This window comes from Acomys russatus, chromosome 26 (genome assembly GCF_903995435.1).
Source record: "Acomys russatus chromosome 26, mAcoRus1.1, whole genome shotgun sequence".
In the NCBI taxonomy this organism is placed as follows: domain Eukaryota; kingdom Metazoa; phylum Chordata; class Mammalia; order Rodentia; family Muridae; genus Acomys; species Acomys russatus.
In genome coordinates, this window is record NC_067162.1 from 12776260 (window position 1) to 12847717 (window position 71458).

Genomic DNA, 71458 nt, shown 5'->3' on the forward strand with positions numbered 1-71458 from the left:
GACCTCATGACACATCACAAGAATCTGTCGTCCTCACCAGAAATATAAAGAGGGCCTTCAATCCCAATGGATGGCAAATGCCGCTCTGAGTTAGCAGTACTTCACACTGGGGCTGCCAGGTAGGCCCTTCCTATGAACCTGCTAGAAAACCTTGGGGCTGGTGAATAACTGTGTAGATTCATTACTGAGCCAAAGGAGACGGCAGTGGGAGTCCGTGAGAAGGAATAGTTCAAAGACAGACATCGTCAGGAAAATAATTGCAAGGCAGCATTTCAGAGTCATTTAGTTTCTTATTGCGTTTTAATGACCAATAAAGAAGATACAAAAATGTCATTTATTCAGAAACCCCAGTGTTTTGCTTTCTGGGTCTTTTAACAGATCAACTGCAACATACAATATGATTTCTTCGGAAAAAAAAAAAATCTCATGCCAAACACTATCGTCAGCCTTGCATGCTGTAGATCTGTGCGGTTATCGCTTGTCACATCGTCAGCTAAAAGCAAGATGAAATTAAACAGAAAGAAAACCCTTCTCTCTCCTTGTCTGGTAACAGGAGCGAGGAGTCCGGCTGCCTACAGCTTTGGGCATTTTCCCATCTTGTTTGCTTTAACTGGTTTTTGACAGAAAGTTAGAATGTTCCGATTCTCAGGCGTTATGTAGTGTAGTGGGGACCCACGAGGGACCCTTGGGGTTTTCAGAGGTGAGAGGCAGCTCGCAAACCTTCAGCTTTGTCTGCACTTTTTCACCATCCTGAACCAGCCCTGAGTCAGCCAAGGGAGGTGACCAGAAGAGCAAGGGACAGGTCTCAGCCCCAGCTCAGCCCGCCCTCCATGGGTGGGAGGGACTGTGGCCCGGGAGGCATGGCTCCGCCTTCAGACTTCTGCTCTCCCATGTCCGTTGCCGCCTCTCCAATCAACTAAGGAAATTTTACAGCCCAACTTCGGCAGCTAGCAACATCGCAAACGCAGAGTCGGGCTTCTCGGCAAGGACTTCAGGCTTGTCAAACTCAATCACCTGAAAATCAGAGAAGAACGGACATTTTCAGGAAAAAAAGAAAAATAAGAAATGTACACTCCAAGCAGCCCTAACCCGGGAAGCCTTTGAGGAGGTGACGCCAAGCAGAACTTCCTGCACCTTCCCATTTTCCATGACCAGGACAAGGTCACAGTTGAGGACTGTGTTAAGGCGATGGGCGATGGTCAACACTGTACAGCTTCTGAAGGCTTCTTTTATGGTGCTCTGAACAAGGCTGTCCGTCTTGGAGTCCATGGAGGCAGTGGCCTCATCAAGGAGAATGATCTGTCAAGGGAGAAGCTCTGTGAAATCCAAAGCTGTGCAAAGAGGGAAGTGTATAGCCTTGGATCTTACCTCAAAGACAAGGAGACCGTAAATATAACAAAATAAGCACTCATCTTGAAAAACTTATGTTTGCTCCTCTCTTAAGGCAGTTTATTCAAACATTGTCTAGGGCAGGAGAAATGACTCCGGGGCTTCTGTGGTACAGTGGGAGCCAGTGTGGGCATGGTAACAGCACTTGGTTTTCTTAGCTACAGCTCATGGAAAAATTATCATGACCTTAGAGAAGCAGAGCCTCACAAATTTACATCTTTCATTTCCAGAACCTGGGAATCCTGCAACTTAGGCTGAGGGCTGCCTTCCTTCCGCCTTTTTTTAGCATCTGCAGGCTGCCTGAATTCCTTTTCTCAAGCTCTTTCACACACAGTGGATTCACTGTGGTAAACACTTGGCTAATAGTTCTGTGGACACCTCTTAAAAACACACAGGGGACTTGCTGTGAAGAACACTCGGCTAATAGGATTTTTCTTTTTCTTAATTGTTATGTGTACATGTATGTGTCTGTGTGTGGTTACGTACACACGTATGTACATACAAGTGCAGGCAGAGTCCAGAAGAGGGTATCAGATGCCCTGGAGCTGGAGTTACAGGTTATCATTAACCATATAATGTGAGTACTGGGAATCAAACCCAGGTCCTCTGCAAAAACAGCAAAAAAAAAAAACTGAGGCCTCTTTCCAGCCTCCAAAAAATAGGATTTGTTTTGGAGGGGAAAAAAAAGGAAGGAAGGAAGGGAGGGAGGAAGAAAGTAAGGAAAGTAGAAAAAAGTGGGTATTTTCTTTCTCAGAATCAGTAAGGCTTGTTAAGTCACTTGGGAAAGTATATATAAATGTTCCAGATCTTATATACTAGCATTCTGGCGGCGTTCTTGGGTGTCCTAGGTACTGTGCCTGAGGACTCAAAATTATTCAGGGACAAAGGTAAAAAGTAGAGAACATATTTTTCAAACTCAAGCCTCCTTCCTAGAAGTGGGAAGAATACGTAAGCAAGGCCTCCCAAGGAGAAGCCCCGAGAAGGAAGGCAAGGCACCTGAAAAATGGCTGTTATTTTTCAATTTTTACCCCTCACAACTTCGTCTTAAGAGAAAGCGATCGGTTTTTAAATTACTGTGCTGCTCTGTCTTTGCTGAAAGACTAACTTGTGTCTCTGCCTCCCGGATTGAGTGGCGCCGCAGGGAATATCCAAAATTTGACCGATCCATTTTCCATGCTGTTTCCTTACTTTTGAATTACGGAGAAGTGCTCGGGCCATACAAAGCAGCTGGCGTTCCCCTACTGAGAAGTTTTCCCCATTTTCTGTGACTTCTGCCTGTAATTTCTCTGGGAGTTTCATTATCTATAAAACACAGAAAACGACACATTTATGCTGATGATCTATAAAATCGTCCTGTATCGTTTTATTGATTGCCCCCTCCTCTTGCATTCATCAGCATGCTTTATTTTGCAATGGGAAAGAAAGTTTAAAAAAAAAAAAAAAAAAAAAAAAAAAAAAAAAGCAATCATTTCAATACTGCAAACAGGCATCGGGAGGGCCGGGGCCAGGGAGACGCTAATAATGTACAGCCAGTGTGACTCACCATAAGGGACAAATCGTGCAAAGACTTCTAGAGAATATTTAAGCAAATGGAAATGGCCTTCGGGGTTGCTATTTTCATGGGTAAAGCAAAGATGGCCTGGGAGAGATTTCCAGAAGGCTGGGACTATAACGACAAACCAAAGTGGCTCTGGAAGATGTTTGCTTTGGCGCCCTGGGGCTACTGACTTCAACGGGGAGGGGGGGGGGGTGCTGCAGTGCTTAACAGAACAAGGCCTTCTGTCCCAGACATCTCTAACCAGCCACACTTGCAATGCCAAAACAAACTACATCCATTCATCATTCTGAGGCTCATCCGCTCTGATAAAGCCAGTGAGGCTGAGGACCAAGTGACTGGGCCCTCCCTCACTCTGGACTCAAATGGACACAGGTTCAAGTCTCCATCCTGCTACTCGCTGGCATGGGCATGCTACTTCTTTGAGCTTTAACTTTGTCATCTTGAAAATGAAGGGTAAGAGCGCCAGCCTCAGGGGGCTGTGCAGAGGACCAAGACTGATGACGCACGTAGGGCTGTTGACTGCATCAGCCAGAGACCTAACAAATAGCACCGTGGCTGGTTTTGATAACCAGGAGCAAGGAAGGATTGAACTTCGCCGAGGTTACGTCACTCCCACAAGTGAGCCTGGCCGCATGCTGGCCCCGGGGACACGTGTCTGGGAGAGTGGTGTGGGGAGTAGACTCACGCTGGGCAGCCCCGGGGACCTACTGTGTCTCTCATGAATGTTCTCTCCAGAACATGCCAGAGCATCTCGTCTGTGTGAGTCCCCAAGGGATCCAAGTTGTACCTGCAATGAGTCAAGGGAAAGCAAGCTGGAGTTTCAAGGACCGACACAGTAGAGGACATGGAGAACAGGAGAAGAGGGAGGGAGGAGATGTGATGCCCGCGGGGTAAGGACACATTCTCTTCCCCATCGCATGTTGGGGGAGGGGAACAAGAAGAGGTGGGAAGGGAGGAGCCTGCTCAGGCCAGGCCCTAAGACCAAGGACCTACAACTCTGTGGTGGAGCAGAGACCTTGGAGACAGACAGGAGGGAGGAGCCCCACCGGGAGGCAGAGCAAACACAAGCATACCAGGGTCCATGGCGTCAATGTACAGCAAGGCACTGGGACCTTATCCAAGTTCTTGGCAAAAGAAAAGACAAAAAGAAAGGCCCAGCACCCCCTTTCTGCCTCAGCGTCAAGAAGCACAGCCGCAGATACCAGGCCCCAAAGAAGGATGTGAGTCGAGTGTTTTGGAGTGCATGTGGCATCACTGATATGACCAGCTTTAAGTAGACAGTCTCCCTGCTTCATCCAGTGCCCAATAGGAGGACGTTACCCTCTCCCTGGACCGGCTGAGATGGCCGCATCCCTCCTGTGCTTAGACATCAGATCTTGAGCCTGTGTAAGTTGCAACCTTGATCCCCCTATACTTAATCAGCCTCTCTTCTGTAGTGGGAACGAATTGATGCAATTGCCAAAAGCCTGCTGCCCGCGTGGGCCAGGGAACCACTTAGTCCACTGCACGCTCTGGGGCACTTTTGAAGAGTGGCCATTGCTAAGCTCAATCTACTGCTGGCACACAACCATAAAACAGGGTTGTTTGGGACTACTGTGGCATCTGCTCACTCTGTGTATAATAAAACCACTAACAATAGTATTGCTAACATTATTAAAACTATTAATATCACTACTAATTATGTGTTGTTGTTACTAATGCAATATTAGTGATGATATATTTAATAGTGATATAATATTTTAATAATATAGTTTCTGAAATATCAGCAAGACTCAGGACATCGTTCCCCAGCTCCTTCCAAAGATTTTACTTAAAAAAACAAACAAACAAACAAACAAACAAACAAAAACAGAAAAAAACAGACACCAGCAAGGCTTCTGAGCGCCTATGCAGGCCAGTTCCCTGAGCTAAGACTGCCAAGAGCAGCCGCAGCCCAGCAATTTCTCAGCTACTACTTGGCCCGCTTTCACTGTCTCCAAACAGGAATGCAGGATGATTGAAAACAGCTACCTTACTGTACCTACAAACAGGACAGGGTCCTGGGGGATCATGGTCAGCTTGGTTCGGAGGTCTTCCAGACCCACGGTGCAGACATCCACCTCATCAATGAAGATGGTGCCAGAGGCTGGCTCCACCAGACGAAACAGGGCCACGCCCAGTGATGATTTTCCTGGGGACAATAAGAGCAGGAACAATGAATCCGACACCAGTTTTTGCTTCCATCGTGTCCAAACATTTAATTAAGGGAATTTTGATTGCAATGAAACTGGCTCCGTGCGGATGACTTTGCAAGGCAGACATCCCTTACTCTGGGGGACCAGGCTGCCCTGACACCATTAACCTGACAGCCCCTGCAGAGGTGTTCAGCTCATAACTCATCTTCTGGGCCTCGTTTCCCCAGAATTATTTTCATTTAATTAATTCAAAAACTATGGTGTATTTGCTTCCAACTCTCCACAGCCATTCAACCTGAAACACTAATTTACAGTAAAGAGATTTGAGGGGAAATAAGAATCCAGCACTGGTTCACATCTCTCTGAGGTGGCTTCGCCAGCACATACGGTGCAAATTCAAACCAACAACCCCAAAGAAACAAACGGCGCTTTGTCCTCACCAGAACCCGTTCTTCCCACAATCCCAACTGTCTGCCCGCTTTGGATGTTCAAGTTCAGCCCATCAAGAACGAGAGGGGTATTGTCTCTGTATCTCATCCGGTAGTCCTTGAAAGTTATCTCCCCACGGCTCGGCCAGTCTTTGGGACAGGTCCCCACTTTGAAGCGGTGAGTGTGTTCAGGAACACAGGTCTGAAAAGCAGAATAGCCATTGGCCATCTTGATAGCCACTGGTTTCCACTGACTTAAGCTCACTCATTTCACAGCTGTCAATGCCGGCGCCTGCGGCAGGGAAGAGAACCATAACCTTGTACTCACCTTCTTCTGCCCAGTCTGGTGCTATGAGCCTGTAATTATAATATTCAGGAAGCTGATGCAGGAGGAATGGGCGTTCCAGGACTTCATGAGATATTCCTCGCAAAATAAAAACAGGTCGCCTTTCAATGGGGGTACTTTAGGTAATAAAAAAAGGGTATTGTGGACTGAGAGCCGTGTCACACGCCTTTAATCCCAGCACTCGGAAAGCATGGGCAGGCAGATCTGAGTTTGAGACCCACCTGGTCTACAGAGTGAAGTCCTGGACAGCTAGAAATACACAGAGATATCCTGTCTCAAAAAACCAAAAAAAAAAAAAAAAAATTATAATGAAACACTAAAGGTGGCTTATATGACTGGTAGCTGCACACAGAATAAAATTATCATAGAGTTGAAGAAGGCATCTCTAAGACACTAGACCTGGAACACCAAAAGGGTGACAGCTACAAGGATTTCTTTCCAGAACCTTCCAGACAGAGGAGACAGATATTGCAAAGGCCTGGCAGCCAGAACAACCTTGAGTAAGTCCAGAAATAAAAAGAGAAGTCGCTTAGGCCTGGAGCTTAATGAAGAAAGGACGGATGTCTTAGGGAAATAAGCAAATGGCAGCTCACCCTGGGCCACGTGGGCCTAGGCTCGGATGGACACAATGACCTTGAAGCTGTGGGGCGAACCCAGTGTAAACCTTGAGATGAGCAGAAGTCAATCTAATTTCAGTGTCTGAAAAAGTCATCTTGTTGCTAGGAACAGGAAGGTGACAAAAGAATAGAAATGCCACAAAGGTCATTAGACATCAGCAGAAAAAAAGGAAGAAAAAAAATGTTTGGACTTTTCCTCATAGGCATTCCTAAAATCTCACAATCTAATGAATACGAAATGGGCTTCATTAGGAGACCAGGCCTTCTTCTCACAGGCTCGCTTAGCAATGCGGAGCCCTAGTGCTCCCCCAGGGTGACTGGCCAGCCCAAGCCTCGAGTCAATAAGTGACTCTCAATTAGCTGAGAAAACATTTGCTTTCTTAGAGGGTACTTTTGAGCCCTTAGGAGAATTGGAATTTAAAATAAAGATATTTTAAAAGAACCAGTATTGCACTAGCAACGTTTTTAGGTTAAAGGATCTGCTTATTTTGTGCTTGAAGTAGTTTTAGTATTTATGAAGTCAGGCTTGAGATTCTAACTTAAAATGTATAGTCAAATATTTAGTTTAAATGTGATTTTTAAGTGAAAAGCTTTATACGCGCGCGCGCGCGCACACACACACACACACACACACACACACACACATGCCTGTTGTGGGGATTTCAAGCCTCCTACATTCACGGGCTCAGTTGGACTTATACATACTGGGAAGTCCCTGTGTCAAAGCAGATCATGGGGGCATGTTAAGAGGTATACAATGTGCTAGATTCTAAAGTGTTTTGGTGTGCTGACTTAAGCTTGCTAGTGGGACCAAACACTGTCCACAGCCCACAAAAGAGATTGCTGGGTTTAGGTAGACTTCCGTTCTCAAAACAGTTGCATTTCTACCTTGCCCCAAAAAGCTTTCAAAGAAGAGGTGAACAGATCTTCTTTTCTGTAACTATAATCAAATACTAATTTCCAGAAACCAAAGCAAGCCACTGAATTTTGGATTGGATTGTGAATACAGGTTTTTTTTAACAGGATGGATGACAGATAAGATTCCAGTTATTAAGAAGATCCCATTCACGTAGCGAACAAAGAGGAAAAGAGCAAAATGGGGGCTGGAGAGATGATTGCCCAGTGGTTAGTGCTCTTCCAGAGGACCAGAGATTGGCTCACTCCAGCTCCCAACACATCTGGCCTCCATGGGAGTGCACACAATCGCACGCACACACACACACACACACACACACACACACACACACACACACACAGTAGATGAATCCTTAAAGAAAAAAATCAAAACATTCCAGTCTCCCGCTGTTTACTCAGTCCTTACCGAAATGTACTCCCTCAGCAGCTCTGCAGAGGTGAACTTGGCTTGGGTCTCAGTCCCTGTTCTCACACACACTTGAAGCAGTCCACTGAGCTGTTGGGAGAAAAGGGTAGCGGCTTAGGGTCTCCTTTCCTCTCTTGGCCCCTGCTGTTTCACCCTTCTGGCATCTGCCACTTCAAATTACTACTGGGCTCAGGCATCATGCAGAAGAGGCTCGCAGTCCCAGCCAGGCACACAGAAGGCCACATTTCCTGTTGGGATGGTTTGCGTTTAAACATTTCCTTTGTATTTAGAAACAAATGGTATTTACGTTTTCCCTCTCACTCCAGATGGTGAGCATCAACCCACCACCTTGATCACTCCTGTGAGCTGGTCCCATCCTGAGAAACGAATTGCTAGCGGGGTTGGCTCCTTGCTGCCACCTGGTGGGGCCTTGCATCCCACTCCCACTTCCTAAATCCACCGCATCTGGGAAAGAGAGGCAACTGACAAACCTCCGGCAGAAGCCAAGGACCCGCTACACACACACACACACACACACATACACACACACACACACACACACACACACACGCGCGCGCGCGCTCCAAACGTAAGACAGGGATCCAGATCAGCAGAGATGGTTTGCCAAGGGAACCTGCTTTAGGCCAGGATCCCTCCCCCAAGAATCTAACTCCAAAAGCTGAGTGCAGGTGACAACCAACTGCAAACGACATGTCTGTATCCAGAACATCTTGAAACCAAGAACGTGAGCCCGGTTGGGAAAGGGCCTTTGCAGCTGTGATTAAACCACCCTGTGTACCTGGGTGGGTCCTAAGGCCAGTAACAAGTATGAGATGCCACACAACAGATAAGATATGAGACAGACAGACAGACAGAGACAGAGAGATACACAGAGAAAGAGAGACAGAGACAGAGAGTGACAGAGACAGAGACGAAAGGGGGTGACCCCTTACGGAGACAGACAGAGAGGGGGATGCCAAGGAAGTGAGAGCACAAAAGAGAGACAAAGTGGGAGGTTGGCCCTTTTATATCTGCTTTGCAACTGAAGGGCATCTGGCACACACCTTGTGGAGGGCAGGCGATGATGTCATAAGTTGCTAAGCAACCTAGAGGCAGGCTAGTGGAGCTGTTTGTATGTTAACAGCCCTGATAAAAGACGAGGGAAAGATCCAAAGGAGAAGGGGGAGGGAAGACAGAAACAGGAGTTAGAGGAAAGTGGTTCTAGGCCAGGAAACGCCACCAGCCTCTTGGTCTCTGAGCAAAATAAAATCATTCCCTGGAAGCTACAGACAATAAGCCCTGTGTGGACTCTGGGTCTCCAACACTGTGAGAGGATAACTTCCTCTTGTTTTAAGACACCAAGCTCATAGGGATTGTTGCAGGAGCTGAGCAAATGACTGCAGCCTGCTAGCCCATGAAGTGAGGGAGCAGGTAGGAGGAGAAATGAGGAAAGAGAAGGCTGCTGAGGTGTGCTCATGAGATTTTAGCACCGGAAGCCACTGAGACCAGTCTAGACAGGGACTTCTGAGAGACGATACAGGCGTGCCATGCCAGGGCAAGGAGACTGGGATTTTCATGGTCATCCCTTGGTATCTTAGGGAGTGGGACCCATGATACTTGGTGCCACCACTGCAAAGGACCAACTCTACAGATGCTCCACATGAACATGAAATGACATCGTGCTTGCACAGAACCTAAGAAAATTCTGGTAAGCAACTAAGCTTTCATAGGACGGGAAGGCAGTGCAGTCAGAACGGCAGGGGTTGGGGGCGGAGTAAAATGGGCAAGGAGGCCCCGCCAGGAACTCAGAGAGCTCCTCTCAGCGTGCCCTTGACACCTTCCCTACTTAACACAGGCCAGGGCTCCACATTTCTTTTGGAGCAACGGGCCTCAACCTGAGTGATTTTGGGCCCTGTCCCCTGCCTTGGGGAAAATAGTTTGAGTTGTGTGCTAGAACCCAAGGCCCAGTGGCTAGAACCCAAAGCACCCGGATGGTTGACTACAAAACTACAGCAGCCAGCACAGACCCTGCCTGGTGCCAGATGCTCAGGACGAGAACATGTGCTCGCTGGGAAGGGCACATGTACCCTCTGCGAAGTAGAAAGAGTAGCAGCTCCTAACTGCCTGGCAGGCGCACCCAGGTCTAGAATTCATTCCTAAGTGGGCACAGTGCAGACCCAAGAAAACATGAGTTGTCCATTGCACTGTGTGATGAGAGAGATCACAGCTCATGAAAGTCACACATTTCTATGAGAGGGCATCGGATGAGAACCTCTGTTGGAATGGAAACCAAAGGCTCACAGAGTGAGAAAGGGGCCTCAGAGAGGCAGCCTGGTTGGTGGCCTGTCTAGAAACAACTGCTCTTAGTGGATCCATCTATGCCTTCCCTCACCTTCCTCGCAACCCGAAGTATGTACACATCTCCCCTAAGTGCATGCACATGAGCATGTGTGTATGTGCCCACGCCTCCTTCTGTAAATGAGATGACCCAAGCAATATACGGGACTCTAAGAACATTACTCAGAGAAAAACAAGGCCAAGCACTTTGGTTCTAGTGTTCAGCGCCTACTCTCTGCCCACTTTGGGAGAGGGAAGCAAGGGTACTTAAAATAATAACAATAAATAATAATAATAATAATTCCACCCCAGCACCTGCAGAGACTATGCCAGGGTGGGGGTGGGAAAAGAAACCACACCCTGAAAAGCCAAACCATCCTCCCGTCCTTATATACAAATAAGTTGAAAGATAGCTAAATCAATGGCAGGAAAGAGCGAACACTGGATAAACAAGAAGAAAACCTGACCCCTGGAGAAAATAGATACAAAACAAAGAAGAGAAAAAAATGAGGGGGGGGGCGGGTAATTAGTGTTAATATCCTTAGGAAAAACACAAGAATGTATCTTAGCCATTTAAAAATGAATCTTTTAAAGAATGAAGGAATGAGAGCATGTGAAAACTTGATAGATGGTTGCCACACTGAAAATTCCAAAGAATGTTTGGATCGCAAAGCTGAGGGAAGTTCCTGGAAAACAAAGCAGAAGGAAGCTATCCAAAGGAGGAAACAAAAGAACAACACTGGAGCCAAAGAGATGGCCCAGCAACTAAGAGCACTGGCTGCTCGTCTTGAGGACCTCGGTTCGATTCCCAGCACCTACATGTTGCCTCACCACCACCTGTTTTCTGGAGATCCAATGCCCTCTTCTGGCCCTTGCAGGTACTCAACTGCATGAGGCTCACAAACATACATGCAGGCAAAACAGCCATACATGTGACATAAAAAATAAATACATATTAAATGAAGGAAGGGGAATCTTTTCTGAGCTGAGAAGAGATTTGACTTTCATCTGAAAGGATCCGGAGTCTGTCATTGTGGGGCATGGAGCACGCCTGTGATTTCAGCATTGGGAGTCTGAGGCGAGAAGCTCTCAAGCTTTGGCCACATAGCGAGGGCCTTGCCTCAAAAGTAAATAAATACAAACCTACCTTATTGAACAGAGTATGTTTTAAAACAATCTGCCCTGAAATTCCAGAGCACAGAGAGAGAGCAGGGGCTCAATGGAGGAAGGTTCTAGACAGGACACTGGGAAGCACACTCAGGGGCCAACTTTAGCTTAAACCATGGCCCCACTCAGGGCAGATGTGAATCTTTCTGGATCTCTTTTTTTTTTTTTTTTTTCCTCTCATCTGCAAAGTGAGACTTACAGAAACATTGCAGTGTTGTTGACAGCAGTGGAAGGAGTTGTTTATAGTGCCTGAAGGGCGGGAAATGCCGTGTGCTCACTTCTTGCATTAGTATTAAAAGAGGAAAAGCTCCCAGGCAGCCAAGACTGGCTTCCTACTCATTTGCCAGAAGCTGTGCTGGCCTCTCCCAGTCCCACTGGGAAGCGGCTTTGTGGTTTTGGGGGTGAGATGGGATGTGTCGCCACACCTTCACTCAAACCAATCGTCCCACTCCCACTAAACCACTACCTAGTTCTTGGGTGCCTACATCGACCCAGTAAGAGCAAAGCTTGGGTTTTTGTCGGGTAGTAAAGGGAAGAAGTGCTCCCCATGCTTTGTTTTCTCTTTCTATAGATCTCAGAGACCATTTGTCACTCACTGCACAACTTTGAGGGAAGCATCACAGAAGGGGACACAAGCAGGAGCCAAGACCCAGCTCTGCCCAAGCCCCATGCAACTGCCCTAGACGTCAGTGACATTGTATGGTTAAGCTCTATTTAAAAAACAAACAAACAAACAAAGAAACAAAAAACTCTTTTGAGTTTCCTGTTGCATCCCTTCCGATACACTGTGGGCCAAGCTCGGCCATGCACCAGAGCTTACCTGGATGATGTAAGACAGCGACAAGCCTTTGGATGAAGCACTGATTGAAGAAAAACTCAGGGTCACCAATAAAGCCACCACAAAGGTGACGATGTTCATGAGGACGTCCATCCTCAGAGCAAACCACCTGAGAGCGCAGTTGAAGTACAGGAGATGGCTCGAGTTCTCGTCGTTCAGTATCTTAAACCTGAAGTTGAAAAATGGAAGGAAAGAAGAGCTCAGGGTTAGCTTCTGTTGATGGGAGATTTGGGGGCGGGGCTCTCCTAACAGAACCAAGACAAGGCGTTTTGTATGCCTTCTTACAAGGTGACTGTTACCAAAAAAAAAAAAAAAAAGAGCCTATGTAGCCATCATGCTTTCACTGTAGAGCTGTTTTCTAGTTGTTTGGATTATTTGTTATATTCTCTCTGCTCTACTAATATTGGGATTTGTTCATATATGCTCTCAAAGTTTTTCTAGTGTGTATGAGGGGAGAAGGAGACAGGATTTCTCTGTGTAGCCCTGGCTGTCTTGGAACCTGCTCTGTAGACAAAACTCAGAGATCTGACAGCCTCTGCCTCTTGAGTGCTGGGATTAAAGGTCTTAGCCACCAATGCCCAACTGATTATTTTTCCCTTGGGTTTTTAATGGCTAAGACTGGCTTTCTTCTTCCTTTGCATACCGTACTCTTTTAAGCAGATGTCTGTTTCCTTCTAGATCTAGGGGTGAGAGGACTTTTCTACCAAGATGTCACTGAATGGATTGATTCCCTAGTTTTACATCAGTGACTTCCTCTACGTTTGGATTTTTGAAGCATCCGGGAGCTCTTGCCTCTGTGGTCATGCACGATCACTATTTCTTTTCTTATTGATCTTGAGTATAGGATTTCCCCACCTTTGCCCTCCATCTCTCAAGCCCTTTTCCTGCCTCGTTGCGTCTGTTGGCAATCCTTTCCACGGTGTTTTTATTTGGTTCACTGATTGCCTGGCTTCTAATTTTGTTTCTTGATGAATTTCTCTTCCATATTAGTAACCTTTTCACCCACATTGCTGATTTTTCTCAGGCAATTTCTCTCTCTCTTTTCTTCCCCCCCCCCCCCCCATCCTCTCCAAGTCCCAGAGTATCTCCATCTGTTTGTTTGCATCTCCTTCAGGTAGTGCATTATTTTTACTGGGAAACTTTTCAAAGGTTCGTCCTGGCCTTTTACCTATTTTTCTATCTTCAGAGTCACCAGCAGAAGAATTCCGACCTGTGACGTCACAGTGCCCAGTTACAACTTCTTACTTCTTCTGTTTCTGCGGTGGTATTTGCATACCTATTAGTTTGGATAGCTCTTCTGGTTTCATTTGTGGCTCTTCATATGGAAGAACTGATATTATTTATTATTATTATTTATTATTATTATTATTATTATTATTATTATTATTATTATTATTATGGTTGGCAAACAAACAGTACAGTGTCATTATAGTTTATTTTCCTCCTTCACTGGCCTCCCCTGTGTCCATCTCCCAAATTCAGCAGCCAACTTTTGAGGGCTGGGACCCCAGTGACAATCTCAGGGAAGTCTCTTCCCCTCCCCCCACCCCCACCCCCCACCTCTGGCCACCACTAGCAAGCCCTGGAGAGCTGTGCAGTCGTTGGTTTGTATTTGAGTCGCCCATCCTTTTCTTTCTACTTTCCAGGCAACCTGTCACTACCATCATGGATTTCTGCAGCTCCTCTCTCTCTCCCTCCCTTCCTCTCTCCCCCCTCCCTCCCTCTTCCCCAACCCCCCTCTCCTGTTGTCACAGAGAGCCCCAGCCCCTGTGCTCATTCCAACCCTCCTGTCTCACAGGGTCACACAGCAGTAGCAGCTCCTGGTCCACTGTCTCAATGGGGAGTTGCGACTTATACATTTTTTATGGTCTGTTGGAAGTCTGAAGGTACATGACTCCACTAATCTAGGCTTCCAGTTTTGAGAAGTAGGAAACCGGCCTATCCACATAAAAATCAATCAATAAATTTAAGCTTTAAAAATTCATTTTATTTTCATTTTATGAGCTTGGAGAGGTGGATGTGGGGCTGCAAATTACAGTCTGGCCTAGGCTGCATAGCAAGACTCTATCTCAATTAGTCAGATGCATATTTAGGGGTAATTTGCTGTGCCCATAGACCTGTGTATCTCTCACTTCTCATTAGGGAAGCTTCTCACTGCAGTAGACAGCAATCATCACAGACAGACACCCTCAATGGGCCAACGGTCAGAAAATAAGGGACTGTGGGGCGCTCAGCCCTAGATGGGGTGTACTTTTGTCATGCCCTTCCATACAAGGGATCTTCATGGAAGAGAGTGTAGAAAGATTTTAAGAGCCAGAGGTGTTGGAGATCATCAAAGAAGGTGTTGTCCGGACACAGCAGGCCAGGTGCACATATGAACTCACAGCAATTGTGGCATCGTGCGCAAGACCTGCATATGCTCGAGCCAGGCAAAAGTCCCAGCGTGGAGAGGAGGGGAGCAAGGTGGGCAGGAAATGCCACCACCAACTGAAAGGCTATTGGCATTTGATAGGTGCTGAGAGAGAACGAGTCAGTTTTTATAAAGGAGGTGACCTGTGGCAGGGCCACTACACTCAGAGACAGGCCCCATGCCTCAGACTAGGTGTACACCATAAGCTGAACTTCATGGCCTTTTTTTTTTTTTTTTTTTTTAAGGCGGGGGAAAGAACCTCAAAGCTGGGTTGGTAGGAAGGGGAGGCTGGAGATGGGAGGAATTGGAGATTGAATATGATAAAAATACATTGTATAAAAGTCTCAAAGAATTAATAAATTCTTATTCTTAAAATGTGTTTATTGTGAAAGAACATTCAATTCTATGAAAGTAGTATTCACCATAACCTTCAAAAAGAAAACATTCTGGGTTGAAAAATAAAAGAATAGGAAGAAATATGTGTCCTATCTGAAAAGCTTAGGAGCAGAACTGTTTCTAGCTCGGAATTTTTAAAAATCTAACTAATTAATTAATTAACCTAGTTATTTTATATGTATGGACGCTTTGCTTGATTTTATGTCTGGCACCACGTGCATGCCACAGGATCTGTGGAGACCAGAGGAGGGAATCGGGTCCTCTGGACCTGAAGTTGTAGATGCTTGTGGGCTACCTTGTGCTGAAAACCAGAATCAAAGATGGGTCCTCTGGAAGAGCAGCTGATGCCCTAGAGCCATCTCTCCAGCTCCAGTAGGAATTCTTATTTGTTTGTTTGTTTGTTTGTTTGTTTATTCTGGAATGTTTGTATATGCGTAATGAGACAGCTTGGAAGTGAGGAACAGGACTCTAGCCACAGAACTGGCTTGTGCTTCTTCTGCCCCTCACACACCGTCGGCTGCAGGTTACTCGTTTGTTTGCTTGCTTTTATCTCGCAGCACTGGAGCTTCGAAGCAGGGCCTTGCACAGCCTAGGCAATGCTGAGGTGCCCTGCGGCTTTGAATCTGGGCCTTGCACAGCCTGGGCAACGCTGAGCTGCACCGGGGCTTCGGATCCAGGCCTTGCACAGCCTAGGCAACACTGAGGTGCCCTGCGGCTTTGAATCCGGTCCTTGCACAGCCTAGGCAATGCTGAGCTGCACCCCTAGGTCTTTGCCTTAACTCCAGAAGGCACTAAGTCTCACCAAGGTCTCACCAAGATGGACAGGCTGGATTTGAACTCACTCGGTAGCCAAGGCTGGATCCTCCTGCCTCAGCCTCCTTAGTAGCTGGGACCACAGACCTGTGCCACCAGGATTGGCGGCTGCTGATAATCTTCACACATCTTTCCATTATGCTTGTGTCTTGGCTACAGTCTGTCACAGGAGGTCAAGTGTTGAGATGTTCCCCATTCACCGTACAGCAACAGTATTCAAAAGATTTGGGATTTCGGAGTTTTGCAGCTTTTGGGTTTTCAGTTTATGATTATGCATGTCATGTGTACATAAAAATATGAGCAAGACTACGATTTGAGGCCTAGGAGTGATTTTTGTATACTTTGTGTTTTTCACTGTTTTCCAGATATGTTGAACATATCTGGGCAAGGAATAAAACATATCAAGTCATACAGAGCTGGAGGTATAGCTCAAAATAAAGTGCTCACCCAGTATGGCACAGGGCACACGGCACAGGGCACACAGCACAGGGCACACCACACACGGCACAGGGCACATGGCACAGGGCACACACATGGTACAAGGCACACGGCACAGGGCACATGGCACACACACAGTACAGGGCACAGGGCACACGGTGTGTGTGTTTCTTCTCTCCTCTTCCATCTCCTCCCCTTTCTCTGTATCTATATCTGTCTCTGTCTCCCTTCCTCCATCCTTCCCTCCCTCCCTCCTTCCCTCTGTGCCTCTGTCTCTCTCTGTGTCTCTGTCTCTGTCTCTGTCTCTGTCTGTCTCTGTCTGTCTGTCTGTCTGTCTGTCTGTCTCTCTCTCTCTCTCTCTCTCTCTCTCTCTCTCTCTCTCTGTGTCTGTCTGTCTGTCTCTCTCTCTCTTTCCCTCCCTCGCTCCCTCCCTCCCTCCTTCCTTCCCTCCCTCCCTCTGTCTCTCTCTCTCTCTCTCACAGTAATGTATCTTTTGGAGCCCCAAATACTTAAAATAGAGCTCCTGATTCTGCCTGCCCTTTACCTGTTTCCAGCATTTCCCCCTCTCAGTGCCAGAGAAACCCGGGACCTCCCGTTCAGGCCGGGGCATGAGGTGGGGAGACCCTGGAGCAGGTGCCGCCCATCAACTCACTTGCTGAGGCAATCGTCCTTTTTGTTGTAGGCGTGGATGACACCCAGACCCTGCATGGACGAGGTGATGTGAGAGAACCAAGGGGACCGGCTGATGCTCTCCACCTGTTTGAGTTCCTGGACTCCTCGGTGGAAAATGCTGCAGGAAGAACGAGAGGGTCCAAGAGGGTCGGCCCCTAAGCCTTGTCTCAGAGGACGCTCCCTCAGCACGGGCAATCCAACCACACGTGCCATGTGGCAATGAAGTCAAAGTTAGCATGATAACTGGAAGAGAGGAGCCTGCCTTTTCCCTCTGGGACACCCTGTCTGGCTGTGTGAGGCATGGGCGACTGGGAAGTTTGAGCACACCATTGCTTCATTTGCCTTCAGACCCGAGTGCTTCCTGCAGCAAAAATGACATGAGGCACAGGACGCAGTTCTAGTCCTTGAAGACCCGATGATTTCACAGGGTGCCGCCCCTGAACACAAGTCAACCGGTTTTTGATGACCCATCAGACAAAGAGGGATCTGATCTGGTTGCCAGTGTGCGGGTAATTTCGTGCAAACATCCTGCTAGCCTCGTGAACAGAGTTCAAAACTGACCTCTCATAGTGCTGTCTTGCATCTTACATGGAAGCTCCGAGAACCCTGATGATGGGAGCCCTACGGCCTTGAGCATACATGTTTGCTGGCTATTGTCAGGGAATTCAGCCTCCACACTCTCAACTAAAATTAACACGCTGAATGAGGAATGCTCAGTAGCTCGGAGCTCAGTGAGTTCATTGTAAACATACAGATAATCAGGTCAGGGTCGCTCTTTGGTCTCTCCTGTCTTTATAGCAAAGGATTGGGTGTGCCAGGCAGATTGCTTTTAAGCTTTTACTATGTCAATCAATAGCAGTAGAGTAGACAGCAACAAATGGCCAAACAAAGGAGTAACAGAAGCAAACAGAAGTGCCAGGGATGCAGTATAAGTTCTGACATCCATGATGTGCTTTATCTTTGTGATGGACTTTCAGAAAACGTTATGACTCGTTATCACAATACACCCGCAAATGTGGAAATGTGTGCTTGTCTCAGTGGTTCCAGGAGCTGTGAGAGCCTGGCTCTGCTGAATCCTGGGGCACCAGGCTTAATTCCTACTCTCTTTGGGTGTCCGTGCCAGTCTCCAGCCACAGTTCACCCCTCACACATCTGTCATTATCTCAGCCTCAGGCTTTGTGCATGAGTCTGAACCCAAACCAAATTGCAGCTATGATTGCTCAACCGCCTGTTCTCTCAGAGCACCTTCCTTGACACATCGGCTCCTCAGTTCCTAACCCCCCTTAGCTTGTCCTTGTTTGTACCAATCTCCCTGACACCCAAAAGTCTCCCCCTTGTAAAACCCTGATGACACTGCCTTGTAGATGCTCCTCAAATCCACCCCCTTCCTTGTCCTCACTGTGGCCACTCACGTCTGTCCCTCATCAGCCCTTACCCAAACTCTAAATCTCTCAAGTTTGTCTACCAACCATTTCATTCTGCCATTAATTGGTGAGGACTTAATCACCTTAATCATCTCCCTGCTCCTCTGACGCAGACAAGGCATACATTTCAATGGCTAAGAACTTTTGGGGAGAAGGAACAGATTTGCAGCATTTCAAGGTCCTCCAACTAGCTTCCCGGCAAAGCTGGAATTCTGGCACAACCCTTTCTGACTCGCAGCTCTTTGTCCCCTCTCAGTACTCCCCACAGTGCCTGATGAGAAATCTGCTGCCCCACAGCCCCCCACCCCGCCACAAAGCAGGGTGACCCAGTCCCCTGGAAGATGGGAGGCTTGCAGCTCCCAGGGTCCCTCACAAGGGGTGTGTACAAATGCAGGAGCTGTCCCTGTCCCCTCCTCTACACATCAGTAAGCTGCTTCCTCAAAATTCAAAGTGACTGAAGATGGGTGTCCTCGGGGCCCAGTGGTTAGGAGTGCAGCAACAAACAGATGGCAACCCGGCTTACGAGTTTCCAGAACATCCTAATAACTTACCCACCTCCCAGCGTTGTTCTGGGGCCAAAAAGCCAGACGTACACAAGCACCTGGTGTGTAACAAGTGCCAACAATCTAGGCTTCTCCCAGCAGAGAAGAAAGCAAGCACTCAACATCACCTGCCTCCCAGCTGGTCCACACATTCATTCCTATTCTCTTCCCACCCAACTCTGTGTGTGTGTGTGTGTGTGTGTGTGTACGTGTGTGTGTATGTGTGTGTCTCTATGTGCATGTGTGCATGTGTGTGTGTGTCTCAGTGTGTGTGTATGTGTGTGTGTGTCTCAGTGTGTGTGTATGTGTGTGTGTCTCAGTGTGTGTGTGTGTGTGTGTGTCTGTCTGTCTGTCTGTCTGGGGTGTGTCTGGGGGTGTGAGGGTTGGGAATTCCCCTCCTTTTTAAGTTGTGTGTAGTCCTACCGTAAAAGAATGAGGAAGATTACAGCCAGGCCAGCCAGAACCAGAAGGACAACAGGAAACACGGCAGCCATAATCACCAGAATAAACACCACCATAAAAAACTGCTGCAGAAAGTTCTCGGCGTGGAACGGCAGCCGCACGTCCAGCTCATCCATATCTTTCGAAAAACGGTTCATTAGCCGGCCTGTGGGGGTTGTGTCAAAGAAGCTCATTGGGCCCCTGACGATCTGAGGATAGAGACATAATAAGCCTGAGTCAGTGGGTTTTCCGCTGCACTTCCTGCAGGGCAGGAAGGTGAGAGCTGGGGACCAGAGCAATTTGTCCAAAGCTTAGGCCAGGGGATCAGGGGATCTTTGGAAAATGAGCATGGGTCACCCCATTCTTAGACCACCACCCCGAGTGAATGCGGGACAGGTCCTACCTATATGTATGGGGGGCCTCCTCTCCAAATCTCAGGTGCCTTCTGGAACAGGGGAGCCTGGTATTCTCGGAGGGAGGGAGTGAGGGATTTTGAGCCACAGGGCAGTAAAATGTCAAGTCTACTTGTCTGTCTACTCCACGAAGTGTGGAGCATACCTGTGTGTTCTGGTAAGGTCCCTCACAGCCAATCGCTGCTGCCTGCCTCGGCAACAGAAAGCAACAGCCCCTCTCCAGGCTGCCGCTAGCTGGGGCTCTTAGACCCCAGATACACATCTTCCTCGCCATCCCTGTGACCTAAGAGTCCATGATGTACCCCTATTGCTCTCTGAAATTGCCCTTCTTATATGGCACTCCAACAAGTGGCAGACGCCTCGGAAACTAGATGGCAGACTCCAGGAGAGCTGGTCTGTCCCCAGAGCCCAGCACAACGTTCGGCACAGTGGAGGGGCCTGCTTGCTGCTGTGGACCAGCCTGCAGCCCACTGAGGTACCCCACCTTGTTGAACACTCTGTTGTGGAGCGAGGAGGATGCCATCAGTGTAGTTTTGGTGAAGATAAAGCCTTTGATGATGCCAAATGCCAGCACGGACACCATGCTTGCTATGTAAACCAACTGGTACATGTGGTGTTCGGTGTCTCGCAGGGTCTGGTCCACAGTGCAGGCTGTCTTATTGCTCTGGGATGCACAGGTGGACTGCAGCACAAGAAGAAAAAAAAAAAAAAGGTATCAAGGACCTGATGTGCTGTCAGGAGGAGGCGGGGTATTTCAGATAATCTTCCTAAAGAGAAGAAACTAAAACAGGCGCGTGGCTGTTTAAAATGAGTCAGGTGGGGCTGGAGATGGCTCAGTGGACAAAGTATTTGCCACACAAACGTGAGGACATGAGTTCAGATCCCTAACTGCCACGTAAAAACAAGGCATGGTGGCAAAGGCCTGTAACCCCAGTATCAGGATTTGGGGAAAGACAGGTCAGATCTCTGGGGCTTGGTGGCTAACCACCCTGCACAAAACAATAAGTTCTAGATTTGGTGAGAAATACTACCTCAAAAATTAAGATAGAGGGTAGTAAGGGAAGACATTAAATGACATGTAGAGGCCGGGCGTAGTGGCGCACGCCTTTAATCCCAGCACTCGGGAGGCAGAGGCAGGCAGATCACTGTGAGTTCGAGGCCAGCCTGGTCTACAAAGTGAGTCCAGGACAGCCAAGGCTACACAGAGAAACCCTGTCTCGAAAAAAACAAAACAATACAAAAAACACCAAACAAAAAAAAAAAAGAATGACTCATGTAGGTAGAATCAAGTCAGGTCCCCTCAGGGGCAGTCTGAGCTTCGCTTGCCTCTTCCGCAGAGGGGCACCTCATGGTGGGAACGACACAGCAGATAAACAGGTATAGGACAGCTGTCTGGGAAGCTACGTGTGCCTCAGGAGAAGACCAGCAGCGATGCTAGACCAAGAAGATCCAAAAGCAATTGGGGCTTCTGGATTCTAAGACGCTGGCCTGGCTCCCCTTGGGCAACCCAGACAGGATAGAGAATCAGGGACCGTCCTTCCCACTGCCAAACTGCCTGGCAGCAGCCTACCATCTAGTGAGGCTCAGGAGCCCCTAGTTAGAGTGGTCCAGTTCCTCAATCCTCCCACCTGGCCTGTCTCCAAGGGCCAGCTATGGGGATGCTGCTGCTCTGCCCTGAAGTCCCAGGCAAGAGAGAAGGAGCCTGGCAAACCCAAGGGGCTCTCAGAGGGATCCCAGCAAACTATGGCTTCATCCCTCCCAGCGAGAGGCCACAGCTTCAGCAGCATTTCTGGAGAGGGGCCTTCTCCCCCTGTTGCCGAGAGACTGACAGTTTCGTTTTTCTCTAGGCTGTGTGCTAAAAGTCAAGGATGCCTTCGGGGAGCAAACAAACATGTTTCTTCTAAATGCCATGCTGCTGATTACAGTGATGGGGGAAATGTAAACCCAAGGTGGCTGATGGATGAGTGTCTTGCAGAGGCAAAAAGCATCCCTGTGGGGGAGGGATGAGGTTAGCTGATGAAGGGCTCAGCTCACAGTGGAGGCCTTGCTATGCTGGGGCTGGTACCTATCAAAGGTCAGGAGTAATCACAGGGGCATGCTGCTGTAGCTGCAGGGTCAGTGGCCTATTGAGGAAGCCTGGAGTCTAGAGGATGGCTCCACTTGGCCCTACCACTGAGGTTCTCCTAGAAATGGACAGGATCTTCATGAGCGGGGGTGGGGGGGTTGGGGGGATGGAGGGGGTGGGGTGGGGCGGGGGATGGGTGGAACGACTTAGAAGAATATACTTATTCGAAAATGGAACTCGATTTATTTGCGCAGAGCAGGCGTCTCACAGCCCTGTGCATGTGCGAACAGCCTCAGGACGCTGTGTCAAACAGCCTCTCCCATCCCCCACACCCATGCAACCTTACTTTGATTTCATAGCAACAAGGCAGTATGGAAGATGAGCAGATGTGAGCATGCGCGCGCGCGCACACACACACACACACACACACACACAGCCTTCCCTGGAGCTCCAGGAAAAGCTTTGAAAGTGATGGCCAACAACTGGGAAAGATTCTATTCTAGCAAGCTAAAGGGAAAGGGGTGTGTTGGGCTTGCCCAGGAAGGACCCTGGCCAAGGTGGAAACCCTGAGATAAATGGAAGGAAGGCCCCTGGTGGCCTTGGAGCACTTCTGAAGCATCTATTTCATGTCCCCTTGCTAAGGCAAGTTTGGAGGGTAGAGCCGTGTAGGACCATCTTGCTGTAAGCGGTGTCCACAACAAGACAGCACGTGCTCGTTAAAGTCTTGGATACACCAATCTTTGTTCATCTTCCCAGGCCCCTCCCTGTCCCTCATCAGAGAGAACTTCAGACTTACACTACCTTGCCCTGGACATGTGTGACCACACACACTGGAACCATCATTTTTCAGCAAACCCTTTTGTATATTCAAACTTTCGGGTACTTTGTTTATTCTGAAAAAACAGGTAAGGACCTCAAGAACTTGAGTTATATGGCCCAGAAACGGGCCTCAGTGTCTCCAGAAGGGGTAAGGGGACAAAGGGAACACACTGGGTGTCACTCTTTATGTAGTAAGCTCTGATTAGCTTTGTTCTGAGATACAGTTGACTCGGCACTGTCAAAGGACACTCACCTGGGATCCCCTGTCTAACCAGAGCCCCAGCCACCAGGTGCTGAAGGCAGAGCTGCCCATCATTAGGAAGAAGAGACACAGCACCAGGAAGGACACCAGGTACCCTGCCAGAGAAACAGAGGGGTGCAGATGTGAGAGCCAGGGGCTACCCTGGGCCTCACCCTTGGGATGTGGGGAAAAGTCAAAGCCTGCGGAGAAAAGATCCCTATCCAAAGGGTTCGTGTGCTAGGTTGACTCAAGGTGTCTTGACGTTGAGCCCCTGCACCCCAGTAAGGACACCTGCTCCATTTTGTTGTAAGTAGAAACAAAAGGTCAGCATGTTAGAAAAAACCTAACCATCTTAAAACCAAACAAAACGAAACAAAATTAAAAAAAAAAAAAAAGCAAAACATGTTTGTTTGTCTGTTTGAGACAGGGTCTTATTATATAGCCCAGGCTAACCTCAAACTATGTATCTGAGACCGCCTTTAAAATCATGGTCCTCCTGCCTCAGCTTCCCCCAAGGCTGGGGTTGCAGATACGTGTTACTGTGCACATTCAATGCTCTATTTAATAGAAGCAACTCGGGTACCTGCTAAAAGGGAGGCGAGAATCCAGTGTGATAGGACAAGTGGGCTGTTCCAGGCCTGGGAATGCGTGGGTAGGCAGGTGGTGAGTTTGAGGCCAGCCTAGGCTACACATAGACTCTGTCTCTAAAAAAAAAAAAAAAAAAGTATCTAAATCCCCAATCTTGTTGAAGAGATGTGTACATGCAAATGAGCTGATCGAAACTATGCTCAGCAATCAGTGTGTGTGTGTGTGTGTGTGTGTGTGTGTGTGTGTGTCTGTGTGTGTGTGTCTGTGTGTGTGTGTCTGTGTGTGTCTGTTTGTGTGTGTGTAAGAACCATCAATGGCATCTGGCTGCTGCCCACTCAGCTCCAATAAAACAGAACCTGGCAGCTTTAATGGAGATAAAAAATGACTCCATTTAAAGGGCTGTATTATCAGACTTTGGGTTTTAGGGGAAAATAAAAGCACCGATAAGCAGCCTAGCATAAGCATAAAAGGAGTAATTGGTGAAGGAATCATAAAAACGTGAACTCAACAGTTTAAAAACATATTTTTTAAATGCAAATTAAATCAAGAAACCTGATGTTTTATACCAAACCTCCAGAAGCCTTAATATACGTGTGATATGTTTTCCAGGTCACGATTCCTTCTTGGGGAGATTCAATCTGGACAAGCTGGTGCTCGGGAGCTATGGAGACAAACGCAAGGCCATGAGCCTTATGGCTAAACATGGGCATACAGTGAGGCAAGCATGTCCCCTTTGTGCCCTCCCCTCCATTGCTAAGGGCACTTATTCTATTTTCTACATGCTTTCAATTTTCTAATATGCCTTGCTCAGTTTATAGTATTTGATGCTCCTGACAGCCCCGTGAGGCACGTGACTTGGAGTCTTTGGAGGACTCTACAGTGTTCGCTGAGTGCCTAGCCTGGGATTTGGGGCTGTGTTGGCTCCCAGAACTGAATGACAGACACAAGTGACAATACATTGAGCGATCCCAACCTCAAGTTGGGCTGCATGCACTGCTGTGAGGGGGACGGGTGGATGGGGGAACTTTGTGCATGGTCTCTTTTGTACCTCACAGATGCCTGATGGACAAAGCCCTATCACGCTCTGCCTGGAAGCCTGCAAGTGTCTTTGGAATGTTCCATTCCCTCCTCAGGCTGCAAAACGAGGGAAAGGCAGCCTATGAAGGGAACTCAGGACACAAATGGCAACAGTCCCTTCACCCTGCCAGCCAGCCGATCCAGGAGAGTGACCAGCACCCTTTTGGGCTCTAGAAAATACTTCGGTGGTGGACGAGGAGGGCAGCACAGCCTTCAGTGTGTGCTCTGCCCTTGCAGCACCACGCAGAATGCTCCTTAGCCCGGCAGCTATCCTTGAGAGGCAGGGTCTGTCTCCAGTGATGTTTCACAGTCCACTTTCTTGTCCACAGATGGGCGGGTGTTGAGCACATAAGGAATACTGTTCTCTCTCTCCCCCGTAGGATGTCGGATGCTGAGCAGCCTGGAGTACACACACACACACACACACACACACACACACACACACACACACACACACAAAGCATACAAGAGGCATCTTGGTGTGTTTCTCTTTGGCCCAGAAAGACTTACAGGCCATAAAGATATGTTCTTTCCAAATGTGCTTATATCACAAGCGACAGCAGCAGTGCCAGCTTCCGGTGACTCAAGACTTTTTTTCTTCACATTTCAACATTCTAAAATCCAGATGTGCATCCCGCTTGATAAGCACTACTGTGTGGTTGGCAGGGGTTTGGTTTTTTCCTCTCTCTCTCTCTCTCTCTCTCTCTCTCTCTCTCTCTCTCTCTCTCTCCCTCTCTTTCTCTGGTATACAAAATGATGGAGAGCTTGAAAGACGAATGGCGGCTTCAGGGTGCAGCTGTGTACTCTTGGCTTTTGATTATTCATTTTCTTGCTTTGTTTCCAGAACAGTACATGCTACAGCTGCCCCGGCAAACGTCAAACTCATGATCTTCTTGCCTCTGTCTCCCTCGTTCTGGAATTACAGGCTGGTTCCACCACACCTAGCCAAAATGTATATGTGTGTTTGTGTGTGTGTGTGCGTGTGCATGCATGTGTGTGTGCATGTGTGTGTGTTTGTGTGTGCATGTGTCTTTCTTGCCACATATCAGTGAGGATCAGAACTCTAGCAGAAAGCCACCCCACTGTGGACACTTTGAGGACTTGGGTTCCCTAAACAGGCTGAGGGACAGAGTTTGTGTCCTCGGGTCAAGGAATGAATAGCAACAGCCTAAGGAAAAGAGGTAGCCTCGACAGCTGGCCCTGGCCAGTCTCATCTCTCCTTCCTCTTCCCCGGAATGTTCTCATAACCTCCCCCTCAAGCCCTCCACCCTTTCCCATCTCACCGTGTTACCCCTAGGAAACTCCTACACATCCCTGAAGGATTGGCTAGCAGAGATTGCCCCACTGTGTAGCACCCCCCCAACAGCCTATCTGTTATTCTGATGCCACTATCTTTATCCCAGTTTGCCACGACTACCCATTTGCCTGTGACCTCTCCCAGGCTAGACAATCAGAGCTGGGAACACAGCATCTCTTCTCTTCCAGCCTGTTTCAGGACTTGGTACCCAACACAAGGTTTAGAACTTATTTGTCGAATGGATGCATAACTTGATCCAGCCTTGATCCCTCTGCTGCTCCGTTACATTTTCTCAGTGCTCCCTCTGCAGAGTCGGGGTGCCCAGGTTCTCCCTCGCCTCTATGTCATGTCCACAGGCTGCTTTGACCTCTCAGGAGGGAAGAGATCAAAGCGGCACATGGAAATCATCCGGACCTGACTTCCAAAAGTCACTACGTTTCAGGCACTTTTGCTAATCAGCTCGTGGACAATTTCGCATTTAACCTTTGCGAGACTCTGAAGTTGATTCTATTATTTCCCCGCTTTGTAGACTAAGGTTATGAGTGTCCAGTTTTATGACCCGAACAAGAATGACACCAACATGGCAGGGGAAAGCTCACTGGGCCTCAACCCTACACAAAGCGCCACAGGCAGTGAAGGACTCCTGACCCTGACAGCAGGAGAAATAGTCTTCCCAGGCAAGAACACACCAGTTGTTAATCCCATACCAAATGGCCAGCTCGGAAAACACGGACACACAAGTAACATTATATGGGTTGAGCAGATTGTATTTTTATATTTAGGAATGCTCACATACACACAACAACAACAAGTAAAGAAAAAGAGGTCATGAATTTGAAAGAGAGCAAGGATGGGAGTACCTGGGAGTTTTGAAAGGAGGAAAGGGAAGCAGGAAATGATGCAATTGTATTATAAATATCAATCAATTAATTAAATAAAAGAGCAGACAAATTCTTGCTCATCGTGGCCTTGAAACAGAAAGCAAGGATGAATCCACTAATTCATGCTTGCTTTTCGTCCTTTTATCCCATCTGGGTCCCCAGCCTAGAGGGTGGTGGCTGCCCTCACTTAGGGTGGGTCTTCCTTGTAGGCAACTGTCTCTGGAAAGGTCCTCAGAGAGAACCCAGATGAGGCTTACTGATCTTCAAGGGGCTCCCCAACCTGATCAAGTTGACAGCTGGCAGCACCCAACACAAGAGTACCCTACAACATACCATAACCCCAGCTCCGTTGTGTTCCCGCTTTTCTATCTGGGCAGCGGATGTCCAGCATGTACTCCAGGGTTACACAACCAAGGGAGAAATTGGTAAATACCTTTTGTGTCTACAAAGTCTTCTGCTTCAGGTTCTTTTCCTTCATCTTTCTCATCTCCTGAAGCCAAGACTAGGATGAGAAATTGTATAATAAATAAAAAGGTCCACGTCCACTCAGGATCCAGGGGCAGTGAGAGAGGGGACTGTCATCTGACTGTACCAGCATCTTCACCCCTCTGAACTGGGTTCTCCTTCAGGGTCTCCACCATGGCCACATTGTAAATGCGCTCTGGATCCTGGAGATAAAAGGAAATTACTTCTGAAAGCGAACCGACTTCCTTCCCCCGGGCGGAAAGCCACATGGCAAGGCTCCTAATCCCACTCACCCGGCAGGCTCAGGGTTACCTTGAATTGTAGTCCTCGGAGGTTGTGAATCAGCTTTGCATAGCGCCCCCTCTCTTCCATCAACTCTTTGTGGGTGCCCTTTTCACAAATCTCTCCATCTTCTAACAAAATGACCTCATCACAAGACTCCAGGAACTGCAGAGACAGTACAGTGACCCACGATGACATTTGCCTCAGTGAGAACAGAAAGGCCACACACCCAACTCCCATCTGCCAAACTCCTGGCCTGCTGTCCCTAGTGCAGGCTTACTGGGGTTTTCAAGCCTGGCACTGTTAGCATTAGGGGGCAGATAGTCACACATCTTCAGGGCCTGTGCTGTGCATTGTAGGCTATTTCCCAGTCTCTCTGGTCTCCACCACCAATAGAATTCCTTTCCCTAGTTGCGCTAAGCAAAAATGTTGACAAGCAATGCCAAGTGCCCCAGGGGGACCCTAGTTGAGAGACATTGAGCTTGTCCCCAGCCTCTTGAGTACAGAGGCTGTAGTCTGGCTGCCACAGTGAAGCAATCGAAAGTTCCTTTGCTTCTTTCCTATGAACGAGTTACCCTATTAAGAAATCTGATTGACTATTATGGAGGCCACAGTTCGGTCCTGCCTGTCAGAAGACCTACTCCCATTGAGCCCAGGGGATAGAAACCAAGTCACAGGCCCCATCCTCACCAGCCTTAGCATTATAATAAGTAGTTAAGCAATATGACGAGCCCCACTTTACTCAAAGCACTCCTGGTTTTCTGACTCCTTCAAGTCCACGTCAATCCTGTGATTAAAGAATTCTAAGAGGGACTCGCTTTTATTTTGGAAGAAGAAAGAGCTCTCCTCAGTTGGGTCCACCCATCAAAGGGCAGATGGTCCCCTCCTGGAGGCAGGCGAGATGCCGTAAGACTGGGAACAGTGCTACCTTTAAAAAGCCAGAGTCCCCGTGTTGCACTTCCACTCTGTTCAAGGCCAAATCCCACTTGGCTAAACTCGATTTGAATCCTGAAAGCAGTGTCTGCCACTGATGGTTGTCCACCCGACGGGGTAGGTAGAGCCTAAATGCTTCAGCCTGGCACAGTTCTAGCAGCTTAGATAGTTCTAGCCCCTTTGTCTCCCCTATCCATGACAAAAGGAGGCCAGCAGTCAAGGGCTCAGCTTCGTAAGTGTTTGCCACAAGGCTACACAAAGCTACTGGGTGTCACTGGAATGAACTAAGGGCTTGCTGGCCAGAGAGGGACCTTTGCTGGGATTCTCCCAGGCAGCCCTAGCAGGAACCTGTCTCTTAGTGCACAGTGGAGGCGCCTTCCGACAGAACCTTTCCCTCCAAAAGACAAATGTGGACCTCACACATCATCCTCTAATGTTTCTCAGCCTGATCTCCCATCTTATCTCTCAACCTCCTGCAACTCCCAGCTCAAGAAAGCTGGCAGCTCAGTTAAGCCATTCATTTTCCACACGAAGAGAGAAAGCACAGGGGGCCCACTTCCATCCACAGGCGTTTCTGCCAGTGTGTGGGTCCACAGCCGAGACATGAAAGGGCCCAAGTAAAAGACCCCTCTGGCCAGCCAGGCCTTGGTTCACCCCAGTGACACCAGGGCAGCTTTGTGTAGCCTCGCTCTGCAAACACTTAGGAAACTGAGCCCTGGGTCGATCCAGCAGCTGAATGCCGGCTTTGCTTTGTTTCCATGAGTAAACAGAAGAGTGACTGGACCAGCCATTCCAAAGCATCTGGGGTCAAAGCAGCTAAGCAATGTTCTGGAAAGCCCCTGGCCACAAATTGAGGCTGAGTCCTCCCCTCCCCCACAAAGGAAGGGATGAAAAGTGCATCAAGATTATGGTGCCACCTGGTGGCTTTCTTCATTTTTCCAAGGAGCAAAATGACCTTGGGAAGGTATACTGCTGAAAAACCTGGGAAAACACCAGCTTGCCCTAAGGTCATACCACTGGCTAGCGAGGACCAAAGATGGGTCTGGAGTGTGGCTTAGGATTTATCCTGCATGAGGCATCCTGGAAGGACAGGTCTCACACCTGTCAGGACCAAGGCAACATCCTCCAGGACCCAGGACCCCTCAGGAAGACAACCTACCCAGGGAAGGCTCTTGTCGGGGACTAAAGAGTCACAGGCCAGGGCTACAGTCACTGCCTTAGTACTCTGGCTAGGCCACAGACCATTTCTAGGCTGAACCCAGACAGTCTTCTCCTCTACCTCAGCCCTGGTTTGCAGAGGGCCTAGGAGTTTCTGTCCAACTAGCCTGAGTCAGTACTTCTGGGGCACTGATACACCTGATGAAGAAACCAGACACCCACACGTGCAAAAAATTTGAGTGTTTCAAGCTTATTCTTGGGAGGCCTAGGGGAAGCCGGGATTCCTGAGTCTTTGGAAAGGCCTTCTCTCTTTGGAGTGGTCCTCCCAGCCTCAGCCAGAAGGTTCCCGGCATGCTGGCTGTGGAGTTCTATAGCTATGGCAACCTTACTTGCTGCTACAAGCCTGCAATCTTCTCCAGCTCAACTTCACAGTCACTGAAAAGCATTGAGATCTGCCTCCTGCCCCAAGATCAGGCCAGCTAGACAAGGAGACAGGGCTTTCTGCACCGCTGTCCCAATGAGCCACCTCCCAACGCCTGTGGGATGCTTTCTGCATTGAGGTGTGTGTGTACACACATACACATACTCACACATATACACACATGCACATAAACACACACACACACACACACACACACACACACACATATATATATATATATATATATACACACCACACACACAGTATATCTTGAGGGAGACAGCATGAGAGGGGAACCCTGGATTATCTTGGGTAGAGAAAGCATTCTAGATTGTCATCAAGTATTTATAACCTGTATGAGGGACAGAAGCAATATGGTCTGTGACCATGCAGCCAAATTCTCCAGTCTTAGCATAAGCCCCGCCCCTTTCTTCAGCAAGATTCATCCTCCTAAGCCAGAAGGAAACCATTCCTCAATTGGGAACAGGAGCTAAGATGGCAGAAGGGCCCTGAAGCCTCAGCGCTGGCCACTAGTCCTGGCTTCCAGAGCCTTTCCTGGTTGGGCTAAGACTCATCACCCCTCTTCACAGGCATCCATTACTTTCTGGGTGAGGAAAGAGAGCAGAGCTTCCACAATCCTCAGACAAGGAGCCCTTGGCCTCAGGCCCAGCAAGTCCCCATTGGAGAAAGGGTACAACCTGAATTGTCACTTCCTGGCTCCCCATTTCTTGGCACTGATGGCCCAGATCTCAGAGCCAACTGATCCTGGAGAATCTTCTGTGGTGGGGCAGGGGGTGGGGGCGGAGGCCGTGTCCCTACTGACCCCAAAGACCAAGCCAATGGAAGCTATACACAGAGAGAAGTGGGTAGCAATACCAGGAAGCTGTCCAGGTAATACCCCTGTCCAGGTAAAGCCAGCTTCAAGTGGGGAAGGCGTATTTAGGCAGACTAGGAGTCTCTCTGAACATCAGATGCTGCACTCATCCTAAGACCTCACGGATCATGCATATGTGCCCGTCACCTGCAACTGATGGGTAACCAGGACAACAGTCTTCCCCTTGAGTGTTTTCTTGATGCACTCCTCAAAGACGTGCTTCCCCACGTGGGCGTCCACAGCCGAGAGTGGGTCGTCCAGCAGGTACAGTTGACGGTTGGCGTACACAGCACGGGCCAGGCTGATCCTCTGCCTCTGTCCCCCGGAGAGGTTGACACCACGCTCCCCAATCTGCAGGCAGGGATAATGGCACCGCCCATCAGTAAGTCCACCAGCCACCCCATAGTTTCTGCATACCAGAATCTTCCTAATGCTCCTCGGGACTTGGGAGGACACACACAGGCTGGTTCTCGCTGCACACGAGCTTCTCCATCACTCACACTAGAGTGCTGACTGGGAGAACTCTGTCTCCCTCACTTCACCAAAGCATATATTGACTGACAGCACAAAGGTATATTTTGGTTGGTTGGTTGGTTGGGGGTTGTTTGTTTGTTTGTAGCAGGGAACTTTGGAAGAATGGAAAGTGAGAAGGCAGGGAAGTGCCTGGGAGGTGTACCAGGGACCCCTCTGTTCACTTCCTTGTATACAACTGTGTGTGTACCATGAAGACAAAACACATGCCTTCTTGCTCACCATCAAATCCCAAAGACCCAGCACCTGATTTGAGGCAAGGATTAGATGCTCAGTAAACATTTGCTGAAAGACATAAACACGTAGGTTACCATTTGCTGGGAATCCCATCCTCCTGAGCACAGAGTGACTCCCGCTGTATTCAGGCGCCCAGCTACCGTGAGCTGGGTGCTGGAAGCTGGGAGCTGGGCCAGAGACACGACATGCGAATCAGGCGCTCACAGTTTAGCAGGGGCCACCAGAGATGCAAAAACAGTCCTCCTCGACACACCAGCCAAGTGCTAACCACGAAGCATTAATTGCAGCACTTGGTGACAAACTGCTGCTGACTGTGGGACTACAAAGTCTTCCTCAGAGGAGCTGGGCTAGCTCTTAAAAGTCTAGGAGGTGGCTGGACACCTTGGCTGGCTGGCTGGGGTACAGAGATACAAGTTGGAAGGGAAGAAGCCACCTGAGCATTCAGACAGGCCAGCCGCTCCTAATAGGCAGAGTAAGGGACTAAAGGACCTGTTTCTCTGAGCTGGCCCGGTGGGAAAGCTTAGCCAAGAGGCAGGGTGTGCTGGGGAGAGAGAGAGAGGAGGGCAGCACAACGGCTCTGGGTCATCTGAGTCATTGAGCTCAACCTAGGACCAAGCCAGCACTTTAGACAAGCAGCCTTGGGGCCAGGTCTGAAGGTGACTCAACATTCCTGAACTGCACGGACCCAGAGAACACAGAGAAGCCTTGGGCCTCCCAACCAGATAGAGTACTCTGGAGCACTGGAGGGTAGAACTGGGTCTTGAGGATAGAGAACGGTTGTTCAGCAACCCTTCTTGAGAGGATGAAATGGTTGGGAGCGGGCTGTGGAAGCAACCGTGAGTCAAACGCAAGCAGGCTTGGGTCCACCTCCACTTGGGGGACCCCAAAGAAGAATGTATGATAGCTGAAAGCTGGACTCTGCCGGAATTTCCTTGGGACTTTCTGCCTCTGAAACACGTGGGTGTAGATCGAGGGTCAGCTGGGGAAATGGGGCTCAGCTCTGCTCACCTCAGTCAGGTCTCCGTAAGGCAGGCTGTTCAAGTCCTTCTGGAGACCACAGACGTGAACTGTGTGTTGGTACCTGTGGGCGTAGAGGTCAGAATAGTAAGACCAGCAAATGGCACTCCTGCCCAGGCTGCTCCCCCAAAGGAAGCACTGTCGTTGCTGGGACAAAGCAAGGATCTTGCTGCTGCCAAGCTCAAAGCTACCAGGCACGTTGCCTCATCCCAAAGGCAATGTCTCCTTGACCTCTGGTGTCAGTCCTTGACTCAGGGTTAGTCCCTCCCCTTTTTCCTGTCACGCAGGGAAAAAAAACCACCAGTGACTATGAAATCCTGGGGGTGTCAACTGCTCTCATTGCTCTTTGAGTCAGAGAAGGGAACTGAGATGCAGGCTGAAGCTATTGAAGATGATGTCTAGGGGGACACAGGGCTGAATGAAGACCACGAGTGCATTGAGAGGCTGTATGTGATGGACGGTTACATGATTACAAATGTATACCGTGGCCTCTGCTAAACTCCTGAGCCATAAGCTACTCTGTTGGTCCATCATCCTGACAGTCCTAGAGAAAATAAGACAGGCCCTGACAATGTCACTGCAGGGGAAAGAGGGAAGTGGGAAATGGACCCTAGCTCTGGGGTTTCTGGGATATTTTGTTCCTTGATTTCACCATTCTCAAGCCTTGGAGATCAGACTTATGAGGACTTAGCTAGCTCTGCCCAGGCAAGCTGCCAGGCAAATCCCTTGTCTTACTGACACAACTGCACTCACCTGCCCCCGCCCCCCGCCCCCGTGAAAGCCCATTCCATGGGGACTCTGGCACCACACAATCTGGTGGGCATAGGAAGAGAGGAGTTGACATTCCACTGTCTCCACTGCCTCTGTATCTCAACCCCAGACATAGTCACAGTGGACAGAACTGTCCTCGAGGCACCACAGTGACCCATACATAGCCTCAGAATCTGGCCGCTGGTCTGAACAGCTGATTTTCCCAGTGGCACTCTCATCTGTGGCCCATCCAAGCAGCTACTGTACCCCACACTGAGCCAGAGACTTTTGCTCCACTTGGTGAGCTGCATGCCGCCACTAAGGATGGGTTGGTAGCTACGGTATTAACTCATAACAGCCTTTGCCGTATCTTCCCACAGCCCCGAACAGAGCTGTTCCACCAGGCCTTTCTTGCCGTGGTGGACCGAAACTTTCTGAAACCCTGAGCCAAAGCCAGTCTTTTTCTTCTGTTACATTGCTTCTATCAGTCAATCTGTCACACGGTGCTAGAGTAACTAGTGCAAGCACACTGGGAGCAATATCCGCGTTCCTCATGGTGCCCTGCAGTTGGCGAGCATTTGGTTAATATTTGCTAGCCTCACCTCCTTATTGGTAAATTAAGTAGCTGTCCTTCCAACCTGCTTCTGTGGAAAGAAAAGTCACTCCGGGCAGGGATGGCGTAGACATAGGCAAAGGGGGCTATGGCCACGAGATGCTGAGCAAAGCAGTTTGGCTCATGCCAAGGACTCCCATCACCAATCAGAACTTCCTGTCACACGTAAGCCTTCCGCTAAGGACATCACAGCCAGGGAAAGAGGAGGAAAGGCCACAGACTTCCTGCTGGGAATATACTTGCTGGCCAACACCAGCCCATAGGATACAGAGTCTGTGGGGTAAGATAATAACAGAAGTCTAAACTGCAACTGTTTTGGGGTGATCCTGCTGTCAGACAGCCCCAGTAGAAACAAGTGATGCTTGAGACCAGGGCAACAGCTCTCAGACTCAAGCCTTGTGGGCAGCTAGCTCACCCCCTCTGAGCTTCAGCTTCTTCATCAGTGAAAGGGGACATAACACCTGGGTCTCCCTAAAGGAGCAGTGATGGAACTCACCTAACAAGACGTCATGGCTTTCCAGAGCTTGGAGATAATGACCCAACACATAGCGAAGATTTACAACCGGGAGTTAGCTTAGATCATTTGAGGACACTAACAACAATATACCCTGACAGTGGCCACGCGAATCCATAGTGTCAAGACTGACTAATTGCGTGCCTTCTGCTCGTGGTCTCAAGCAAAGTTTTAGTTACTTAGCCTTAATCAAAAATGGCAAGACTCATTTTTTCACCAGTCAGGACGACATGTGCCCTGTCACAGGGAACCTCAGAGCATATGGCACTCTGCCTTGGGAAGAAAGCTGCTGACGACGACCACGCCCTCTTCTCAGCGTGCCATGTGGTCGCGTGTCTGCAGAACGTGCCTCGCCTGGACTCCTGGGTCAGAAAAAGAAATACCAGCTCCTGGGCGGACCCCATGAATGTTTCATCAAAACTCATTAAAGAAATCTTCCCGCTTAGTCACCACTCCCGGCGGCAGGAGAGCCAGAAGCAGGGCGGACCGACTGGCGACGGACGAGCTGGGTGCGCCCCAAGCTAGTAATACCTTTGGGGGTCGTACTTCTCTCCAAACAGTATGTTCTCCCTCACGTTGCCGTGGAAGATCCATGCTTGCTGAGAAACGTAAGCCAAAGGTCCGTTGACCGCCACGACCCCCTTCTGCAGCTGCATCTGGAACAAAAATAACCAGAGGACCGTTAGAAGCCACACTCCAGGGCCTCTCCCAAATGCCACCCTCTTACTGCGTGAGCATTAGTCACATGGGGACAAGGGGGTTGACAGATGTCTTGTACACACCCTGTAAGCCCACGCGTGCAGTTGAGGGTCTCTAGGTGGGACACTTGCTCAAGGGCGAGGCAGGACATTTAGGGAACACGTAGTAGTGAGTCCTGCTGAGAACTGGAGGGTACAGGCTACACTTGTCTCCGCCCCCCCCCCCCCCCCCCCCCCCCCGCTGCCCCCACAGTCAACTACAGCAAGGTGCCTGAAGAATGGGTGAATAACAAGAGGCCCCCTTCCACTAGGTGTGACAAACGGGTCCATGTCTCCTTAGCCAGTCCCTGGGAGCAGAATAAGCCTAGCCCCCTGGGGTAGAGACCCTAGCATGCCCCACTTTAAAGAAGTAGCCATGACTCAGTCACACGATTATAACTATGCAAGAATTCAGGCTTTATGGGGACAGACCTCTTTTTTTTTTCTTTTTTTTTTTTTTTTTTTTAACCACAAAGAGTGGAAAATCTACTTTCACATGGAACTTTCGGACTGTGATAGCGTTGAGCAATCCAATTAGAAAACATGTGAGCCAGTTTGTGGCACCGAGTCTCTACAGGCATTTAAGCTGATGCCACAATGTGTGTTTCTGATCGATAATGGTAGATGGCAGTGGTGACATGAGGATCCAACACCATCAAGAGAGGGGATTTGAAGGGCTGACGATCCCAGGGTGGTGGCAGTGTGGCTGTGCAGGGAAAGTGTCCCATGATGCCCTACTATTTTTAAACCCTTGGGAATAGTGGAAGGGCCCTCGAGTTAGACTTGGAAAAGAGATGATAATACTAACAAGGGCGGTTCTAGAAATAGTAGGTGGCTTCCAGGCACTGTGCTGAGCCAGCTGTCGCTGTGATGGGTCTTGAGGACTCAGGCCTGACTACTGAGCACACCTCCTTCTCTCGCCCTTGCCACAGCTCTCCTTGACCATTTCGTAGATGAATAGAACAAGTTCCAGTTAAGTCAGTTTCTTTGTCCAAGGCAAAATGGTGAACATGTGGCTGGGACAAAGTGGGTGAACCCCCCCACAATCTAGGAGCCACTGGCTTAGCCCCTATGCCACTCGACCCCTCCCCCAGTCACGGAGACGTTTCCCTCACTGTTTCATGGAAGACGGGTTCTAGTTTCTCTGAGATGTTCCCGAAGAATAAATCAGAGGGTAGAAGTTAAAGAGAGGCAAGCTTCCATCCATCTTAGATCAACATAGCGCAAAAAAAAGGAACTGGCTGTGAACAAGTGAGCTTCCACAGTGCCAGGAAGTCTGAGCATAGGCTGAGTCCCCTCTTGCTTTGTTGAGAGACGTTGTGGAGACTGGGGCCGCTTCCCAATGTGCCACTGACTCTAGGGTCCTCACAGAAATGTACATACTTAGGTCCCAGAGCCCACGCAACCCAGGTCCTACCTCCCCACCAGGAAGGAGAGAAGCAGCCACTCTCCCTGCAGCAGAGAGTCAAGGGAGACCAAAGAAGTAGATCACAGTGGCACTTATAAGACTCTTGACTCTGTCCATTCTAGTGGGCCGTGCTGAGGCTTGTTTCTTTATTCCTTCAAAGGTTCCCCCAAATTCTTTCAACAGCAGGGGGCAACCCCAGCTCAACCAATCTTCCCTTTAGGAACAGCAGTAAGCAGGAGGGGGAGCTAGTTCCCCAACTCCTCAAAACGCGTCTTACTCATTTAGGGTGAGGCTTGTGAAATGTGGCAACAAGAAGGCCACCTGTGGACATAGTGAGTAGCCTTAGCACCTACTTAGGGTCTCATAGGTGGCAGTGGCAGAGACGGGACAAGACCTAGGGACCGCCCTCTTCCTATACAAGGTGTTCAGAGCAGTCGCCTCTATGCATTCATTCGGTCACCTTCTCCCCGAGGTTTTCAGGCAGGTGTTGGGGTTTAGGAAACAAATAATCAAAAATTCATCAGAGGATGCCATGAGTCCCAGTTCCTTCCTTCTCCACCAAGCTGCTTTGTTGGACTTTATAAACGAAGGCAGCCATGGGAGAAGCCACAGATTTAATCATCTGTCACTTCTTTAGACTAACATGGAGCTGCAGGCAAGGAAGCAACCACTGTTACCTGTCCTTGGGAGATAAACTCAAGATGTGTGAGAATCTTGAACCGAGTCTAGCCAGGCGTGGAGCTACCAAATGCATCAACCCAAAGGAATCATCAACGAGCTTCGCACTAGCCATGGGCAGCCAAAGCTGACCACTCTTCTACAGGCTGCTAAAGCCTCCCCCCAAAGTCTACAGCAAGGAAACCCTCCCACTGTCCCATCCATGTGTCTTCCCAGCTCCCACCACACACTTACCTGTCCTAGGAGAGCTGAAATGAGGGAGCTTTTCCCACTTCCAACATTCCCGCATATTCCCAAGACCTTCCCCTGTCAGAGAAGTAGAGACAAGACAGTTACTCCCTCCACATTCTCAGGGGGGCACTTGGACGCTATGCTGACCAGACCAGGCAGGACCAAGAGGCTACTGTCACCTCTACAAGGTGGCAGATGCAGCCTCGGGCCCCCAAGGCTAATATGCACATCTTGAAAGGATGCAGAGATGTGAGTTTTAATCAGGCACCCTCCCTCCGTGCAGCCAGCAGAGTACCCAGAGGGCCTTTGGAAACCTGGAAATCCTGCTCACACATTCATGTCAAACAGCCTTGAGCAAGCTTGAGAGACAGGGGCCCTGGATACAACAGTTGTCCTGTGCCCAGAGACCAGGAAGTGAGCCTGACAGCAGGTGAAGGAGAATATGACCCAAAGGGACACGGAGCATACTTGAAATATAGAGAGCTGTGTGATTTTAGAAGACATACTTTAATGATATCTGTCATCATAAAAACTCAATTTAGAACACCGAGTCATTCCGCTATCTCCACAGGATGACTTTAAAGCCATGCATGTGTCAACTCAGCCATCAAGTTGTCACTGAGGAGTACTTGCGATGTATCAGGCATTGTTCTAAGCGCCAGCAGTCACCTCGCCCTGACTCCAGGGTCACGTGGAGGCACATTCTAGATCCCAGTGCAACCCCAGCCACCCAGAGATGAGCACAACAGATGAACCCTGTGTTGCTACACACACACACACACACACACACACACACACACACACACACACACACACACATCGCTTGTGTTTTAGTTGGAGATGGCCAGACGGGGAGCAACTGAAATATGGAATTTGTCAAATGTATGGAAAGGGCAAGGAGAGGGTGGAACTGGAGGTACAAGGGTAAGCTACTCAGAAGGTGGGTGCATTTGCTTGTGCTGGCCCTGAGACACATGCTGAGTGGGAATTTGAGCGAAAGCAGCTTGTTTGAGGTGAGGCGCAGGTAGCACCGGGAGTGAGGAGGATGGTCCGGGCAAGGAATGGCACCCATAAAGCATGCTCTGTTAAGTCACAGAAGCCAAACGAAGCTCCGGCTGCCAGGAAGCCTCAAGCAACTTCTGACAGCGTGAGCTCAGATGTGTATGATACCCTGACACCCCTCCACTATCTGCGGGCTCCTATCAAAGTCTAGCACTCTGCACAAGACAGATGAGTACACTTGAAGGTCCCAGGTCCATGGGCCCATGGACAGCGCTTGTCACAAGTGACATTGAATAAGACCTGAAAGAGGCAAGGCAGGGGTCACAGAGGCCTCTGGGGTAACCCTAGAGGTACATGGGCTTCTGTGTTTGAGCAGAAGTTACATGTGGAACATTCCAGAGCATTTTCAAATAATTCCCCGTACAACCCTTTAGAACAAAAATGCATTCAGTACGGGCCCAAATATGGCTCCTTTCCCACCCCAAGCTAGAGTAGATAAGCTTGTCACCTCCTGCTGTACCTAGCCTGAGGGTTGCTGTCTGTCATCAGTATCTTCTTTGACTGGTCTTTGGGGCATGCCACACATCATGTTAGGCACTGGGAATAAACCACGATCAGGATGGAAGGAGTCACTGCCCTATGGATCCCACAGCACTGATGAAGCCATGACTATGTGGGCAGAGCTGACCCTTCAAATCACAATAGTACTTCAAGATGGTGAGGCCAGTTACGGAGCCAGGACCCATCCACTCCATAGAGATTCCCTGTAAGCTACCCTGGAGTCCTAGCCATTCCTTGGAGCCAGGTAAGAGACTCCTAGGCCCTTTTTTTTTTTTTTTTTTTTTTTTTTCAGAATAAATCCCTGCATCTTGGGCTGGAGAGATGGCTCAGTGGTTAAGAGCACTGACTGTTCTTCCAGAGGTCCTGAGTTCAATTCCCAGCAACCACATGGTGGCTCACAACCATCTGTAATGAGATCCGGTTCACATGCAGGAAGAACACTGTATACATAATAAATAAGTCTTTAAAAAAACAATCCCTGCATCTTCTGGGTGATTCATTATCTATTTGCTCACTCATCAAGCGTCATTAAGAGCCTTGCACTGGGCATAGGCTTGGGGCTAAGGGATTAACGCTGAACGGCATGCCCTGATCTCATCCTGGAGGACATCGTCTAATGGAATCACGGGGCTAAGCTTGGATGGCCTGAATTCAGAACTTTTAAGGGCAACACTCAAGCTAGCCGTGATCATTAAAGGGGAAAGAGGACAACGGTTGCTAACGGCGGTTGAAGCTTACCACGAGCTAAGCATTTCCCATGCGCTCTCTCTGCTCTCACAAGCGCCTTGTGAAGTGGACGCTATTATAAAAACCCGAGTGGTAGGCAAAGAGACAGGCACTTCGGGAGATAAGGCGATGTGCCTTAACCCATAAGGAGCTGCTGAGTGGCCTGGGCCTGGACGGGAACTAGCTCACAAAAGGCTGCCTGTGCCTTTGACACACAAATCCAGACATTACCATATTCTGAAGATAGTATGGAGCAAACCAATTAGAGGGCAAAAAAGCAGTTTCCTTATATGTTATCAGTTTCCTAAGCCTGTCTGAAGAAAGTAGGGTGCAGGCCCAGCGGGAGGGGCGAGCGTCAAGAAGTGACTTCACGGAGCAGGGACACAACAGAGACTCGAGCTCAGTGTCGCTCGGCTCACAGGACACATTGGATACCATTTCCAGGGAGCATGTGGCACTTTTCAAAACAAAATTGTAACTAAAACAGCCGGTGTGGTGACTAGAGAACAGCAGGTGTAGTGACTAGAGCAGCAGGTGTAGTGACCTGCGATCTATAATCCTGCACAGGGATGCTGACTAGGCCAAGACCAGCTTAGGTTACCTAGTAAGATCCCATCTCAAAAACAAAGCAAAACAAAGATACAGTGGTTCTAAAGGAGGCATCAAAAATCAGTAGCAATGGAAACCATCTTCTGTAAGCTTGGGGAGGGTGTTGAAACATTCAGGCACATTATCATGAAGTTGGACAGGGACGTCAGAGGACCTGATCAGAGACATCCCACCATCACTTCCGGCTAGAGAAAGCCATAGCCAGGCCTGGAGAGATGGCTCAGTGGTTAAGAGCAAGCCATAGCTACATAATACAAGGGGGGCAGGGTGGGGGCAGCTTGGGAGCTGAATCCCCCTCAAAAGGTCATCTGTTCTTATGTTGCCAGGTAACGTTGGCTTTTAGGAGCAGATATGCTATTGGAGTGTTTGGGTCATTGTGGCCATGCCTTTGTCTAACTACCCACCCACTCACCCCAAGCCATGATGGACAGCCTTTGCCAGAGGCTCACGGTCTGACCTTGAGCTGTAATATCCAAAACTGAGTCAAAATAATCTCAATTTCCTCTCCATCCCTCTCTCCCTCTCCCCATCTCCCCTTCTCTCTCCCTCTAGTGCTCCCAGCCCTGCGAAAGCCAGAGTAGAATTTTTCTTCAATCACTCATCACTTTTTTAATACAGAGTCTCTCACCGAACCTGGTTTGGCTATATTGAGCAAGTCCCAAGGATCCCTATGTCTCTGCCTCCCCAGTGGTGGAATTACAGGTATATATGGCTGTACCTGTCTGCATGTGGAGGTCCTGGGGCTCTAAACTCAAGCCCTTAGCTTTGCATGGCAAGCACTTCGATGATGAGCCCTCTCCTCAGACTCCCACATCTTAGCTCTTTATAAATTAATCACCTCCGATATTTCCTTATCATAATACAAAGCTGATTGCCACACTCACCTTTCTTACCACAAAGCTGATGTTGTGTAGAACTGACTTGGAGCTGCCACTTTGCCTCTCTGGGCTAGGAGCTCCCTGAGCTGATAGACTTCGCTCACTGTATAGCTCTGGCCGCTGTTTCCTGAAAATGTGCCTTTTCTGGTCTTGTGCCTTCGGTGGGTCGCTTTTCCTGTTGACTTCGTGTTCCCAGGTCAGGGTGGCATTTGCTAAAAGCAAGATAGTATCTGGGTCTTCTGGTTGGGTGATGTAGGATGGGGGACTTTTAGCTATGAGAATTTTCTAAGATTAAAGAGATAACAGTAAGTGGGCGGATGTCATCCATTGGCAAGAATCCTCCCAATATAGCTTCTAATGACCCCAAATTAGAATCCTGGCATTTCTACCTAAGACATCCAGGACTGACCAGAAGTTATTCCCCAAGGAGAGATGCAACAGAAATACTCCACTGATTCAAACTATCTGGGATGGGTGTCTTTTAACTCTCAGGCCTATGTGGGTCACCCACATTGGAGAATGCTGAGCCAGGTCCATTTCATCGTCATCTCCAAGACAGCGAGCCTCTGCCCGTAGGGGATGGCCTTCACTGTATGACAGATATGTGTGAAACCAGGGTCCACTTGCTCAGTCTCTTTGTCCTCTTGGCCCCTCAGGTCAACAGAACATTTATAAGTTACTAAATGGTGCATGTGTCAGACTATGGGGGAAATAGTAGAAATAAGGCATAGCTCCTGACCTTTAAAAGTGTGTCTGTGAGGAGGCAGTGCACAGGTCAGTGCAGTGAAGTGTGACAAGCACACAACGCTCTAATGGCCATGGAAGGGACAAATGATTCCCCTTCCTGGAGGTCCATGTCTGTACAGGTACCGCACAGGCAAAGAAGAGCGGAATGAAAGAGCAAGAAAACGTGAGTCAAGGCCACAACATGGCAGACAAGATAGCATGCAAGGCATGGTCTAGTGGGTGGGGTGTGGCATGACATGGGCCATCAGGGATTGCTGGACCACAGAGCTCAAAGGCAGAAAGAAATAGGCTGGGAAAGAAAGGTGCAGAGAGTAAGGAGACAGCAGTAAGGGCTCACATGTAGTGCCGGAAGAGACAGGAGTTCACAGTGTTGGTGGGCATGCCAATCACTCAACAGCCCATTGGGGATTGAGTGTAGTAGTTACTTCAGGAGGACAGCTTTGGAAAAGGAGAGCTGGTCTATAAGCCACTCTAAGTTCAGAGGACAAATGATGAAGGTCTCAGTAAAGGTGATGGGACAGTGCAGAGGTTGAGGAGTCGATAAATAGCACCCTCCCTTGAATCCAAAACACCCGTACTTGTTTTCCAGTGCAAGGACAGACAGAGCCAATGGGTGACTGCTGGTTTGTGTACCTATAAGTGGCAACAGTGCGTTTTCCAGTGCGGTGTTACAAGAATGCCTCTCCTCATTGAGGGGACAGTGGCTGGAGTCTCCATTCGGGCCCTAGGCTACTTAGAAGCAATAAAATGGGTGCAGGAACCTGGGATGCTTGAAGTGATCCCTGAGTTCACAGATAACTGAGCTGCCATTCCCTGGTGATGGGTGGGGGCGGGGGGAGAACCCTTCTCCATTTCCTGTCTTAACCTCAAACCCATAAAATCCCATTCTTTGCATCTCACTGACATCTTACCATAGACACAACTCACTAGGGCACGTGACTCTATGTCAGAAAGAGAGCCACTAAGACAAGAAGTCTCCTTTCTCTTTTTCGTTTCCTACATGCCTCCCACTGGTTTTTCTGGATAAACTGTGTGAGTAAGTGACAACTCTGAGGTGGTGCTGGTCACCACACTCATGGCAGGACAAACCAGGGACCTGAGTCAGTGCAGGGCCAGTTGCACTGCTGGAGAAAATTAGAATCCTGCCTTGCATGCGCTGCGGAGGTTAGGAGCGCTCCCTCTGAGGACACAGACGCTCTCTTGTTTTCCTTCGAGAGCGTCTCCTGAATAACCTCTGCACAGCCACAGGCATGACCCAGCGCCACCCTCCCACCCCACCCCTGCCCGGTAGACCCGAACACCATCCCTATTCGCAAGCATCGTCCACCCCCCAAGAAATGAGACCTCTTCCCTACTCACCCAGCGTTAGCTATACCTTCATTCTCCTTAGAGAGACACAGGCTTCGGCCACCGCTTTGACGGAGAAAGGCAAGATTGCGATCGAAAACTTCATTACATTAAACATGGCGATCACACTAAATGCCTGAAGAAGGAAAAGAGAGGATCGAGGGTTTAGGAACTGCAGGTCCCGTTAGCTCCAGGCTGCTCTATCCGTGGGGGTGTTATACTTACTAACAGAAGAAACAGCAGCACAGCTGGGGATTCACAGAGGAGCGCTTTTTCATTTCATGGCTCAGAAACCATGGGTTGGCCAAGTGGGGGGCAGTGGCTTTGCAATCTAGTTTGTTTTGGGAATTTTCACAGAAGTGACGGGAACCGTATACCCTTGCTTACCATCCAGAAGGGAGACTTTCCGCCTCAACCGAACAGCTTCATACATGCCCATCCGTATGGTGTCTTTATTCAGACCAAGACTGCTCGTTCCAAGCCCTGTGCAGATTCACCTAACTCCACTTTCTAGGTCACTCAGAGGCATCTGACCCTCTGGCGCCACAGCATCTTCCTCCAGAGCTGTAGGGGTCTTCCCACTGAGCCCTACACAGTATCCCTGGATATGGGATAGCCTCAGCAAAGACAAGCTTTCTTTATCGGCTGGCACCCTGGGGTGTGTGATTTCATCTCTCAGCCGCCATCTTCTCACTGTCAGCCTATTTCTACCCCACTCAAGAAATTAATAACACAGCTTCCTTCAGCAAATCCCAAGTGATGCTGTCTGAGGCTAACAGGCCCTGTGGACACGGTCCAGGTTTGAGCTAACCATACATCGCTAAGAGGATAAGAAGGAATGCTTCCAATCACATCTGGTCCTAACTCTCTAAATGCAAAAGTACCACCTTGGCACAAACAAACAAAATAACCAGGTACCGGCAGACAGTACACAGGCTACCCGGTGACTGGAAGCCAACCGCAGGATGCCATGGCCCTAGCAGAGGAAGGGAACGAGAAAATTCTGAATCTGGAGACCTATTTTAGGTCTTGCTTTCTTCTAAACTGTCGTGTCAGAAAAATCGACATCATTTGGTTTCAACTTCCTTTCTTTGATATATAATAGAACTAGAGGGGAAATTTATGTGTGTGTAGACACAGACACATAAATACACACAGACACACACACACGAGAGAGAGAGAGAGAGAGAGAGAGAGAGAGAGGAGGGGGGGAGAGGGAGAGAGTTTGGGGAATATCAAAAGCACTCACAATAATTTGGCAGTGTTCTGCTCAGTCAGGACACTGTGACCACTCAGTCTGGCTTTGGTTTCGTGACTAGGTCTAAAGCCTTACAGTGAGAGTAAAGTGGGCACGAAGAGGCTGAAAATGAAGTCACCCCTCTCACATACACAAACGATGTGTTAGTGGAGTTGGCAGAAGATGGCCAAGCTGAAGCTCCTCCTCTCTTCAGGATGCCCAGCCGACTCTGACGCGCCTGCTCTGGGTGCTGGGTTTCCTCTGTGGACTTAGCTGCTCTTGATCCCTCTCTCCCTCTGCCATCCCACACCCACGGCACCCAGACTTCTTCCTTGCTTTTTGCTGACTTTCCTCCAGCCACGTGTCCTGCAGACACTTTGTTTTACTGTCTCAGCTGTGTTTTTCTTCATTTAAATCCAAGAGCTATTTTTCCCTCTAGCTCAGCATTTCTTTTATCTTTGGATGTTCCGTTCGCTTGTCAAAAGCCCTGATGTTCTACCTTCATCCCACTTCCCCTCAGAGGCTTCAGCCCACACCCACGTGACCTGGGGAGGGCAGGTAACGTAGCGCACACACACACACACACACACACACACACACACACACACACACACACACACACGATTTCCCAGGCTTTATGCAAAACTACTCACCCAGCTCCTCTTCTCCCAGCTACACTGATAGGAACTACTTACTTCCCAGGCTGCGTACTGATAATGAATGAAAGGCCAGGAACTGCCAATGGCCTGTCCCACGTCATACATGGGAAGTAGGAAGAGTCAGGATTTAAACAGGACAGACCCAGCTCTCGAGCTTGGAGGAACCCTGACTCCGACCCCAGGCCGAATCCCTTGAATTCTCCCTACCAGAGAACAGTCTAAAGATCCCCTGTTTATAGCACACAGAAGGAAAAACAGCCAAGCAGCCAGACACTCTCTAAGTTTCCTTGTCCCTCTCCGCCGCCCCCCCAGCCCCGGCACCCCCTCCCGCCACAAACTTGTGCTTCTGCCCTGCATGGATGGAGTAAGAATCTGGGCAGGTTCTCCTGAGCTCATTGCCAGCCCGAGCACTCACACGCAAGTCAGCTCAGAGTGTGAGATATAACTCAGTGGTCCAGCACTTACCTAGAATGTGCCATGGCCCTGGGCTCAAAACACCTAGCACTGAGAACTACATTGAATTAATTAATCCAGTGAACTATCCTAGCATCATTTGGTATATTGCAACTGGAGGTTCTGATGCTAGGCGCGACAAAGACGAAAAGGGGCTTCTCGCCTGGGGCTTGCCAAGGAGAGGGTGCAAAAGTGCCCTGATATAGAGATAGGTCTTACCACAGGGGCAGTGAGCTTGCGTTTCAGGAAGATGTGGCAGGTGAACGTTGACACGATGGCTATGGTGGACACAATAGGAGCCAGGGCTGAGTTTCCACTTTGGACATATCCAGCCTTTTCCAGTAATTTTCTCTCTCCCTTTCTTATATCTGCAGAAGAGAAGGCAGCGTTGGGGGGGGGGGGCGCCAGTATCTTATTTTGCATGCCAAATCCTAGCATTAAGAAATGTATTACTCATGGACTGGAGAGATGGCTCAGTGGTTAAGAGTACTGACTGCTCTTCAGAGGTCATGAGTTCAATCCCTAGCAACCACATGGAGGCTCACAACCATCTATAGTATAATCTGATGCCCTCTTCTGGCCTGCAGGTGTACATGCAGGCAAAGAGGTGTGTACATGCAAGCAGAACGTTGTATACATAATAATAATAATAAAAAAAAACTCTTTAAAAAAAAATAGTTTTACTCCCAGGCTGGGGGAAAAAGTCTCAGCAGTTAAAATGTTTTCTACACAAGTGTAAACTACCAGAATTTGGTCCCCCAAGACCCACATAAAAGCTGGGCAGGAAGGGTCACTGACTGTAATCCCAGCACTCAGAAGGCAGAACAGGAAATCTCTGGGGGCAAGCAAGCTGGTTTAGCTAGACCAGCCAGAACCAGCAAGTTCCAGGTTCAGTGACAGAGCCTGCCTCAATGGACATGGTGAAGAGTGGTCAAGGAAGGCACCGCCAAATGTGAGCTTCAGGCCTCCACACTCATGCACCTGTACATATACAAGCATGTATACCTACTACACACCACACATACACAGAGAGAGAGAGAGAGAGAGAAAGAGAGAGAGAAAGGAAGATGTGCTGGCAGGAATAAGAATGGCCCCCACAGGCTCATAAGTTTGAATGCTTGGTCCCTAGTTAGTGGAACTGTTTGAGAAGGACTAGGAGGTGTGGCCTTGTTGGAGCAGATGTGTCCTTATTGGAGAAGGTGTGTCACTGGGGGCGGGCTTTAAGGTTTCAAAAGCCCACGGCAGGCCCAGTCTTGCCCATCCCCCTCCCCGCTGCCTGAAGACCAAGATGTAAACCCTCAGCAACTGCTCCAGCACCACACCTGCCTGCCACCACCATGCTCCCTGCCACGGCAATCATGGACTAGCCCTTCGAAACTGCAAGCTAGTTTCCAACTAAACTATGTCTCCCAAGAGTTGCCTTGGTCAGAATCTCTGTTCACAGCAATAAAATAGTTACTAATTAATACAAATGAAAAGACATGAACTATTTCTGCCTGATCCTGCCCCCACCCCCACCCACCAAATGAGGGAAAGGTGAAAAATATCAAAACCCCAAGAAACAAAGCCAACAGCACTAGGATCTCAGCACTCCCGCAAGTTGGTGGTCTCCAGGGTCCCTCCCTGGAGGGATACTCTAATATTTTAGAGTCCTAAACCAGATGCCTACAGGGGTCAGACAAAGACTGTCCATGACAGGAGCGAGCACAGCGAAGACCAGACCAAGAATGTGGAGCATAGCAAAACAGAAAGGCCCACCTGGCGCAGGGAGCCTCACGTGACTGGACCTTCAACTGCCCAGACTCCATGGTGGAACTTTTATATGCTAGCTCCCTAACTCTAGATGCAGGGAAGACGTTGAAAGGAGCATTTGTAAACACCTCTGAGCCACGGGTGCATATGGTAGCCTAGAGACAGGCAAAGTGGGGCCCCTGCCATGTATCCCAGGAACAGATACAAAACCTTAAGAGAATGCCTCCTCTTCATAAGTCTGCAAAATGCCCAGGACTCTGCACTGCTCCCTTGGATGTTTATAGGCATAAACCTAACCCCAGCCTCTTGTGCAAAGGCACTTTTACATCAGCACTGTGGCAGTGCAGTGTTCTTACCTCACTAGGTACCACATTCTTCTAACTACTGTGACAAGAAGTCAGTACAGTGCCCTCTGAACAGAACAGGACATGCTCTGCAGGAATTGTTGTCACTTTAAGTGTTGGATCCAGGCCTATGCTGTCCACATGCCTTCCACCTCAAGAACCCAGAGTGTCCATACCTTCGCTTCTACCAGGGAGTCTTCCCCTTAAGCCCTCACTCCTGGGCTTCTCTCAGGTCCTCTGTGGTACTCTCACAACTTTACCTTACAGAAATGTCAGTAATATGTCCAGTCATTCGGGAGTATAGTTTGGTGTTTAATATATGACAGTTGCTGTGCCTGGAGCTGAGGACACAGGGTAAGCAGGGTCCCAGCCCTCTCCCAGTGAGGAAGATAGGTAATAAGGAGAGGTAGAAATAAATGCCTTCAATCCACCACTTCACTTGGGAGGCTAAGACAAAAGGATCTTGGCTTGGAGGCCAGCATGAGCTCCACAGCTAGTGTGAGGCTAGCCTAAAACACCATTATAAAAAAAAAAAAAAAAAAAAAAAAAAAAAAAAAAAAAAAAAAAAAAACAAGCCTGCAACAATAATAATAAAAACTGAGTAAGATAATTTCAAATTGTGTTGGGTGATCAGAAAGAAATAAGTGATAAGGAGCCACTGATGGGGTGTGAACATGTTTGGAGCACCAGCCAGGTGGCCCCCGGAAGTCAGTAACTGGGAGGAGACCCAAGGTCAACACAGAGTCGAAATGAACATGGAACAGAGGAAAGGGCAGCACAGGGCGCCTGGAGCACGAAGAAGCCTAGGATGATGTCGCTCCCGAAAGGAACAAAGTAGAGCCTCACGCTGGAGAACAGCCGCCAAGGGCTACAGGAAAATGAGGTCACCAGAGGCCAGAGCTACTGAGCCAAATGAGGGAGTTTGGGTTTCACTAGAAAGATCTAAATTTGAATAATCTAGGTGAGTCAAGAAACCACTGAGGGATTTCTGGCAGGGGAGAGGGGTACTTTGGGCTTCTGCGGGGGAGAGAGGTAGGCAAGATGGGTGGCTGCTGGGGGGCAGGGCAAGAGGCTGCCTGCTCCTGCTTCGGCATAGGCATCATCTCGGAGAGAAGACTGGCTTGGGCCAGAGTCACAGTGCAACGGAGAGAGAAGTAGATGGGTTCTTGATGTCTGGAGCCAACAAACACAGGGCTGCTTCTGAGCTTAGAGCTACTGTCCTCCCTAACCTTTACATTGGAAGCCATTTCCGAGCCATTTGTGTGGCTCCCACAGTCTGCAAACAGTAGGAATTTGATCAACCGTCATTGAGCCAAACTGACTTGTGCTACAGTGAATTGGGTTATGCTGAATTAAGTCCCATGGAGTCATAATGAAATGAAATGATGTTGAATTAAGTTCCGAGTGTGAAGAAAATATTTCTATATTCTTTTTTTTTAAAGATTTATTTACTAATTTTTTTTTACAGTATTCTGCCTGCATGTGAGCCTGCACACCAAAAGAGGGCACCAGATCTCATTGTAGATGGTTATAAGCCACCATGTGGTTACTGGGATTTGAACTCAGGACCTTTGGAAGAACAGACAGTGCTTTTAACCTCTAAGGCATCTCTCCAGTCCTATTGCCATATTCTTAAAGAAGTCTTACTGAGCTGCTGGAGGCTCATCATTGAAGGAGTGTACACACACGCGCGCGCAAGCATCTTCTAAGTCAAGGAAACAGCCTGACACAGCTTTTTTACAGCTCCAATATGTTTGTGGATTATTTTTGTAAAGGGTAACTGGCCAGCGCCAGGCTCCCTGTGCCCCAGAAAAGGAGAAGCCATATGCTGCTCACCCTCAGGTTCATTAGAACATATGCCTCAGTCTATTACAAAATCGCTACAATCCTTAGAAAATATTTTTGACCTACAGAGCACCTTAGGAGGCCCCCACTCTGCACCCCACCCCGCCCCCGCCACTATGCCTGGCCCCGCAGAACTTGAAGGGCCCATTAAAGGAGCCCATTCTACCCACGTAAGTAGCAAAGCAGCTGCTCATCTTACCGTGAATGGTGTTTATAAAAGATTTCTCCCAGGCGTACATTTTAATCAGCTTGATGCAGGTCAAAAACTCATTCATTGTCTGAACTCGCTTGTCTGTCACTGAAATTGCTGATCTTCGAAAAGCTGAATTGAGTTTGGCCATAAATATCTGAAATCGAGGTACAAGCAGGCGCCCACGTTCAGGGATAATTACTGAATTGCGCTTGGCCTAAAAACCCAGGGATGGGAACCTAAGTGCCAAGCAAAGCTCTAAGGGAACTTGGCTGAGGTCCTGGGTCCTTCCTCTGCACTGTGGCAGCTGACTTGGCCCGGAGGAAACCACTGGGAATCTGTCAGGTGATATGATGGCGTGCCAAGATGCAGGGCAGCGAAGTAGGAACGTTGGCAGACTGCACAAGCATCCCTCCTCCCCTAGGGTGCTCAAATTCGTGTCCTTAGAAAATGGCGCTGAGTCAACTGATGATAGAACAGCTGTGTTCATAAAGAGAGGTACGGGCTTTTGGGTGCAAGCCCCGGGAATGAAGGCCTCCACTCGGCCCAGAGAACGCGCGTGTGCCAATCGCAATGCCCAACATTTGCCACTGCACAGCCCCTGGCTTACCTGGACGGGGATGAATATGATATACACACATATCCCGACAAGAGCTGTGGACCCCAGAATGAAAAAGGCGTACACCGCACAAACGACCATTAGGATCGGGATGGTGGCTGGCAAGGGACAAAACAAGGCAGCCTCAAACAAGGAATAGCTATCACTTGATAGTATATTGAGTACCTGGAAAGAAAGCACATAGGTTCAGGTTTGGGAGCCTTCCCAAAGCTTTCTGGTTGGCAGGAGGTGGGGCACATCAAGGGATCTGTGGCATGACGTAGCAGGGCTAATGTCTTAGAACTGAAGATCCCAGAGACAAGAGCCGCAAAGACAATTGGTGTGTTTTGCTAGCAGTTTGTGTCTTTATTTGCAGCGTTCTGTCTTAACCAAGGCAGCAACATACCCAGCTAAGAGACTACTCCTCTGATGGGCATGGCGGGACACGCCTGTGACCCCAGCACCTGGGAGGATGCAACCTGAAGATCTTGAGTTCCGGGCCAGCTTGGGTGCCACTGTGAGATCCTGTCCCCAAATCATGAAAGAAGGAAAGGAAGAGAGCTGAAGAAAGAAGAGCGGGGGGGGGGGGGGGGGGAGGTAGAAAAGGAGGAAGAGGAGGAGGGAGAGGAAGAGGAGGAGGGGGGGGGGGGAAGGGAAGAAGAAGGAGGGGAGGAGGGGGAAAAGGGGAGGAGAGGAGGAAGGAGAGAGAGGAGGAGGAGAGAGTTATCAGCCTCCATTGTGCAAAGAGTGTGGCCATGTCTCTGTGACTGAAAGTGACATATAAGCCAAAGTACAGAACGAGGTGTGGGGAAAATATCTAAAGAGAGCTGAGCCCAACTCTAGGAACACACATTATTTCTGGTTTTCTCTCCTTCTTACTAACTTTCTTGCGACCATCCTGAGTCATGAGGAGAAGTGTATGCTAGGGAAAGGATGAAGGAATGGAAGGCTCTCAAAGCCACCCTCCCCCAAACGCTGAACTGCCAGCTTCCAAACTCCTTTTAGATAAACTGAGGTAAATTCTTTAACTTTGCTTTTTTTTTTTTTTTTTTTTTTTAAGAGGACAGCGTCTTGTGTATGCCGGCTGACCTCAGATCTGCAGTGAGGCCAAAAGATGACCTAGAATTTCTGATCCTCCTGCCTCTGCACCCTAACTGCTGGAACTGCAGGCGTGAACCACCACAGCTGGCTCCTGCGGTGCTGGGGATGGAACCCAGGGCTCTGTGCAGGCCAGGCAAGCCCTCTACTAACTGCGCTCTGTCCCCAGCCTTTGTTTCACGCCGTGCACAATCTATTCATAATTGACATAATGTGATTTGAGTACAGTTGAAGGAGCAACTGGGAAAGAGAAACAAGTCCTTTCACCAAATACCATGTGGGATTTCCTTGGCTAGGGAGGTTTTGTCTGTCTGTTTGAATAAGCAGCAAAGATTTTATTACTAAAGATTAAGGGTTTAAGAAAATGTCAACTCTGAAGTGCAATGTATATGGTTGTATTCTACCGAATCTTACACAATTGGAATTGTTTTTCCAGAAGGGAACAAGTTCTCACTATGTAGCCCAGGCTAGCCTCAATTTTCCCAATGTTTCTTCCTCCACCTCCTGAGCACTGGAATTACAGGCATGCACTATACTCTGTTTTTCTGTCATTTTTACCTATAAAGTGCTCTATACTGTTTTATTGTCCTCACTGGTAATCAAAGGGATTGAATTATGCCACCCTCAGCTCCTGTGCCAGCTTTTCAAATTCTGGAGTACCAATGTGAGCCCTCCTCCGCCTGACTTCCTGTTTTTGAGACTCCATCACCTCACTGAACAGGGAGCTAAGCATTGATGGGCAGGATATGAACAAACGAGGAGGCTGGCACTCCCTCTAGGAAGCACAGCCCACAGCCACACAGTCACAGAAACGGGGACCAGCTTTTTAAGGGTACACTCCTTCCAGGCCCGCTTACCTCGCCTGCAGAGATGTGAGTCAATGTCTTGAAGGACAGCAGGTTTTCAAAAACTAGCGTGGAGAGGGCTACCTTCAACCGGATCGCCGTGCGGTAATTTATGGCCCAGGCAAGGGCCCAAAAGAGGACTTTGGTAAACTCGGTTGCAAAAAGCGCAAGACACAGGCAGATGCCAATCCCGACATGTCCGGCGGAGATGCTGGTGATGTGCTGGAGGATTTGGTGAATGAGAACGGTCTGTAAAATAGTGCGGCGGAGAGGAGGGAGGGCCGCTGGGTGGAGCGCCACGCAGGAGGCCTCCAGTAACACCAAGCTGACTTTACAGGCAGACTGTTCTGTTAATGCCAGCCGTGGCGGCTGTGCTTGACAAAGATTGGCTTTACGGAAGGAAGCTCGTCCCCAAGGAATGCAGAGATAAGGACAACGCAGTAAAAACCACAAGCTCGTAGACAAAGTGCCTAGCGACACAGTTTGCCTAGGAGGCGCTTGGGAAGAGCCAGCCCCACTCACCGGCCCTAAGGCTGCCATGATGATGCATAAGATATTGGCTACAACATCCATCAGAACACGGGTCCTCTGGAATTTCCAGACCACGCGGCCCAGAGAGGCCCGCTCAGGCCCCACCCTTTTGATTTCTTCCTCCCAAAGGATTTGAAATCTGCAATGAAAGAGAGGGAAGGTGGAAAAGGACAGACAGTCGGTGTCATCTATCATCTGGAACTGTTTTGGTGGGCAAACTCTTCCAAAGGTGCGTGACACTGCCCTTGTCCGGGTAAGTGGAGCGTTTAGGCAAGCAACATTCATTCTCTTTCTTCTTGGAGGGGGTGGATGGGAGGTGGGGGGTGGGGGGAACGGGGGGAGGGGGGAAAGGAGGAAAATAGAGGAGGGGAAGTGGGTGGTTCCCAGCCAGAGCTGTTGATAATATCTGCACTAGGCACCTCCCGAGTTCTTGCCTCCCCAGCCTCTGGCTACACTATCCAGAATCATAAGCAGACAGGAACCGTGCAGGGTTAAAAGTCCTCCTTGGGGGGAAACGGCCTGTCCTCTTACCGAGGTCCGGTGGCACATGCCTATAATCCAAGCCCTTTGGAGGCTGAGGCAGGAGAATTTCAAGTTTTAAACCAGATGAGGCTATATGGCAAGATTTCGCCTCAACTTGGGGGTGGCAGAGGCAGGTTAATCTCCCTAAGTTCTAAGCCAGCCTGGTCTACATAGTGAGTCCTAGGCCAGCCAAGACTACACAGTAAGAGCCTGTCTCACAACAATAACAACAACAACAACAACAACAACAAAACCATGGCCTGTGAGTGGGAAAGCAGATGAGGCATTTTTCTGCAAACAATGGCACAGCTTATGGTTGTTGCCTCAGGGGTAGTGTCACCAACACATTAATGGCATCTACCTCTCTCTCTTGTAGGGGAACAGAAGCATAGTGGGAAATAGTTCTGCTGCTTAAACATTACAAAACTGAATCAATCAGCTGGAGCCAATGGTACATTTTTATATTTAAAAAAAAAGAAGATGCCTAGGGCTTCATGCGGCAGCACAGGTGGGGCCCAAACAGCATAGAGTAAACCAAGACCCCAACTACCTATGCACAGTGCTGCTACTGCCACCCCCAGCCTCACACTCTAGCCCCCTGTGTTCTTTCTATCCAGTCATTACCTCCCCTCAGAGACCTGCCCAAGAAATGCAGGCATTTCAACCGACATCTCAGTGAACGGCCACTGACAAGAGTCAGCAGTTCCCATAGACTGTAGTTTCCACAGGGGAAGCTGAAGCAAGCAAAAGGACTCTCGGGACTCCTTGCTTACAGTGTCACCCCCTTGGTGACCCTGGTACCTCTTGGCGTTGATGTCAGAGGAGTCATACGGTGATAGCGGGGGCAGAGTGTCCACAGTCAGCGTGTGCTTGTAACTTTGAATCATCACAGGCGTGAGCCAGGAAAACGTGGCAAAGTTCAGCAGCCCCGCGTCATCCACCGGGTTGGGCGCCAACCTAGAGCAAATTATATTCTCGGGTTCCTGGATGTTGGGGCCCGCTGCCCTGACCCCCTGGCTTGAGTTTGCAATCACAGTTATAGTTGCAGCCATGTGCAGAACTTCAGACTTGCATTCATTAGCCCTTTGGGTAGCTCTTGATCCAGCTTACCCCAGCTCGGGAAGGCAGATGGTGAGTGTTCAGAAAATACACAGGTCAGTCAGCTGTTAAACACAGCCAATATTCGAAACTGAGTAACACACATCTAACACATTATCCTTCAATCAGAGGCAATCCTATCCAAAACTTAGCACGTCCTAATTATTTTACTATTTCTGGTTATAATTTTAAAATTCCTTTTATTTCAAAAAATGCTATATTTCAAAAAACGCTATATTTCAAAAAACACAGAGTGTTGCATGAGTTTGTGTGTTAGCCTACATGGGGTTCACACTGATTGTCCCGATTTTTAACAAACATACTGGTGAAGGGGGCATTTGCATCATTGTTTCTGTCCCCTCAGGAGTCCCTCACATTAATTTACCATCATGGTGGTGGGAATGCCAAAGAGTGAGGAACATCTGTATACCTCTCCAGCTTCATGTTCAGGGATGTCATGTTGGTAGCAAGGGCTTGGTAATTACATCCTAAAAACTATGTAGAGTGGATATGGCCCAGATGAGTGTGTGTGAGAGAGACTGAGACAGAGAAATTGTCAAAAATAAAAAAATAAATAAAATAAAATTTGAGATATGCTATAAGCCCCCAGAGATGCCACTTGACTTTCTTGTTACTCAGAAAAGAGCATTTTTCTGGTGTCGTGATCAATGCTATATAAAATAATAAATATACTGAACTGCTGAGTGTAGGTACTTGGGAGCCAGGCTGTCTGAAACACTATCCTGGAGTCTAAAACTGACCCGCTCTCTAGCTTTGTATCCCGGCCCCTTGGGTGTGGTCTTGCAGCTCACGCCAGGAAAAGGTGGAGTCTGTGTCCTTCGTGCAGAATCTGGGATGCCCTGCAGCTAACTCTGGTGGACAGCGTGCAGCAGAAGTAGTGTGCTGGTGTGAGTATAAGTCTCAACATGGCCTGTGTGCCACCTCCCATTCTCCTGGAAGCCTGCTGCGGGCCCAAGGAGCACATGGCCCAGTTGTCACTGTTGTCCCAGTCAACTGTTGGCTAACCCTCTGAAGCACATGCACCATCCACAGCAGATGCCTGAGTAAACCGGTCAAGACCAGATGAACCACCCAAAGCCTAGGTTGCTTTATTTATGCGTTACCCATTTAAAAAAAAAAAAAAGTCATTAGTGTCAGTTCATATATGCTGAAGAGGTTTGTTAAAAAAAAAAAAAAACAAAGGCTGCCTGCTGAACTGCGGGCCAGTGACTAGACCTTTCCCTAAGTGCCTCCCCATCAGCTAAAGATGGTGACAGAACCTCTCGAGTGATTGTGAAGGATAAAGAAGCCGGATGTGATGACACACCTGTCATTGTAGCACCTGGGTGACTGAGGCAGGAAGAACTTGAGTTCCAGGCCACTCTGGCCTACAGTGCCAGACTCTGTCTCAAAACAAAACCAACAGCCAAAACCAAACAAAAAACCTGAATAAAGCATGTATAATTGTCATGAGCAGCCCAAGCACAGGAAAGGCTCCTGTAACATAAGCTGTTGCCTCACCTACTGTGTGAGGAGCCAAGAAGCTAGTGGTCCATAAAGGAGTGGATGGTGTAAAAGGACAGACATATGGAGTGCCCGTATGGAGAGCAGAGACTGTGAACCATCCCTGGGAGCCCTGCCCGGCCCACTTCAGTCCTCCTCCTGGCTCACCTTGCACTGGGCCGCACTGGGATCATGGTTTTCAGGCTGGGGTCATATCTCTCGGTAAAGGATCTCCGATGGCCTCTCTGGTCCAGGTCTGAGATAAGGTATGGACCTTCACCCACCATCCTGATGCTGTTCTGGAGCTTCGGGACACTTTCACTCTGCAAAACCAAGATGAAGGTGGCTCACTGAGAAAGGAGGACACTGGGAGCAGAGCCAAAAGCCACTGTTGCCACCAGTCCCCTTCACTTGCTTTGAGCCCTCAGACCTGGTTTTTAGCATCAGCAACTCAGAAAGACTATGGCCAGACGTCACCAACATCCTTTAACCTATATTGTGAGACAACCCCCCGCCCCCACCTTTGAGTAATCATATCTCGTTCCTCTTCTGTTCCTGAGTTGGCGAGGAGCCACAAATCCTCCTGAGAGATTTCACTAAGGGTCAACCCATGGACGAGACTGCTTCTCAACCCAGCAAGACAGCCTCAGGAAAACCAGGTTTGCTTTCTGGGTGTGGGAGAATTCCGTCATATATCTACAACTTTATTTGTTCAGATCCTTCCAGGAGCATGTGCATCCGTGTCCCCTCCACCTGGATACCCCGTAGGCAATGAGAACTTCAACAAGGCCACCCACCCCTCAGGACCAGCCACATCGGGACAAGTCTGTGTTCCCATTGATTCTGGGGCCAACGCCTCCAGTAAAACCCCATAACCCAGGTGGAGAGAACGTGTTCTGTGTCTGCTTGGCCTACAGAGCAGCCATCCCATTTGTGGGGACCCCACAGCAGGCTCTCCATACTTTAAGGTCTAGCCTTTTCCTGAGCCCTAGCTCTGTACTTGTTCTGAAGTTCCCACAGCATCCTTCTCTCCCCAGATATAAGAAATAAATGCCCCTTTATTGCCAACCTGTGTTGACCTGGTCTCTGTCCCTCTTAAGCAGAGGCCAAATCCATACCGTTACATACACACAGTGCTCAGTTTCCTGTGAGTTCTCCTTGGAAGTTCTCATGGTTAGGAAGAAATTCTCATGAGGGTGTTAGTGACCGGTGAATGACTGATAAACCATGGGAGGGCCCAGGCTGGAGGTGTCCCTCAGATAAACTCTGTGCTACCTCAAAGAGGAAGCCGAGGCTAGGAAAAGGGAACAACTTCCTTACTCTGAGAGTGAGTGGCACAGTTTCCCAGACCCAGGAACTTTGGAAATTTTAATTTGTCCTATATGACAAGAGGCATGCCTCTGAAATTATATGCCCTTTTCTTCTCTAAAAAAAAAAAAAAAAAAAAAAAAAAAAAACAAAAAAAAAACTAAAAACAAAAACTCTTTTATTGAAACAGGAAAAAATCTTTCCAAGTAGAAACCAACATGAAATCCGATGGGAGAGGCACGTGCTTTTGTGCAGTAGGTCTGCCCAAAATCTCTTCACTCGGCTAATGAATATTAATGAGCAGAATACCACCACAGACACAGCTCCAGAATCTTAATTCAGTCAGAAATAAAAAATTTCCAAAGATGCTAAACCTTTTGCAAATATGGGCCCTGCCCCCTCCACATGAACACTTTCTTGCTCCATTCCAGCCAGAAAGAAAAAAAAATGTCCCATGAGCAAAATTCCAATCCCTCCTCCTGCTGCCGGGTTACTGTGCACCTGAAGTAATCTGGTCCCTCCTTCACTTGACCAATTCTTGCTCAGACGCAAGGGCTCAAACCACAGCTTTCATTTGCTGAGAAATTTTCTACCTAAACAGACTGTGGGCTTCATGGCTTCTCGTTGACAGCCGTACTTTAACACCTTGCCCCGACCCTGTACGTACGTACGTAGGTATATCTGGCGCATACGTGTCAGTTGGGATCGACAGTGGCAGGTATCTGAGAAGTCTAAAACAGAAATGCTCTCCTTGAAGAAAGAAGAAATGAGCACAAAATGGCACCGTTACACTGCAAATCACAGGATAGCATAAGCTCTAGAAAAAGACTCCAAAGTAAGGGTGTGGTGAAGCTAAGAAACCAGAAAGAGAGATACTAAACAGTAAATAAATTGACCATTACACAAACACTAAAAAGCTGGCAATTCAGAATGGAGAAATTAAAAAACAAAACAAAAAAGTATAAATGATAAATGGATACAAAAAGCAAGCCAATAGATTTAAACAGGTTGTATCACTAATTATATTAGATAAACATGAACTAAGAGTTTCAATTCTTAAAAACAGAGATTTTCAGACAGTAGTAAAACAAGATCCTGGGATATTCTGCCTATATCAGGCACACTTTAATATGAAAGTATAGCTAGTTTTGGTGGTCAGTGCCTGTAATCTCAGCTACTCAGAAGGCTGGGGTATAAGGATCACAGATTCAAGTCCTGCCTGACTTAGCACAACCCTACCTCAGAGTAAAAGTAACAACATCAACAAAGGAGATGCCGCTCAGTGCTGGAGCTTGTACCCAGCATGCCCTAGAGTCAATCCAAAGTACCACTGAGATTAAAAAAAAAAAAAAAAAAATACATAGGCAAGGTGGCTAGAAAGAAAAACTCCAATGGTAAGACATAAATATAGAGAAAGACATTAATGGCCTTCAGAGAGGGAAGTGTTTCTTAAAGCCAATTTAAAATTAAAGTCTCACTATGACCACCATGCTGAAATCACAGACTTGTCAATCAGAAGTCATCATTTGATAAAAGTTAAGAAAAGGAGAAGCAATGTGCCAATGTAAACACGAGCCTTTAACTGTAAAGAATCGGTACATACAATTTATAAAAAGATTTCAATGGACCTTTAATGAATACTCAGGAAGGTAAACCAAAGATGGGGCTTATATGATTGACAGACACACGAGGCCAGGTGTGGTGGCACGCAGCTGCAGTGCCCCCACTGAGAGGACAAGTCAGGAGTGAGTTTGAGGTCAGTCTGTGCTACATAGTAAGAGCCTGTCTCAAAACAAGAAAACAACAACAGCAAACTCTTCTTAAAACACATGGGCGGATCGCTGTGAGTTCAAAGCCAGCCTGGTCTACAAAGTGAGTCCAGGATGGCCAAGGCTACACAGAGAAACCCTGTCTCGAAAAACCAAAAAAAAAAAAAAAAAACACATGGGGAAACATGCTCAGTCTGTAAGTTGCACAGTAATAGCTATGTCAGAGGCTTCAAATAGGCAATATTATAATGCCTAAAATTGTAGGTCTTGGCATAGGTAAAAAACATCTATGCTTGTTAGGATGTAAATTGTGCCAATAATTTATAAGTCAAGTTGGCATTATCTGGGCAAGTTCAAGATTATCTTATCGACATAGCCAGTAACCAGGCATGTGTACGGCAGACGACACAGTCTCACTGCTTAAGCAGTTGTCACAGAGTATCCTAAATTTGGCAAGTTCTCTTTTACTCTCCTCTCAGATTCTCTCCCAGCTCTGTTAACCTTTCTTCTCTCATGCCTCTTGGTGTCAGAGCTGACATGCAATATAAAACACACACAAGCAAACTACCCACAGAGGATGGAATCTCACGAAAAGAAAAGAAAGCCTTCATGGCCTCTCCAAGAATGTTTGTAGCAGCTGTTTGCCATATTCAACATGCGCAGATTTAAAAAAAAAAAAAAATGGCTTGACAAACACGGCGCATTACCACTTAAAGCTAAAGGCAACTTAACTAGGCCCACCTATCAACCTATTGACTAGCTGACAGAGAAACAAAGACAAAGGAAAACAGAGGACAGTCTGAGCAAGCAAGTTAGCAAGCTGACCGATGCTACAGGCTTGAGGCTTGCTCCTACTCTGTAGACAATTGACAGTGTCAGGTTCCTTCAGCAAATGGCCATGAAAAGCATTCCCACAAGGCTTCCCTTGTGCTTATCAGAAAGCCCCTCACAGTCTTTTGTTGTTGTTGTTTTTTGAGACAGGGTTTCTCTGTGTAGCCTTGGCTGTCCTGGCCTCACTTTGTAGACCAGGCTGGCCTTGAACTCACAGCGATCCACCTGCTTCTGCCTCCCAAGTGCTGGGATTATAGGCGTGCATGTGCCACCACACCCGGCTTTCATAGTCTTGTCTACCCAGAGCTCCCCCTCTGTAGGCCTATCCTGGGTTTTCTGCATTCACTGAAACCTCTCACTCCGGGTCTCCTCAACCAATGTGATCCAGCTATGACCATAGAGCGAAGACAAGCTCTGGGCCTGGCACAGCCTCTGGTCTCAGCCTTCCTTCTGCAGCCATGCCTTTGTTACTGCCACAGCGTGAATGACAGTGATACTGGTTCCCTGACCAGCTAGCTACCTCCATAGCTTCTCTCTGACTAAAAGTCTTTCACCGTGTCCTATGCTTTCACTGCTCACTACGGCCTGATCAGAGGAAAGAGAGCTTGTTGTCAGGTAAATAGGACAAAAAAAAAAAAAAAAAAAGCTCAGGAGTCCTGAAAGCCAGCGCCAATCATCTCAAGATAGAGAATTACAGAATCTAGGAACTGAAAGAACCCAGAAGAGACGGGCCACAGCGAAGAGCCTCTTATGTAAGAATCTCCCCCTGGCCAAGAAAACATGCTTCAGCCAGCTTGGCAACAGACACCAGTCATCACTCAAGACAGCTCTCACATTGTGTTTATGTAGGGAATACATAATCATATCGAAAGGGAAGCCCGGGCACACCCACTGGAGCCCTTGACAAAATTAGCTTCAGCTCTTGAGAGCACTTAGCATCAGAGAAGATAAAGGAAGCAAAGAACGGCTCCTGCTTAGAGGAAACCAAAGATAGGGCAGCTAAAAGCAGAACACAGTCCTGTAGGGCATGCTGAACAAGGGGGGGAGAAAGCCATGAATGGGACAACCGAAGAAGTTTGGTTATGGGGTATCGATTGTTCAGTCATGTTAGGGTCAAGTCGAATGTCCTGATTTTGAATGTTGAATGATTGAAGATACTCATCGCTTTTGATAATTCCGGTTGTCTAAGAATCCATGTTCTTGAGAAATAAGCATTCAGAGGGAATGCAGAAAATTATGTGAGACTTTCAAATGTGTCAATAATAACAGTAAAAGCCAAGCGTGGGGACACACACCCTGCCGTTTTGGCACAGAGCACAGGCATGGGGGGGGGGGGGGCGTGCAGAGGTCACAGACAGCGCTAATAAATAATGCATGCAGAAAATATTAAAGCCATCCTGGCGGCTTGTTATTTTGTCTGCTGTCTAGCTGAAATTCCTGATCGTTATTCTTGTCACCTTCCTGTGAATTTGAAATCATTTAAAAGTGAAGAAATAATCCTGGGTGGGGATGCATTGTTTTCCTTCTGTGAAACTGATTGCCACCTCCCTGTGAACCCTTCCCCCGCCCCCAATAGAGTCTCAGGGACCAGGCCAACCACACACGTGGTCTTGCCATTTGAAGACAATTTGTTTTGTTCTGTTTTCATCTCATACTCAACCTCTAGTCCTCTCTGATCCATGCTCAGCTGCTGGCTCCTCCGTTCTGACAAGCCTCATCCTGCCTTACATGTGACTTCCGGTTTCTTGTTCACCTTTTACCTGGGGAAGCATCCTGGTCAGCAGCTTGTCTGAGGGGGTCAAACATTCTCAAGATGCTCTGCACTGAAGGCCAGGCTCCCCGATGCCCATCACAGAAGGCCATATATAGGAAACTGGTGCTGCGAGGTCATTTCTTTGGCACTATCGAGTTCTGAGTTCCTAAGACAGCCTGGAGGCAGCTCTGCAGCTGGAGCGGCATTTTACTAAAATTGGCAGCCCAGGGGGGTAGGGGGAGTGAAGACTCTTTAAATCAGGAAGTGTGCTCTGGCTAACGTCTCTCTCTCCCTCCACCACTCCCGTCTGGCGCGCCATCCTTTGCCAGAAGCAAGATGCTGCCTAGAGTGAGGAATCTGCTTGCCAGCAGTCCTGGAGAAGCAGGAGCAGCTCATAGAACTGGGGGGTAGGTGGCTTGCTAGGTCAGGGACTCTGTAGCTATTCACTCATGTTGGAGTACCTGAGGACTGGCAGGAGATTGTGGGACATCCCTGGGGCCCCCTTGCTGCTTCCAGCTGGGAGTTCCCAACCTAACTTCAACATACTGGGCAGGCAGAAGTAGAGAGGGCTCTCCTTAGAGCAAAGAGCACAGACATATACAGTTTAGAAAGTCTATTTTATATGATCTGCATAGCTTTTTTTTTTTTTTTTTTTTCAGTTTGTAGAAAACATGTATTAAGAGTACTGGGATTGTTTTGGGTGTTTTGTTTTGTTTTTTTGTTTTAAGATTTTGTTTATTTATTATTTATACAGCACTCTGCCCCCATGTGTGCCTGCAGGCCAGAAGAGGGCACCAGATCACATTATAGATGGTTGTGAGCCACCATGTGGTTGCTGGGAATTGAACTCAGGACCTTTGGAAGAACAGACAATGCTCTTGTTTTGTTTTAAGACTTCTTGCTTTGCCAAAAGAAAAATCTCAACAGCGTCATGGCAATAATCAGACACTGCGAGAAGCAGGCACCCATGCTCCTCTGAGCCACAGCCTGCAGCACCATTGCTGACCGCAGGCACTGAGGTTCTGGGTCACTTAACTTTTTTTTTTCTTCATCACATGAACATTATTGTTCCCGTCATAATGGATTTGTTTTCCTCAGTCCTTGGCTTTGTTCAAAGCGGGAGGAGAAAAGCTGTCCAGAGGGGAGCTTTATAAGAGACATCTTCTACGGCTATTCCTGTGCTCTCCTACCCTCCACCCGGCCTCTCTAACGCAGAACACTTACAAGGACACATTGCAGACGAAACTTCTAATGTTGCTTAATGTCTACAATGGCTGCCCTTTCCCAGGGCTCCAACAATCCTTTGCAGCTGCATCTTTCGCCAGAAAACCCTTCCAGATGAGACGCTATGGTCTCCATCCCCCCATAAATTCTCTTTCTCCTCCCTCCATCTTCATCTCCCTCTCTCCCTCTCTCCCTCCATACCTCTCCCCTCCCCACCCTCCTCATCTTCTGGTACTAAGGATCGAATCCAAGGTTTCATCCACGCTACTGAGCTACATCTCAGCCCAGTAAGTCCATTATTAATATAAAGTGTCTGATGCCTCATATTCTATACACACACACACACACACACACACACACACACTTCCTTCAAGACTTGAGCTACCTAGTTCAGAGGAGAAGCTTTAGGCAGATTTCCTCGGGTTTGGCCCCTTGCTTCTACTGCTCAGCCATAGTGTCTGTCCCCAGAACCCTACGGTCAGCCAGCCCAAAACATTAATCGTGAGTGATAAGGAGCTGGCATCAGAGCTGGGGGCTGGGGTCAGAAGAGCCAAGGAAAAGCCAGACCCAAGGGAAGGCTGTTCAAGTCCTCTCACCACTAAAGGGCCTAAAATGGTATCTTCTAGTGCTGTCTCCAAATGAGGTCACCCATTTAGTACAGGGATGGTCTACCATGACTCAAGAAAGATAAGAACTCCCACTTTAAACCAATGAGAACCACACAGTAATGTTCTGTGAATTCAAAACCGTTTTTTCCCAAAAAAAATTAATATTTTAGTTAAATTGTGAACAGCACTCTGTAAGCACACACGTGTGCCTGTATGTGGTGATTTGAATAGGTATGGCTCCCATAGACTCATGGCATTTGAATGCTTGGCCTATAGAAACTAGCACTATTAGGAGGTGTGGCCTTGTTGGAGGAAGTGTGTCACTGTGGGGGCGGGATTTGAGTTCTCCTATGCTCAAACTATACCCAATGTGGCACACAGTCCCCTTTGCTGCCTGCGTATGGACCAAGATGTAGAACTCTCACCTCCTTCTCCAGCACCATGCCTGACTGGATGCTGCCATGCTCCCCGCCATGACAATAATAAACTAAACCTCTGACACTGTAAGCCAACCCCAGTCAAGTGTTTTCCTTTATAAGAGTTGCCATGGTCATGGGTGGTCTCTTCACAGCAGTGAAACCCTAAGACACTGGGCATGCACATGACTGAAAGACCTAACTTACTCGGTGTAGGCGTCTGTGTACATCACAGGTGTTTAAATCCTGTCTTGTTTCTATTTTTCTTTCACATACCACAAGGCTGCAAACCTAGAACTACCCCAAGCCTCTTTCATCTCTGGGAGCCTCAAGCCAGAGCTTCCTTCCTCTTATAGAAGCAGACAAGGCCATACATGTCACTGCTTGCAGCCTGACCTAAAGAGGGCCTACCAATTACAACAGAGATGAGCTTTACCTGGGCAGAGAAAGAGCAAGTTCCCAGGATGAGATGAAGAGGAAGAGTGGCCAGAAGCCATGGCCTGTGGCCTTTCTTACCTAGCTTCCTCCTGTGTGGAGCTCAGGGATAGTGTCACTTGTCCCGTATGCTGAGAGCCCTCCTCTCCAACTGCCCCATTCAACTGCCACTCCCACCACACCTGGGGAGGGAACTCTGAGGGAGCCAACATTCCCTCAGGCCCTCATTAAAGGGCACTGCCCCATCCCAGGACTGATCTGTAGGATGCCAGGCTCCTGCAGTGAGCTGGAGAGCTCACGGAGCATGCTGGCCTCGCTTGCCTCCAGGCCGTCACAGCATGCCACTGCCTACAGGAGCTGGATCTTCCTCCAACCCCCCCCCCCCCCATCCCACTGGGTGATGAGCCTGAAGTATGGAGGCCTCCCACAGCTGCCTCCTGCACAGGTCCTCACAGCTGAGGTCAATGCCTACAGCTCCTGACTGGCCCGCTCCAGGCCCTGTCCATTTCTGGCCCCGTGTTCCTGCTGAAGAGACAACGGTAGAGGCCTAAGCAAGTAAGAAACCAACCTTCAAAATAGAAAATCTCATTTGTTTATTCATTCATTTAACGGAAATCAAGGGGCCCGCTGAGTTCTCTTCTTTTCCCCTTTCACTAAACAAATACTAAGCCTGAAACTACAGCTAGCAGCTCACTCTTGTACACAGGACTCCACAGTATAGAGTCCTGCATTAACCTGGGGGCACAGGGCTTGGCTGATTCCTTGGTGGCTTCTGTACCTTGCCCAGAGCAGCTGACCAATCACAAAGTCTTAGAAGGACGCCAACATGACCACAAGTGGGTTCAGAAGGAGCAGAGCCTTTGACCTCAGGAACAGCAAACCTTGGGTAGCTTCAAGGCACTGGTTAGACATCACACGAGACTTCTGCTGAGTATACCCGGCCTGTAGGATACCCTTTGCTATGGTGGTTTGTCTTTCCTGGGATTCTGTCACCTACAGTCAACTGAAAGTATTGGATGGAAGACTCTAGAAGCAAACATTTCAAGCTTTATTGAATTGGAGCTCATTCAGAGGAGTGTGACAGAGCTTGGACCACCCTGACTCTAGACATCGCTTCTGTCAGTCACTTAGTAACTGATTCGGTTATCAGATCAATTGTCAACAGAATCACGGTGCTTCCGTTCCAGTGGTCCTTATTTTGCTTAATCATGACCCAAAATGCAGGAGCTGTGATGCTGGCTGTTTTATTACAGTGTATGAATTATTCCATTTTATTATTGTAATTTATTATGGTTATTCTCTTACTGTGTCTAACGCCCGCAGTTAGTTTTACCATGTGTAGGTAGAGGGAAAGCAGCATATGATCGAGGGCCAGGTGCTGCCTCAGCCTTCCACTGAGGGGTCTTGGAACATATTCCGCACAGACTACAGGGGCCTACTTTATTTCCGACCTGTCAGGTCTCTGCGTTGTTTATCCCAGCCGATTCCTCCCTCTGCTGGCTGTTTCTGGCTTCTACATTTCCTGCAGAGATTTGGCTGCATTTCTCTGCCGGCAACAAGCCCTGATGTTTTCCTTCCTGCCCTGAAGGGGGGTGGAAATGTGGCCAGTGGACAACAGGGGAGTAAAATGCATGCTTCACGGGGAGCCCGCTGCATGGGGGCAGGTTCTCTTTACACATGCCTGGAGTGCCTCGCTTCTGCGCCTCCCTCCCTCCTCTATGAATGCAAATGACTGCTAATAATATCACTTGACATTTATAAAGCCCTTTGCTTGATCCTCACAACAGCCTCAGGATGCCTCCTGAGCCCAGACAGACTCCTTTTCAAAGCCTTCCGAACAGATCCAGATATGACATGCTTACCAAAGGAGGGCGCCCAGTTTCACCTCCATCTTCATGCAAGGCAGAGAGCACGGATGCATTGCTAGCTACTGAGGCAGTATTTTGGTGCCACATCAAACGGTACCAAGATGGGATCTTGAGGTCAAACTCTGGAGCAGAATGATACAAAGGTCTCTGCTTATAAAGGAGTCTTTCGGAGCAGAAGAGATGAGCTCACATCCCACACAGTACCTGAGCTCATCCAAGATCAGGGAGCACAGTTCCAGCTGAAGATCAGGGAGCACAGGTCCAGCTGAAGATCAGGGAGCACAGTTCCAGCTGAATGAGTGTGCTGCCTGGGAGAGTAAAAGGAGATGAGAGCGCATTGCAGAATGAGAAGACCAGTCAAGCATCCTCGCCATGGCGTGGCATGGTGGCGCAGGCCTGTTTCAGCACTTGGTAGCAGGAGGAACTGAACCGGGAAGGAGGGTCATTAATTTGAGGTCAGTCTGAGATACAAAAACAGGACCCTAGGATGAAAGAAGAAGGAGTGAGGAAGGGAGGAAGTGAGGGAGGGAGGCAGGGAGGGAGGGAGGCAGGGAAAGAAGAGGAGAAGAAAATGAGGGTGAGAAGGAAGGAAGGAAGGAAGGAAGGACTCCTTGATACATTTTCTCATCCTTTTAAAAATCCTAAATGTACACTGTTAAACTAAAGATCTTGAGCCCAGTGATATCTCAAATAAAAGGATTTGTCAACTGCTCTCCAGAAAAGGGACCGGGTCCTGTGCCAAGTGTCTGCAGATTCCCAGCAGCATGCTAAGTAGCCCCCTGGAAAACATTGTCCATGGAGCAGAGTTGAGAGCCTGCTTTTCTGCCTTGGGGAAGGCAAGCACCTCCACCCCAACCCCAGCTAGAGACAGAAGGGGCAGATGACACAGAAGGGGATGCCCGGAAGCAGGACATGGGCCATCCGAGTCACCGTGCCCTCCACATCTTGCTGTCTGCCTACCCCTCCTGTCTTTATCTCCACCATCTTAGATTCAGATTGTAGGCAAGACTGTTCAAAGCCAGTGATGGGTTCTGAGCAGGGCACCTCTTCTGCCAGAATCAAGGTCCCTTTATCAGATCGAAGCGAAGGGTTAGATGAGTGTTATTATTAATATTTTTCCATTCCATGGGCCTCTTTGATACTCCAGTGTATTTTCATAATGATTTTTAAATGTCCAAGACAAAGATACATAGAATTACAGATAACCAATTATACTAAAACGGGGTAATAATTTTTTGAAAAAAGGCTGAATATTATGAAACAGTCTACTGTGTTGATGCTCTGAGTAACACAATCTGGAAGCTCTAATGACCACCAGAAATCCAAAGCATTGATACATGTGAGGTTTGTGAATTTTGGGGACAACTAAATGAGGATTGCGAGTGCCCATTGATGGCACTGTCCACATGAGGGACATGAATATGATCGCCTCCATTCGGCTACCTCTGTTATAATAAAGGAAAATGCTAAATTTTGACTCATAAAAATAACAACATAATTTTTTCTGTTCTAGCCCACAAGGCCCATGGACCACAGGCTGGCTTCCAGGCTGGCAATCTGTGAGGTTGCTCCTAACATTGCCATGGCTGGAGGCCACAAAATATCTAGACGAGACAAGGTGATAGGGTGGGGATTATATAGGAGAATAGCTTGGAATGTCTTTTTTTTTTTTTTTTTTTTTTTTCTGACAAGGATTTGCTATGTAGCCTTGGCTGTCCTAGAACTCACCCTGTTGAGCAGACTAGCCTCAAAATTCATAGAGATCTGCCACCTCTGCCTCCCAAGTACTGTGACTAAAGGCTCTTGCCAGCCCTGGGTTAGAAGTTGACAGTCTGAAGAGCTGGTACCAGAATATCTCAAGGATGGAAACTGGTTTTGTTTTGAAAACTACCTGTTAGATGTAGTAGCCCATACCTGTCTCCAAGCCACATGGAAGGTTGGAACTGGAGGACTAGAAGTTCAAGGCCAGCTTGAACCACATAGTGAGTTTGAAACCAGCCTTTGTGCCAGCCTGGATTGCAAATTCACTCTGAGTAATTTATCTGCTGCTGAGTTGAGACTGGGCCCAGAAACGGAGGTGCGCGTGGGGAGGTGGGGAGGGCCCTGTAGATCTGACGCAGTGGCTTCTTTCCTAGCCTCTGACTCAGGGGTCTGGGCTTTCTGTACAGGGTTCTCTGTGGATCATTGCAGTCAACCGAGCCTTCCTGCATTAATGGGAAGAACCTGCCATCTGCTGGCCAACTTGAGGAAAACATGCAGCTACATTAGCCGGGGAAGGACGCCTAGGAAGAAGTTGGAAGGATGACGTTGTGTGGGGAAGAGCATTCTGTTGGTACGGCCGGCCACTCTCATACAGCAGGTCTGGGGTGGGCAGGAATTTTCAACTGGCAACTCTGGCCTGGCAGAAACCGGATGGGATGGTTCAGTTGCTCTTCGGGACTCTAAAGCAAAGCCATGAGCAAGGAGGTTGAAGGGAGAAAATACCAGAGCAAATGGTTATTAGGAGGGAATAGGCATTCACAGCAAGAAAACACCCTACAGGGAGAAATAGGTGCCACTGTAGAAGCCTCAGGACAGAAGAGGATGAGACTATTTCCCCATCATCACTGTTACTTGGTGTAGAGATCGCATCGCCCTCCGGCAAAGCTTTGGACCTTCTTCCCAGGCTCAGGCTCCATCCTTCTTATCTGAGTAAATGTTTGTTTGCTGCCGCTCTGGGGAATCCTGGGCGGCAAGTCCCCTGGGGAATGCAAGCTCTACAGAACTTCTTTTCGGCTCTTTGTCGACACCTCCCGGCACCGCGCTGGAACCGCCCGCTGGAGCTTACTTACTGTTTACTTCGTGTCACAAGAGTCCAAATCTTCCAGGCAGGATATCGTTTATCCTCAGCTCTAGCGCGGTGTGCAAAACCATGGGGACATTGGCTTACTGGATTAGTTTTTCTTGTGGGATTTTGAGGAGCTTGGTAATCATAATTTGAAAAGAACTTTTTAAAAAGCTTTGAAGCCGGGTACGATGGCGCATGCCCGTAATCACAGTACTCCGGGAGGCTGAGGCAAACGGATATTTTCTGAGTTCAAGGCCAGCCTGGTCTACAAAGCTAGTCCAGGACAGCCAAGGCTACAAAGACAAACACTGATTCAAAAAACAAACAAGCAAAAAAAAAAAAAAAAAAACCTTTGAAACATTTTCCCCTATAGAGATCTGCCTAGACGCTGAATTTTGTTTCTTTTTCTCAGTATCTATAAACATGTGCCAGGGGCCTGCTGGCATCCATAGCCATTTACCTTTGTCATAGCAAAAGCCACTCGAGTCTAGAGAGGCAACCCCTCCGTCCAGTCCATGTGACTTGGAGTAGCTGACCCTATCTTCCTACACAGGACTTGGGCCTGCCAAATCCAACTTCTAACAGCCTAACATGATTGCTTCAGAGATGAACATATGACTGAGATAATCCAGTGAGAGATATATCTTTGCTCGAAACCTGGGAGGCCAAGAGCCTGGAGCTTCTGGCCACTGTGATATCACCAGGAAGTGGAAGGTGGCCTGAAGGAGAGACAGTGTCTTCAAGATCGGTGAACTGTCTACATAGGCACCAACCTGGAACCTTTTCTGGACCTCCCTGTTATAGGAGCCGTAGCTTCTGGGGACACTTCTATGAAGAACGTTTCTAGACCATAGCTGTCACAGCATCTGGACCTGGTAGTGGCTCAGAAAATGCCAGTTGAATAGGCAGAATAGGAAAACCGAGGTTGGGGGTCAGTTTTAACATGTTGCCTCAGCCGGGGCGGTGGGGGGGGGGGGGGGGGGGCGCACACCTTTAATCCCAGCATTTGGGAGGCAGAGACAGGCGGATCTCTGTGAGTTCGAGGCCAGCCTGGTCTACAAAGTGAGTCCAGGACAGCCAAGGCTCCACAGAGAAACGCTGTCTCCAAAAACCAAAAAAAAAAAAAAAAAAAAAAAAAAGTTGCCTCTAAGAACGTAATTTGTTTCACCTGCATGTCTGTGTGCCCCATGTATGCCAGGTGCCTGTGGAGGCCAGGCGAGAGCAACGGATCACCTAAAACTGGAATAACAGGTGGTTGTGAGCTGCGGTGTGAGTGCTAGAAAGTGAACCCAGGTTCTTGGAAAAGCAGCCAGTGCTCTCAAGAACTGAGCCATTGCTCAAAACTGGACCAGTTTTAAAGGCCCAGTCCTCCCATCTCCACATCTCTGCCTCCTTTCCAGTGATCAACACTAGCAGCAGCACTCATCTGAGGAAAAAAAATTTTTTTTCAGTTCCTGCCTTGAGCTCCGAGGAAGCAGACACTATGGTGAAGATGATGCTGGGGCATTTGTGCCAGCTGCTCTGCTGGCTGGCCTGCCTGGACTCCTGGTACCCCTTACAGTGGAGAACCACCATCTGAGCCCTCACCAGGGAGGCCCATATCATCCTATCTTTCACACCTGACCAATAGCCCTCGGTGCCCTCAATCACATTGACTCCAGAGAGGCTAAGAGGGCTGGGTCTCTGCTCTCAGGAGTATCCAAAGCCGTGAGTAGCTTTCTTACAAGCCGCCAAGGCCCACCACTTCTCAGCAGTGAATGAATAAATCACATGTGGACCATTGATGATGTCATAGAGGATGAAAGGCGTGTCACCTCTGGGGACACTCCTAGAATGTGGCATCCTTCTGCTGTGTCTACCTGAGTGAACAGCTTGCACCTTCCAAGTTTAAAGGACCCACAAAGACACATGTCTTGTTTTTAACGAAAGACAAGGAAACCAATAGTTGCATCAACCTCTGCCCAGGCCCCGTGGATCTGTCAGCTCCCAGCCACTGGATGTGCTCCCAGACACTGGATGTGCTCCCAGCCCCAGCCACTGGATGTGCTCCCAGGCACCAGATGTGCTCGCAGCCACCCGATGTGCTCCCAGCCACTGGAGGTGCTCCCAGACACTGGATGTGTTCTCACCCCAGCCAAGCCTACACATGGCCACAGTGCTGGCTGTGTGGTCAGAGGGACATCGCACAAAGAGTAACCTTTCACTCCATAGTCACTTAAATACACACTGAGGGAACCTGAGGTAATGACACAGAACACATGTGAAGCACTAAAGACCTAGAATCCCTGGCTGCTCTTGCAGAGAACCTTACTTTGATTCACAGCACCCACATG

At 48.6% G+C, this 71458-nt stretch overlaps 1 protein-coding gene across 1 annotated transcript; it reads right to left on the minus strand.

Annotated features, from left to right (window-relative positions):
- Positions 1 to 879: 879 nt before the first annotated feature.
- Positions 880 to 56430, minus strand: Abcc12 (ATP binding cassette subfamily C member 12). Its single transcript, XM_051169013.1, has 29 exons — positions 56255 to 56430; positions 54287 to 54442; positions 52955 to 53102; positions 52445 to 52681; positions 50502 to 50675; positions 49901 to 50048; positions 45980 to 46128; positions 43440 to 43547; positions 41324 to 41602; positions 37545 to 37616; positions 35019 to 35143; positions 32602 to 32674; positions 30973 to 31176; positions 27470 to 27604; positions 27285 to 27360; positions 27126 to 27194; positions 24009 to 24098; positions 22862 to 22965; positions 20209 to 20406; positions 19294 to 19520; positions 16885 to 17022; positions 12158 to 12344; positions 7834 to 7923; positions 5562 to 5751; positions 4958 to 5117; positions 3656 to 3734; positions 2578 to 2691; positions 1135 to 1299; positions 880 to 1014 (listed from the first exon to the last, which is right to left on the minus strand). Exons 1-29 carry the CDS (start codon positions 56371 to 56373, stop codon positions 928 to 930), a joined length of 4101 nt encoding a protein of 1366 aa, XP_051024970.1. The 5' UTR covers positions 56374 to 56430; the 3' UTR covers positions 880 to 927.
- Between the last annotated feature and the right edge of the window lie 15028 nt (positions 56431 to 71458).

Bases quoted from the DNA above. Each gene is read 5' to 3' on its own strand.
- Abcc12 (XM_051169013.1), bottom strand. From the start codon at position 56,373: ATGGTGGGTGAAGGTCCATACCTTATCTCAGACCTGGACCAGAGAGGC. The intron at 41,603-43,439 runs GTATAGCTAACG...CTTTAATCTTAG, and splicing joins TCTCTCTAAGGAGAATGAAG to AAAATTCTCATAGCTAAAAG. The intron at 24,099-27,125 runs GTATTTACCAAT...TTGTCTCCATAG, and splicing joins AGACTTTGTAGACACAAAAG to CTCCCGAGCACCAGCTTGTC.